The 72,089-nt window shown below is 34.2% G+C and overlaps 2 protein-coding genes across 2 annotated transcripts in view; both read right to left on the bottom strand.

The window, feature by feature from the left end:
* The window catches only part of LOC137388436 (membrane-spanning 4-domains subfamily A member 4A-like), a 21,023-nt gene extending 8 nt beyond the window's left edge, over positions 1-21,015 (bottom strand). The window contains exons 1-6 of the mRNA XM_068074922.1: positions 20,891-21,015; positions 17,550-17,685; positions 7,188-7,244; positions 5,494-5,625; positions 4,185-4,431; positions 1-364 (exon numbers count right to left, since the gene is read on the bottom strand). The exon at positions 1-364 is cut by the window's left edge and continues 8 nt beyond it. Of these exons, the coding sequence (XP_067931023.1) occupies positions 327-364; positions 4,185-4,431; positions 5,494-5,625; positions 7,188-7,244; positions 17,550-17,685; positions 20,891-21,015 (735 nt within the window). The 3' untranslated portion in view covers positions 1-326. The remainder of the gene's footprint in view (positions 365-4,184; positions 4,432-5,493; positions 5,626-7,187; positions 7,245-17,549; positions 17,686-20,890) is intronic.
* A 10,928-nt stretch (positions 21,016-31,943) lies between these two features.
* LOC137387864 (uncharacterized) lies at positions 31,944-63,018 on the bottom strand. The gene is made up of 7 exons (XM_068074379.1): positions 62,978-63,018; positions 51,058-51,234; positions 47,491-47,620; positions 39,879-39,935; positions 38,998-39,129; positions 37,666-37,903; positions 31,944-32,219 (listed from the first exon to the last, which is right to left on the bottom strand). Exons 2-7 carry the CDS (start codon positions 51,180-51,182, stop codon positions 32,182-32,184), a joined length of 720 nt encoding a protein of 239 aa, XP_067930480.1. The 5' UTR covers positions 51,183-51,234; positions 62,978-63,018; the 3' UTR covers positions 31,944-32,181.
* Between the last annotated feature and the right edge of the window lie 9,071 nt (positions 63,019-72,089).

Genomic DNA, 72,089 nt, shown 5'->3' with positions numbered 1-72,089 from the left:
TTGGAAGTTGCCTGATCATGTTGATTGAACAAGCAACTCCTACGCCATTTTCAAAGCTTTTCGCTTAATGAAAACATTAAGAAGTTGTATGTTCATGAAAATTTAACAACCATTGATATCAGGATAACGTCTCATGTATTTCTGATCATTTGCCACTATTAGTGATATTATTTGGATATGTAAGATTTATGATAGCCTTTAAAAATAGCTATATCTTGCTAGATCAACTATTTATGTTTGCTGGGGTGGATGACAGGTTGGAAAACTTGGAAAGGGTTTGTCTGTCCATGATCATAGGATGCAGGGGGTTCCTGAAGCCGGGCACTTTAACCGCTCGGTGGTCGTATATGTACCACGGCTGGAGCTAAAAAATAAAGATAGTTCATCATAATGAGAGAAAAAACAATAATGAAATTACTAATACCGTAGCTCTTATAAAATATCTCTTTTCACAAATTAAATGCTTATCTGCAAGCCAGACCAATGCACATTAAAAAGAAATGAATTCGCATCTTCATGAACCAGGAGTTATCTGCTCAGCTATTTCAAAGACAAGAATTATATATATATAACTTTTTATATATGATTCTAAATAATGATGTATATAGATTATATATACAATTTTTCCTATAAAATTTTATATAATAATATATATGTAATATATAATATATATCTCAAAGTATGTCTGTCATCTGTTATTTGTTTGTCCAGTTATAATGATAAAGTATGTATTAGCAATGAAAAATCACGTTGGTACTGGATTTCAACTCGCGTTATTTAAATTGCAATTCTACTTACAAGCGTGTGTAACTATAATGCTAAGCCATTCTTATAAAAACTCATCACTCTTACCGTATATTGTATACCCTTTTTGCAATTACACATGCTGTATTATTAATTAATACAGTGAGCCCTCGAGCACAAGATGACTTTTTCCACCATATGATATCGACAGAAATTTCTCTCAAAATTAAAATTTGGCAGCTGGTGTACTGATTATAACGAAATAATAAAAATACCGACATACTAGTTGTTGAACTCCCCTGACAACTCTTGAAAGAGATACGATGCTTGCTTGATCTCTATCTCAATTCAGTGTTATTCGTTATAAGTTGTAATAAAAATGAAATTGAAAACTGATAAGTGATAAAATTTTGGCCTATCACAAAGTTTAGTTTGGTTAAATACATACTAAAACTTAGCTTCAAGTATGTGTTTAGCAAGTTAAATTCATATAAATTAAATTCAACGCTTATGTTATACAACTGTCTCTAAAGTAAAAACTCTTGATGGTATGTACTGTATGTGGTACATTGTAATGTTACTTTTCTCGCAGATCTTAACCACCATAAACATTAAAGTTATACTGTGGATAACTATAATTATTAAAGTTAACATAATGCTTTATAACTAATTTTTATTATGTACCGAACGTATATAAAATTTTAATGATTTTTATTAGAGAGTGTTTGCATTAGATAATTCCTATGGGTTTCTATACACCTCTAAAAATATTTTTGATTTATGATATATAGTTGTATTATGGGATTTGTTAGGCTCAAGCTATATTGGTGTCGAAGCTCAAGGCAGTACAGGCGGTCTTGGTAATTATGGTGAGTACATAAAGCTGGATAAAGCTAGTGGGTAAAGCTAGTAGATTAGGTAGTATAAGGCAGTATATAAGGAAGTGTAATGAAAGACGGAGGCTCTTCTTCATCTTCACATCAGTACATGTAAGTACATTGATTTATACAATGATGCCATCACTGAAGTGAATTAAAACCATATGCATGTAATTCTAGACCAAATAATTTTTGATTGTACTTGAAGCAAGACAAACTGTTTTTAACCATTACTTGATAATTATTTTTTATTTAAATTTAAACACCTCTGAAATTGTTTTATTTTTTCTCTGAATTCATTTCATCAGAACCCTTTTTTCATGATCTTGTGAAAGATGTTGCCAGCCTTTAATACTCAGGCACGATCTAGATTGTGATAAGTGTTGTCTATGTCTATGTTGATAAGTCTATGTTGCATAAATAAAGCAATGTTGCATAAATGTAACAGAATGAGTGTGGTTTTTTTTCATTTTTATTACTGAAAGAAATGCTATTAGCCGTGGAGCTTGCGACTGCTGCTCTGCTTTCTGATTAAGAAGTTACAGCTGTTGCAACAGTTCGAAAACCTTCACAGCCATTTTATTTGTCTCTTAGTTTATTTTAATTGCAAAAACACTTTTCTTAAGATATGAAGATTGAAGTTTAGAATTTCAACTGTTGTTATACATGTACATTAAATAAACATTAATTCTTTTTGCAAAGACTTCTTTTATTACCCAGGCAATGCCGAGCATCCAGTAGTATACATATATATCATGCTACAGATTATACAGTTTCGGCTATTGAAGCCTCATCAGTGCAGCCCCGAGCAGGGAAGGGAGACAAATCCTATTGCCAATGAGATTTGACTTCTTGACATAAAACAACTAGGTTGTCTCACAGACTTTAAAAAAGTCTATGTGCTGAAACCAGAGTGCTCGAATCACAAATACGGTATATATATTCTAGCTGTACTACTCGGCATTGCCGGGGTAATAAAAAAGTCTTTGGACAGAAAACTTATTTGTATTTGACATATAACAACATTTGCCCTTTTAAATTTCAAATTACATATGGCATTGCCAAACTAGTTAGTTTGTGCATGCGCTACTCGGCATATGATAACGGCTGAGATCTTTACGTCTTGTATGGCTCAGCAGTAGAGTGCCTGGATTATAAACTTGCGGTAGCAATCTCCATGAGTTCAAATCCATCAGTTTGCAAAATTTTAATTCTAAGATTTTATTAGCTATAGCTGGAACAACACGCATACTAACATTGAAAAAAAAAACTAGCTGTGCTAACCGGCGTTGCTCGGGTAATAAAAAGGTCTTTGCACAAAAAATTGATTTGTATTTAACATATAACAACATTTGCCTTTCTAACTGTCAAACTACATATCACGAAAAAAGTGTTAGTTGAAATAATGTAATAGAAAATAAAAACAACTGTAAAGGTTTTCAAACTTTGTCAAACAACTTTTAAACTCATATTTCCTCATATCACAAAGAAAATGTTTCGTGAAGGTCAAATAAATTAAAAAAATATAATGACTATAAAGAGGTTTAGATGGAAATGTAAAATAATTAGCAAGTAATAGCTAAATTAAATCGGTTTTGCTACCGTAATGATACGATTAGTTCAAACTGAGAAAACATAATAAAAATCCTGAGTATGTAGAATTAATAATAACAACTCTTGCAGAGAAGCGCGTGTGTATAACAAAGGTTACTATGCCACCAGAAGCTACCAATCCAAACTTTGAATACAGAGACACTCTTACTCTACAGAGACTCTTCCCACAGAGAAAATGTAATTTTTTGCGTAGGAAGAATTGGCCTTGACCCTAGATGTGGTAATTGAACCTTACAACAAATATTTCTTAAAAGGGGCGTCGTAACGCGTGGCCGCATCGTTAGAATAATCAGCGTGCGCTATATCCATAGTTGAATGCACACCAACACTTAGAAATATATATATACTAGCTGTGCTACCCGGCGTTGCCCGGGTAATTAAAAATTCTGGACAGAAAATTGATTTGTATTTAACATATAACAACATTTGCCATTCTAACTTTCAAACTACATATCATGAGAGAAGTGTTTTGTGTAGTTGAAATAAATTAAGAGAAAAATGAAAACAACTGTAAAGGTTTTAAAACTTTGTCAAACAACTATAACTTTCAAGCTATTAGCCTGGCACATTGCCAATGGAAAACTGCAGTGAGCTGCTAGGCTTCTAATGACGGTTCTCCATGACATTGCGTCAACATTATTGTCCAGCTGCAGTTATTCTAATAATAGCTATAGCCAGAATGCAAACAGACATACGACACACGGACATACTTTGAGAACTATATATATATAAGATATATACATTATGTACGTTATATATACGTATATACATTGTATATACATTATATTTATATTATATATGTATGTTTTCTTCGAAAACATTTTATTTTTGACGATTTTAAATCTATAGCTGTGTTTACTGTTTCTCATTTATTGCTTCATGTTTAATTGTTTGATTGTAATATTTGTCTGATCTAAGAGTGAAAATAGCTACTTGTTAGAACCTGACCAGCTGCAGTAGCCTGGTATCCACGCGTGTTGATTTGATAATCCGGGACCAGCGCAGGGAAATCCACGTTCTGCCCTTGAGTTAGGAGGGCAGAATAACCATCTTGCACATTTCGGTTTGGGCTGACTGGGAGGCAGCAATTACAGATGACTTGGCAGCAGAGTACAGCACTCCATATTGTTATTGCAAACTCAGCAATAGAGACCAGAACTAGTAAGATGTTCAGGCCCACAACAAAGTTTATTGCCTGCAAACAAGTTGAGCATGTTTTACTTTTCAAAAAAGATTATCAACTATATTCCTAACAAATTGGTGCCGTTACCAGCCAACTTGTAATGGTCTATTTAGTGGCATTAACCTGTTCTGATTACCTGTACAGATAGACTAGAGACGGTTTTATTTTGGCAAAGTTCCAACAAAAATAATTTCAAAAATGCTATTCCTGAATCTAAATTATTTTTTCTATTTTTAAAAACTCAAAAGTTTAAGTAACCTTTGGTTTTAATAAAAGTGCAGTTAGGCAAGCCAATTGTCCTGTGTTGGAGGAGATAATATTATTTTTCTCTGGGTGCTGACTGCAGCTCATTGTCCTTTTATAGATGGTAGATGAACATGATTAAGATTGTACTGTTATTCATCTAATCAAGGAGTCAACTGTAAACATTTGTTCAATTAACTCACTGCTGGAAAAGTCTGTGTTTCAATTTATGTGTTTATTTTTTTATTTTAACCTACATGAGCATGCAAATACACTTTAATGCCTGTTGCACTGTGTAGTTTTTTAAAAGTTTTGCGCTTTAATTGTAAAACTTTAAAAGTCACAAATGTGCCACTCACACCACAGTTCATTGTTATTTATTCATGACTGTTGTTATGGTAACTGAGGAAAATGCAAAGAGATGACAATCACAAATACACCAGTCACAATCAATACAACTTTGTACTACCTTGATAAATAGCTTGGAGTTTTGGTTGACACTTTAGCACCTTGTGCAAAAATGTTTTTAGTCTATCACCTCAGATCAAATTAACTTGACAGTGCTATCCTTGATCACTTTTATTGCAGTTAGCAGTGCACACATAATTCTGTTATTGTTTGTAACAACCTGTCATATAGTGTCAGTTTTAAATAGTGCTTGGCTGAGAGTGAAGAATAAATACACGTAAGGGGTTATTGAATACTGATTATGTTGAGGGCATATAAGAACCTTTGAACTTATTGGTTATTGATGCTATGCTTATTGATTGATATTACTCTTTATCCGTACTGAGAAAACATCTAAATTTCACTCAAAAAATTAACACTTACTGAGCAAAAACTGGAGATGTCAGTTTCACAACCAACAGAAATATTATCAGCCAGATCAATTGATGCCAGCGAAGCTAGTAGTGGAGAAAATAGAATTGAGCTGACGATGTTAAGGACCAGAGTGGCAGCGATCTACAATAGAACAAAGTTATTTACCTGTACAAAAGGTGCGTATTATTATTATTATGCTTAATTATCACTATTTGAGAATGGAAAAAATTCTAAAATAATGAATGCTTTGATCCAAGTAGACCAAAATTACAATTACTATTTGGTTTATTTGGTTTATCTGTTTAAGCTACTGGATATATTCAGACCCAAGAAAAGTCATAGTTTAACTTGCACTGAAATTGAAACACGAGCTAAGTTTAATATATGATAGAGTTATACTGCTTTGGTCAAACAGGTGTGATATTTCAGTACTCAGGTGTTTAATATATGATAGAGTTATACTGCTTTTGTCAAACAGGTGTGATATTTCAGTACTCAGGTGTTTAATATATGATAGAGTTATACTGCTTTGGTCAAACAGGTGTGAGATTTCAGTACTCAGGTGTTTAATATATGATAGAGTTATACTGCTTTGGTCAAACAGGTGTGAGATTTCAGTACTCAGGTGTTTAATATATGATATATTTATACTGCTTTGGTCAAACAGGTGTGATATTTCAGTACTCAGGTGTTTAATATATGATAGAGTTATACTGCTTTGGTCAAACAGGTGTGATATTTCAGTACTCAGGTGTTTAATATATGATATAGTTATACTGCTTTGATCAAACAGGTGTGAGATTTCAGTACTCAGGTGTTTAATATATGATATATTTATACTGCTTTGGTCAAACAGGTGTGAGATTTCAGTACTCAGGTGTTTAATATATGATATAGTTATACTGCTTTGGTCAAACAGGTGTGATATTTCAGTACTCAGGTGTTTAATATATGATAGAGTTATACTGCTTTGGTCAAACAGGTGTGAGATTTCAGTACTCAGGTGTTTAATATATGATATATTTATACTGCTTTGGTCAAACAGATGTGAGATTTCTGTACTCAGGTGTTTAATATTGTTTATCACCCATAAAAATATTGAATTTTATTATTTTTACTTGTTTTTCTTAACACAACGAAGACTACATCAATAATTTTGTCAATAATTAATGTACCCCTTCAGTTACATTATCTGTCTTTTGAAAAACACATCTACATTGTGGTATGTATATGTAGTGAAAATTAGTCATAAACACCAAAGTTTATAAAACCATATAAAGAAAGAATTTGTATATGGTAGAATATACAAATGATAGATATATGATGGAATATTTTTATATGTATAATTCATTCCTTCTATATACGCCAAGTGATCAAAGCATAATAAAACGATGATGCATGTATATCTATTGTATATTGACAAACAGAGTCTGTTTTTTTTCTATGTGAATGATAATGTATGAAAACAATAAATAAAACACAAATACAAATAAATAAGCAAATAAAATACAATTGTCTAGGCTCTAGTTTATGTTATATAAATGCTAGCTAACTTATTTTGCTGTTAAAAGTGTTAAGATTACATGCAAGCAGTTTAGAAATGCTAAAATAAATTAAAAACTCTGTACAGTGGTTATTTGTTATACATATTGCCTTGCATCATGATATCCAGCACCACTACCGCTGGCTGGAACATAACTTACCCAACCAATAGTATTATGCGCAAAAGCACCAAGTCCAACTCCTCCAACAATAACAAACTGTAAATACAATCAAAGTTCGTAAAAGTTTTGCTTCCTATTGAGTTTCAATCTACAATTTTAAAGCTATGCAAACAGGAAAATCATGATCAGATGTTTGCTTATTTTAATACTTATTTGTAATAAGAACTGTTAAAAAACTCTGATCTTACATATGAACTGACCCCATGTGTGGTTAAAGTGACATATTAATTTTCAATAGTTCAAAGCTGTTCAACAGTTCAACATTTCAAAACCGAATTAGTTTTCAATAGTTCAGTGTCTTCACTATTGAAAACTAATCAAGACTTGTGAAATTGTTCATTGTTATTAAATCTGTTGGGAGAATGTAAATTTTAAAAAATGAAGCCCTTTACTAAGGACCATCTTCTGACGCCAGATACTGACACAAAATATCGCTTCTGTAAAGTAATGTGAGAACCATAAAGGCTCATTGTATCACTGATAAGACACTATGCTATGATATAACAGTACACACTGTTAACAAAGCACTCTTAGCCCTTTGCCCTTGTTTTGCAAAGTGAGTAAGTGCCCCAATTTTCTCTTAAAACCGCTGCATTCTGTTATAACCTTTGATCTGTTATTACTTGTTCTAGCTAGAATCAAACTAGTAATCTAACCTTAAAACCCTTCCACCAGCAAGAACTAAAACTAAAAGTGCTTGAATTAGGTGACCTGATAGCAAACCAGATGATGGTTAATAAAAAAAGTGTGTTTTTCAAAATAAAATACAAGTCTAGGCTATAGTTCATCTACTATATAAACAGCAATCGTTGTCTGTCTGTCTGTCTGTCTGTGTATCCACCTTATAGAGTACCGTACTATTCTGGGGTTTTTTCATTCAGCGCTAGGGCGCATTAACGGGAATCTCCGGTTAGTGCGCCTCTATACATAACCTATTCATCGTTTGCCGTTTTCACACAAAAATGACGTAATAATTACAACTTTATGACTTTCTTTTAGCTTCAAGACACGCGATGCTTTTTTGCCCTCGACGTATTAGGGCTAATTTGTTTTCGGCAAAACAATATCGACAATAGACTCTCGATATTAGAATTTGGTGATTAAATTCCATTAACCCTATGAAACACAATGCAGATTTGTGAACCTCTATTTCCGGCTATTTCAATTGCTAAATCGATGTTAAAATCACTACTTTTCACGCGGTCTATTGTATTATCTCGAGTAGGGATAGCATCTTGATTATCTCACCTTCGATCAGACAAAGACACTACAGTATTTTATTTTTACATTACATATCGTCGTACCAGTATCGTTGTATTCAGAGTTTTGATGGATAGCTATTGGTGGAACAGTAACATTTTTATACACACACTTCTATGCTAGAATTGTTATTATTAATTCAACATATTCACGAATTTTATTTTGTTTTCTCAGTACGTAATAATTGTATCATTACCGAATCATCTCACATTGTAATCGTAGCAAAACAGACTCAATGTAGCTATTACTTGCTAATTATTTCACTGTTACACCTAAACCCTTTATAGTCGTTTTATTTTTATAATTTATTTGACCTGCACGAAACATTTTTTTCATGATATGAAGGTTAAAAGTTGTTTGACAAAGTAAGTTTGAAAAACCTTTACAGTTGTTTAAGGTAGAATGGAAAATATTGTTATATGTTAAATACAAATCAGTTTTCTGTTCACAGACTTTTTTACTACCCGGGCAACGCGGGGTTGTACAGCTAGATGTATTAGCTTACACATCTTTCCTCTTAAGCCTAACCAATTAGTTTTTCGTAATTAATTTCACATTTTACAACAAACATTTGTAAGATTACTGTAAGATTTATCGTGTAAGATTGCAAGTATCAGTTATTTCCCAATCTCTTATATTTACATACATTTACATACTTTGAGAAATATATATATAGATATATAAATTTAAATTCTCTTATTACATTTATAAATTTCTTATAACTTTTGAAGTTTATAATATAAGTTTTTTAAAGTTCGTTTCAATTTGCATTCTTTTAAACACAAATTGAGTATCGTGTTTCAAATTATAACATTACTCATTTTCCTATCACTGTTATTATTACTTAATTAGTTTCCAATCTTTATTATTTATATTATTCTTTTATTCAATCATTTTTAGCAGATATTGTTCTAATAAAATTTCAACTACAAAATACTACGATATTTTGTCATATTTTCTAGTATCGTCGTATTCAAAGAATTGATGGATAGCTTCTGGTGGAACAGTAGCCTTTTTACACCCTCACACTTTTATGCAAGAATTGCTGCTATTAATTCAACATATTCATGAATTTTATTTTGTTTTCTCAGTTTGTATTAATTGTATCATTACCGTATCATCTTTTATTGTAATTGCTGCAAAACCGACTCAATTTAGCTATTACTTGCTAATTATTTTAAATTTACATCTAATCCCTTTTACAATTGTTTTATTTTTTTTAATTTATTAGACTAGCAGCAAACATTTTCCTCATGATATCAAGTTTGAAAGCTACAGTTGTTTGACAAAGTTTAATAAACAACTACAACTATAAACAACTACACAAAACACTTTTCTCATGATATGTAGTTTGAAAGTTAGAATGGCAAATGTTGTTATATATGTTAAATACAAATAGATTTTCTGTGCAAAGACTTTTTTATTACTCGGACAACGCCCGGGTACAACTTCAGCTTATGGTGTAAAATAGCAACTACAAGTACAAGCTTAGCAAGTACAGCTTATGGTGTAAAATGTTGAAAAAATATTTTACCGCAGTTGTTTTCTTGCCTTGGAGCGGATTAAAATTTACATTATTTTATTTTAATGGGAAAACTTGTTTCGGATCTCGAACAACTCGGTTTTCGAACTACCTCCTGGAATGGATTATGTTTGAGAACTGAGGTTCCACTATACGTTATCAAAAAATATAGGTCGCTGAAAGTTATGAAATTTTAAATTTACATTGGTTTGAAAACCGTTACAGTTGTTTTATTTATTTTTAAATCAGTTGTCCTGCACAGAACCTTTTCTTCATGATATGAAGTTTGAAAGTTGTAGTTGTTTGAAAAAGTTTGAAAACCTTTACAGTTGTATTATTTTCTCTCTTAATTTATTTCAACTACACAAAACACTTCTTTCATGATATGTAGTTTGAGAGTTAGAAAGGCCAATGTTGTTATATGTTAAATAAAAATCAATTTTCTGTCCAAAGACCTTTTTTACTACCCGGACAACGCTGGGTAGCACAGCTAGGCATGGGGCCGTGGCATCATTCGGGGAGGCGCCGGAGACCTTTTTCGCCCCGAGTGCAGCGAGAGTCTCCAGGCGCAGCTTTCCGGATGAATGAGTTGGCGAGTGCGAGGCGATTGGTTGCAAGGCGATTGATTGCGAAGCGATTGAGTGCTAGGCGATTGATTGCGAGGTGATTGATTGTGAGTGCGAGGCGATTGATTGCAAGGCAATTGCGAGGCAATTGATTGCGAGGCGAATGCAAGGCGATTGAGTGCGAGGCGATTGATTGTGAGGCGATTAATTGGGAGGCGAGTGCAAGGCGATTGATTGCGAGGCGGGCCGATTGATTGCGAGTGGAAAGCGATTGATTGCGAGGCGAGTGCAAGAGCACGATGGTCAACTGCGAGGTGGGTAAAGACTGGTAAACCAAGGCGGGGGCTTGGCGGCAGAAGTGCGCGATCGTCAATTGCAAATATAGACGGGTATGAACGGATGCATGAATCTAGACACATAAATCTAAAATATTTACTAGATTTTACACGCATCTAGCTGTAAAACACATTGCAGATTTCCATTGTTCTCCCCAACACTATTGACATGTTTATGTGTATATTCAGGGCAACAATTTCAGTAGACAATTTACATAATAATAAATCAGGCAACAATTTCAGTAGACTGCATATTTGGAGTTGTTTTACAGTATGAAAGACAAGTCTCAATAAACCTTATGCTGCACGTGAATCGGTTTCTGTAGGCGGGTGATGCAGCTAGTTTTCTATAAACGCTAGCTATCTTATTTTGCTGTTAAAAGTTTTAACATTACATGCAAACAATTCAAAAATGCCAAAATAAATTGATGCACAGTCATATAATGCAATAGCAACATATGTAATAGGTAGCAAGATGTATAGACATTTATAGACATATATAGATATGCAGATATGTACTAGACAGGTAGAAAAAGATGAGAGAGGTGCACCATGACACTCATCAACTTTTAAAGTGGGCTGGAACTCAAGTAAAGGGAGTTATCATGAAGAATTGATAAATATTTAAAAGTAATTTGGAACATTGCAACTAAATGCATAGTAATTTGCTGTTCTCTATTTCTTTTAAAACTAATAATAAAATAGTTTTCCTAACTGTTTAAAACTGGCTCATATGCAATCTAGATGTGTTTCTGCTGTGAATATATCAGAATTGTAGATATTTTGTAAACATATTATGAACCATCGCCAAAAGTTGTTTCATAGATTATGAGCCATTGCAGATTTGCAATGCTGCAAAAATGGCACTTGGTTCACCTAAGTGTTTTTGCAAAAGTGCGAAATTGGCACCCATAGGCTTAATACACCCTACCAAGTAAGTAGCTGCTTTGGAACTAAACCTGTTGGGACTATGGTAGACCATGTGATATGGTAGACTATGTGATATGGTAGACTATGTGATATGGTAGACTGTGTGATGTGGTAGACTATGTAATATGGTAGACTGTGTGATATGGTAGACTGTGTGATATGGTAGACTATGTGATATGGTAGACTGTTATATATGGTAGACTATGTAATATGGTAGAGTATGTGATACAATAGACTATGTGATACAATAGACCATGTGATATGGTAGACTATGTGACATGGTAGACTATGTGATATAGTAGACTATGTGATATGGTAGACTACGTGATATGATAGACTATGTGATATTGTAGACTATGTGATATGGTAGACTATGTGATATGGTAGACTATGTGATAAGGTAGGCTATGTGATTAGGTAGGCTATGTGATGTGGTAGACTATGTGATATGGTAGACTGTTATATATGGTAGACTATGTGATAAGGTAGGCTATGTGATATGGTATACTGTGTAGTATGGTAGACTATGTGATATGGTAGACTATGTAATATGGTAGACTATGTGATATAGTAGACTATGTGCTATGGTAGACTATGTGCTATGGTAGACTATGTGCTATGGTAGACTATGTGCTATGGTAGACCATGTGATTTGGTAGAATATGTGATAAGGTCGGCTATTTGATATGGTATACTGCGTGATATGGTAGACTATGTGATATGGTAGACTATGTGATATGGTAGACTATGTGATATGGTAGACTATGTGATATGGTAGACTATGTGATATGGTAGACTATGTGATATGGTAGACTATGTGATATGGTAGACTATGTGATATGGTAGACTATGTGATATGGTAGACTATGTGCTATGGTAGACCATGTGACATGGTAGACTGTGATATATGGTAGACTATGTGATAAGGTAGGCTATGTGATATGGTATACTGTGTGATATGGTAGACTATGTGATATGGTAGACTATGTGATATGGTAGACTATGTGATATGGTAGACTATGTGATATGGTAGACTATGTGATATGGTAGGCTATGTGATAAGGTAGGCTATGTGATTAGGTAGGCTATGTGATGTGGTAGACTATGTGATATGGTAGAATATGTGATAAGGTAGGCTATGTGATGTGGTAGACTATGTAATATAGTAGACTATGTGATATGGTAGACCATGTGATATGGTAAACCATGTGATATGTTTGACTGTGTGATATGGTAGACTATGTAATATGGTAGAGTATGTGATACAATAGACCAGGGGTCTCCAAACTTTACAGCCAGAGGGCCACATGAACCTTCAGCCAGCATGTTGAGGGCCGACAAACCGTATACCGCTGGTCAAAGAGCGAATATTTTAATAAAATGAAGTACATAACACAAGATTCATTAGTTAAGAAGATATTTATTCAAAATTTAAAGGTTAAATTCCAAGCAAGAGTAATATCATAACAAAATCACAATTAGTCTGTTCAGTTTTCTCAATGTGAGTGGTGAAATTGGCTTTTTGATGACAAAATTGTGAAAAAGTCTGGCTTTAGGTTTGAGGTCCCAAGCATTAGAAGAGCCCTCAGATTTTCATCTGACATGTTTGTTCTATAACAGTTTTTCACATACTTCATTCTAGAAAAAGTTTTTTCACACAAGTAAGTGGTGCCAAACATAGATGCAGTCCTGCAGCAAAATGCCTCAAATTTTGATAGTTCTCTTTAGGTAAGAATTGGTAAAATTGAACAAGCCCTTCTTTAAATTTATCCCTCAGCGAGTCATTTGCTTGCAGATCAATCACCTCTAATTGTAAACTGTCTGGACATGCAGCTGCATCCACTTCAAATGGATTTTGAAAGAGTCTCAACTCATCTGCTTTTGCATGCAAATCAGCAAATCTCTCCTGGAATTGATGTTGAAGCTCTTCAATAACCCCACAAGCAAATGAAAGTGGAAAATCTGTGTTAGCTTCTACCATAGCCTCTGTACAGTTTTTAAAATGTGTTAAATTCATAACCTGAACTTGTTTCAGGAACAGATCTAGTTTGTGTCTGAAGGCCTTTAGATGTGTGAACAAATCACTAATGAGGTTTTCTTCTCCCTGTAGCTTAAGATTTAAACTGTTGATATGGCCAGTGATATCTGCAGCAAAAGCCAACTTACATATCCACGCTTTATCAGACAGTAATGCTTGATGCTTCCCTTTTCCTGCAAGAAATTCAGCAATTTCCTTTCTTAGCTCAAAAACCCTTGACAGCACTTTTCCACAACTTAGCCATCTTACTGCAGTGTAATATGGCATGTCTACAGATTCTGTCTCAGTCTCTCTTAACATTTCCCTGAACTGTCTGTGATTCAGTCCATGTGATCTTATCAAATTCACCATTGTTGTTACAGGATCCAACACACAGCTAATGTCCACATACTTAGCACAAAGAGCTTGTTGGTGTATTATGCAATGTAGAAACATTGGTTCGGATATATCTTTTTCAGCGCAAAATTGTTTGATTTGTCCCACCAATCCTTTTTTCACACCACACATATTTCTTCCCCCATCTATAGTTAAGCATTTCAATCGATTCCAATCCAAACTATATTGCTCAAATGTTTTCTGTATTTCTTTCATCAAGTCTTTTCCCGTCGTTGTGTTGTACATACTGTTCAGTGAAGCCAACTCTTGAGTGATATTTAAATTGGCATCCACACCTCGAATGAAAATTAGCAACTGGGAGGTGCCACACCTGTCCGTTGACTCATCTATTGCCAAAAAAAAATGCACAAAATTCTTAGCATGGCTGGCAATTTGCTCCATTAGGTTTGTGCTCATGTCTCCAATTCGCCGGGCAACAGTATTAGCACCCAATGTTATAGTTTTAATAACATTTGATTTTTCCGGACAAAGTTCATCCACCACCTCTAGCAAACAGTTTTTTACTATCTCACCATCTGTAAAAGGCTTGCCATTTTTAGCGAGAATATAAGCCACTTTAAAACTAGCCCTTGCTATCGACTCATTTTGTTTTGAAGCTTTTGTGAAAACTGATCTTTGAGAATTAATGCACTGCTTTAACTTTGCAAGTTTCTCTTCACGTATATTTCCTTCAAACCGTGAATATGTTCCCTGGTGTTTGCTTTGGTAGTGGCGGCGTAAATTGTACTCCTTCAATACTGCAACAGTCTCATGATAGATGACACACAATGCTTTATCTGCAGATTCGATGAAGAAGTATTTTACACTCCACTCTTCTTGAAATCGCCGACATTCATCATCTACTTTTCTTTTTCTTTTATCAACCATTATGAAGCATTGAAATATAAAAAATTTCCACGCTATAGCTCAGCTCTTTAAATTTCGCAATGTGCTTGGAAGTACGAATAGGAAGTTGGATCAAAAGTCGCGCGAGGTATTTTTACGCACCAAATACGTATGGCTAACAGACTTTTTAACAGACTTTGATATGATCTCTATTTATATTAGTATATTTTGCTCTTTTTAAATATTTAATGATTAGATAAGTGAATTGTGAATAGCTGAGATAGGTATTTATTAAAAAATAATGACGTTTTTGGTTGTTTTCCGATCACTATCTCACTCAGTCAAAATCCCCGTAACGCCATGGAAAACCCTGGGAAATCCTTTTCGTGAATGCTATATGATCTCTGAATGAGATGCGCAGTTTCGCATGAGTGAGATAGTGATCAGAAAACAACCAAAAACGTCATTATTTTTCAATAAATACTTATCTCAGCTATTTACAATTTACTTATTTAATCATTAAATATTTAAAAATAGCAAATTATACTAATATAAATAGAGATCATACAAAAGTCTGTTAAAAAGTCTGTAAGCTAATTTCGGTGCGGAAACATATCTGGAAAGTCGACGCACGCCACTCTTGCTAGTTGGCTTGAGTCATAACGTGCATTTTCTGCACAAAGTTTATTTTGTTTAATGATATTTTTATTTTTTATTTTGTTTAATAATATAATTTTTTTATTTTGTTTATTATTTTTTTTTCTTAAGTGTCTCTGCGGGCCGGATTGAGGGGCCCAACGGGCCGCATCTGGCCCGCGGGCCGTAGTTTGGAGACCCCTGCAATAGACTATGTGATACAATAGACCATGTGATATGGTAGACTATGTGACATGGTAGACTATGTGATATAGTAGACTATGTGATATGGTAGACTACGTGATATGATAGACTACATGATATTGTAGACTATGTGATATGGTAGACTATGTGATATGGTAGACTATGTAGTATAGTAGACCATGTGATATGGTAGACTATGTGATATGGTAGACTATGTGATATGGTAGACTATGTGATATGGTAGACTATGTGATATGGTAGACTATGTGATATGGTAGACTATGTGATATGGTAGACTATGTGATATGGTAGACTGTGTGATATGGTAGACTGTGTGATATGGTAGACTGTGTGATATGGTAGACTGTGTGATATGGTAGACTATGTGATATGGTAGACTATGTGATATAGTAGACTATATTGGTTAGAGCTACACTGATTGCTTTCTCATAATATACTGTTTGTAGGAAGCGAAATACACTAAATTAGCCTAAGATTTTATAACTACGTATAAGGTACCATGAAATAATGGGTATCAATGCCTTTAACAAACATTGTGGACAATGTGGACATTGCTACATGTGGACAATGATAGTCTGGTTGGCCTTCATGTCTGCCTGAAGCCATGGTTGGAGATTAGGAAAATATATTGCATATATGAGTCAAACTTTTACATTCGATTTGGCAGCCAAATTAACATGAAAAGTTTCGAAATGCTGCAATCATTTCTCAGAATTGTTTCTTTTGCTCATTTTCCAAGTTGCTAACTCAAAAAATTCAAGCTTTTAAAGTTCGTTATAGTTCCTTTTATAGTTCTTTTAAAATCTTTTTGCGGCAAACTGAAATACGCAAAAAAATACAGTCAGCAATCGTTTTAACTTGCTTGATCTTGATTGCAAACCGTGTACGTGACAGATTACAAACACAATTTATATGCTAAGACAAGATGAAGCAGATGTATTTGGAGAGTTTAATAGGATTTGGTAAAGGTAAAATCTAGTTTATGCCCACTTCACCATCAAATACAAGCAAATTAAAGGGTTACCTCCTAATTTGGTTCTTAATTATAAAATATAAATAAAGCACTGTTTCAATATTATGGTTGAAGTGCCAGCATGAATTGAAGCTTTTCAATAATTGAACATCAAAGTTGATTAGATTTTAATTTTGTTCACTTAAACAATTTTAATTAGCTATTGTCATCTCCATCTATCCAAAAAATGGCTAAATGGTATATATTAAGGCGTAGAAAAATAATTAAATTTTATTAGAAATACTGTTTTTTGCAAAGTCATCATATAAATTCAGGGTGATACCACAAATTATTTTACCGTTATTAATATTCTCAATAATTTTATTACTAACTGTCTGATTAAAATAGAACTGCAAAATTAGAATAAAATTCTCCTTGTCAAATTATATCTCTATCCTGATTTTGTTTTTCACTCATGCAAATTGACTCATCTTCTATTTATATACCATAAAAGATTGTGTTGTTTTAATGGTTAGTGTGATGGGCAAACAACTTTAAGTAAATTATATAACAGTTAAACGTGGCAAGTAACTCAGTTATGTACATCTCTAACGCATAAAAAGCTTGTGAAAATATCATCATCCATAATGACTCACAAAGGCTCCACACCAGATACCATGGCCAATGGTGGAGAATTCTCCATAATACATGTACATGCTTGTTTCCACAGGTATGAGAATGATTCCTAACAGAATACAAAGTCCTCCAATTACTACTTGAGAAAAGGACAACCTGTAACAGAACCCCTCTCCTTAGATTACCAAAATATAAACATTTGCAATTCATGAGGATTTAAAAATGTTTATCAGGTAAAATCTCTTTCCCATGTGAACAATATATTGTTAAATTTTTTTTAATTCAGAATATTTTTTAAAAATCATTTAAGAATATATGATAGCAAATTACCCATTAAAACAATTTAGATAAACACTTTTGGATTTTATACGCTTTGCATAAATTAAACCTTCAATTCATGCGTAAGAAAAATAAGTTCATCACCTTTATGTCATTTTTACATTTTTCTATTTCTTTTGATATTTCTATAAGTTTAAATGCTTGTTTATATTACACTGTTGATGCATAGAGTTAGTAAAGTGATAATTCGTAATGTATGCATTTTGATGCCTTTCTTCTGCAATCCATATATACAAGCGGTAGATATCTTGTTGAGTTATTACCAATAAGTTATAGTATTCATTGCTGTGGTTACAATGACTCAAGACACTAGAGCAACTGAACAGTGTGGAATTTTAGCAAAAGGATAAATACTGTAAAACCTATAATTGAACGCCGCCTTTATTTGGCTCCCACTTTGACAATTTTACCCAGTAAGTTATAACAAAAAGTTACAAATAGCCAGTAAGTTATAGTATTCATTGCTGCAGTCACAATGACTAAATCACTAGAGCAACGGAACTGTGTGGAATCTTAGCAGAGGACTAGATACCGTAAAACCTTTAATTGAACACTGCCTCTATTTGGCCGCCACTTTGACAATCTTACCCAGTAAGTTATAACAAAAAGTTACAAATAGCCAGTAAGTTATAGTATTCATTGCTACAGTCACAATGACTAAAACACTAGAGCAAAGGAACAGTGTGAGGTCCTAGCAGAGGGATAGGTACCATAAAACCTCTAATTGAACTCCGCTTCTATTTGACTGCCACTTTGACAATCTTTGATCTTTACAAACCCATAATATCAAGAGATCAGTGGAAAAGCATCCACAAATTTGTAGTAATAATGTTTACATCAATAACAATTAACTCTCTCATTGTCCAACTACAAAGCTTTTATTTTTTGTTAAAACTTTGAAAGCAACGCCATAAAAATAATTAATAACTGTCTGAGGTTAATAGTAGTTCCTTGCTTAACGCGGTCTCGATACTTTAAAGTACATTTATACAAACATTGGTTTACATCTACAATGGTAGATACATTACTAGTTTTAGGCTAAAGGCTACGCCTCAAGAGCAAAACCTTTATGCAATGCATTTGTGTTAAACTCAACGCATAAAAGTTTTGTTCTGCTAAAAAAATTGTTTGAATGATTATATTGACTAGCTAAGCAATGCAGAAAAAAAAGTTAAGGTCAGAAAACATTGTGGAAAGTATTGGATAACCAGAAGATGTGTGTTCCATCAAAAGGAACAATCGGAATGCAGCTATCCAAGCAAACGATACAAACCAACATTCGAGCTGATTGAAGATATACGGGAACAGAAAAAATGCAACAGGATTGAAAAGATGCCAACATTACACCTATATTTAATAAAGGAAATGGTAAGGACTGTTGGAAACGATCGAAGCACCTCAATTCTGTCAATTACTAGAAAAAAATAAGACCCGTTTACTACTCCACTGGCTCAATAAAGGGATCCCTAAATGCACTGCTTGAAATCCAGTGTGAAATTCATTAGGAAACAGTACAATAGATATGATGTTCATTCTCTGCTAAGTACAAGACAAATGCCTAGAACGGAACTACGCCTCTGTATGCTGTCTTTATTAAATTTAACAAAGTCTATGATATAGTCTCAAGACAATGTCTCTGACTAGTTTTGAAAAAGTTGAGCTGCTCTAACAAAACTACAACCCTGATGAAATTTTTTCATGGCGAAATGCAGGCTGAAATAGTCTACGAGAATTTTGCTTCAGAGATATTTTTTTGTAGAAAACAGTGTCAAGCAGGGCTCTGTCTTGCCATCAACCTTTTTATCACTGTATCTTCACGCTACGTTTAAAGTTAATTTTAGACCCGTCAGTGAAAAATTATACATTCAAACACGACACATTGACAATTTTTTCAGTTTCTCAATTAAACCCCAAATCAAACACAACCAAGTTCCCTGTCAGGGAAACGTTTTTTGCTGATGTTGCCGTTTTGGTTACTCTTTCAGCTGAAAAAATGCAATTGCTTATAGACAAAGTAGTCAAAGCAGCAAAAAATTTCAGCCCGAAAATGATCATAAAGAAAAAAACATAACTGAATCAATGAGTAAAGTTTCTGTATCCACCACCAGATCCTACAGATATCTTGAGGAACAACAAACCGCTTACTCAGTGAGCAGATTTTAGATACCTAGAAAGTACTGTAGCCAGCATTGCCAGGATTGATAAAGAACGTAGTCACAAAATTAGAACTGTCAGCATTTCTTTTGGAAAACTTCCAAACAATTGGGAAGAACGAGCATGTAACCATATGAGCTAAGTGTAATGTATACAGAACTATAGTCTATACAGCCTTGCTACATAAAACTGACACATGGACAGTATACCAAATGCAAGTAAAGAGACTGAACACAGTCATGTTGAGACACTTACACACCCTAATGAATCTCACTTAGAAAGATAAAGTCAAGAACACCACAATTCTAAGATGGGCTTGCCCTCTATTCGTTGTGAACATCTTGATAGAAAAAGGGCTGAGATGGCGGAAACGTGCACAAGATGGGTCATGAATAAGTAACAAAAGAACTATTATATTCACAACTCTACATAGAAAAAGCAGGTCATACCCAGACTAAGATAAAATATATAGCAAAGCGTAACATGAAGTTGAGAAAACTAAAAACAGATAGAAAGCTAGAAAAAACCAAAAACAGAACTACATGAAAACCAGTTATATACGTAACCTGAACCATAAGACACTCATTGTCGAAATGTCTAATTGTGAGAGAAAGCAAAAGAGACGTGTAATTTACATATTGAATAGTTCTAGCCCTTGATTTGAATTTTAAAGCACTAAATAAAAAAATTGCTATTTTTTAAAGCAAATCCAAACAATTTATATTTGATAATAACAATATTTAAAAAAATACATATTTAGCTACCTTAAAAACAACCCTTTTTGTTATATTTCAAGTTTTAGGTATTCACCAATCAGCTACCAATGTTTAGCCTCATAATAAATTAGTCTACCAAACAATTTACTCACCACTTCATTTGAGTGAGGGCAGTTGCCTCCAGTTGATAGCCCTCCCCTCCAGGATTCCATATAGCACCTGTAACATCAGGCTGTGCAGCAAACTGTCGCTGTGGTGGTTGCTGTAGCTGCTGCATTCTCTGTTATTGTTATATTGTGATCATTATAGGAGCTGAAGTGAAACTGTATCTACATGTAAAAAAAGATAAACACAACATTGTTACTGTCTCTCGTATCTAAATATTATTTTCTTTATTTTAATACTACTGTATAACAGTAATTCATAAAATTTGAATGTCCATTTCAGTATTGTAGTGGGATAAAGTCTCCGTTAATTGAGTGCCATGTTAAAGACTCAGACCGGTCCTTAAAAGCTGGTTCACACTATGTCTCCGTATGTCAGCATTTCTATTTTGGCGTTCATCGTCAATTATGTAAACCGTAAACTGATAGCATCGATGAAGCAATGCAGACACATCGGGCAAGTTTGCGGCTGTCAAACTTTCCCAATATTTTGCCGAGCTTCGCCGACTGCATTTTAATGTTAACCCTTTTCGGCGATAGTAATTCGTGATCGCAGATAGCGTGATTTATTTATTTCGATTTATGATAGTTGCTGTGAGGCTAGTATTTGATTTAAGCTCACGGAAACAAAGAGTTTTCTTCGCAAACATTTAAAAAGAAAAATGAGAACACAACGTCATGGACTATGTGCATTTTTATCATCGATGATCACCAAAGTATTGTGTCATTAACGCCGAGATATGGCGATACAGCGTGAACCAGCCTTTGCTCTCCACAAGACAAGCAAAGCAAATAAACACAACCAGTGTCTAATAACCAGAATATATATATATATAATATATATATAATATATATATATAATATATATATATTATATATCTATATATATTTCACCACAAATATATATGAATACATGAAGTCGAGAGCTATGAACAGTTAACAATTATGCAGTGTGCGCATACTCTGTCTAAAAAATGCTAGTCTATTCCTTATATATCGATCTCCTTGAGATAAGCTCTACCCATTTACTACCTTATTTCATGATCTCTGCCTTTGTTCTCTCGGACTACTAAGAAAACAAAGGTAGAAAACCAACTCTACCTTTGTAAGTTGGCTTGGTAGGCAACCAGCTCGGTAGGTTGGCTCACTCAGCCGGCGGTCGAATAGAGGTGGCTTTCAAATAAAGGCGGCGTTCAATTAGAGGTTTTACGGTATATATACATGTAGCTGTATATAATGTTACTATGGATACCAAGTGATGATGGTTCACTTATGGTCACCTCAACTGAGACTTGGCAATTATAATTAGTCAGCCGTTAGTCATATTTAATAACACAAGGCTTATTCAGTGTTAGTGATTCTCTTATTACCTTATCTTTTACCAGCTGAATAATTGGTGTTGCACGAGTATTAAAGAAACCGCTTATAAACAGTGGCAGGTAATGTAGTTGCCATTAGCTAGTTTGAGTGAGCTAGTATACGTATTGCTAAACTTGCTAATAAGAGCTGTGAGAGCAAGCTTTAGTGACATTGCACTAACACAAAATTATTATGCGCGTTTTAACCCAGGTAATGATGATATGCCCAGTGAATCAATTGTATCCCACAAAGCTCAACTTCGAGATAAAGATTAATAAGCTTAGCAGATTTATATATATAAATATATATAAATATATATATCCAAATATATACAACTATATTTATATATATAAACTAGCTGTACTACCCAGCGTTACCCGGGTAATAAAAAAATCTTTGGACAGAAAATTCGTTTTTATTTAACATATACAAAACCTACAATTATAACTTTTAAACTTTTTATAATGAGAAATGTATTCTTGTGCAGTTCAAATAAATTAAGATAAAAAATAAAACATCTGGGAAAGTTTTCAAACTTCTTCAAACAACTGTAAGTTTTAAATTTCATAATTTGAAAGAAGTGTTTTGTTGAAAAAGATTAGAAGGAAAAATAAAAATGTAAAGACATTTAAATGTAAAATAATTAGCAAATAATATATAGTAATATTAGCAAGGCTAAATATAATCTGTTTTGCTAAGATTACAATAAAACATTATTTAGTATAAAGTTATTTGAATTTAGTTTGTTTTAGTGTTGGCATGCGGAAATTAGCGTGATGTGAAATTGGCATGCCAATTTTCGCATCATGCCAATTTTCAACACTAGCATGCGAAAATTGACAAGCCAATTTTTGCATGCCAATCTTGGCATGTGACAATATCGAAGGCTATAGACGTACATAGAGTGGCATAGAAACATATAGTAATTATCTAAGGCAATCACCTCCTGGTAAAAATCTTCATCATTAAAAAATAGTTTCAAAATAATATGTTAATCTTAGTAACTATAGGTACCTACAATGACTTTAGAGCATTTTGTGGTTATGAGATGCAAGATAACATAATATTACAATGTACTACGTAGAGAGTTCTTACCTTTGAGACAGATGTGTAACATAAAAGCTGAATCTAACTTAAATGAATTTAATTTACTAAACACATACTTGAAGGAAGTTTGAGTATGTATTTTAGTAAATTTCAAACTAAAATTTCAACATTTATCTGTTTGCGAATCCGTTTTTACTAGGTCCATATTTCCTGGGGCGACTGGGCGGCTAAGCCACCCCAACGTTTTAGTGATTTTCGGCGGCTAAGTACCAAGAATTGTAGCTAAGCTCATTTACTCGGAGTTTCCAGCAACTAGTTTACTAGCAACTAGCGTTCTATATTGTCTCCATGGTGGTCTCGCCAAATGAGTGAACTTGTGAGACTTTGTTAAGACTTGGAAACTGAACTTTATTGCTTATAGGGGGGGGGGGGGTGTGAAAAAGACCCCCTAACTTCATTTTTCCTTATCATAACATAACCGAATCAAAGCATCGATGGGGAGTGCTATGGGGCAGGCTCGTCTAAATAATCTTTTAATATTACACATATATAAAGATGTTGAAATAGATACAGAATCAGTTGAGAAAGATTTCTGCTATACACAAATTGACAGAACAAGAGCTATTGCAGTAAAGAAGTAATAGCTCTTGTTCTGCCAATGTCCCTTACATAAATCTGTAGTGCCATGAGTATTATATTGTTCGTTGAATAAAGAAAAAGTTTTGCCTACCATACACAACATATTTATGTAGATTTTGATGCTTACAAATGATTGCATTTATGCATACTTTGAGCGTAAAATGACCAATTTGTGATAAAACCGATTTAAATCTAACTATTTTAGTCAGATTATTACAGAATTACTAATATTATCATATAAAGCTGTGCTAGCTTTACTTGAATGAAGCTAATCTAAAAATTGTAATACTTGCTATGTTTAATAGTTAGAGGTGAGACGCATGTTATCAAGTTAGAAAAGTTGCATAAAGGTGACGGAATTTGAAACAAGCCCGGTCTAAAATATAAAGGTATCAGGTCACTTACACCCTGGCCACTTACCCCCTGGCCATATACTCCCGGTCACTTACCCCCTGGTCACATACCCCCCTAAGCTATATACCCCCCAGGTCATTTGCCCCCTCCCCATGATATCTTTGAAGAGTGAATGACAGGTGGATGCAGTGCACCTGGAATTATCTCCCACATCCATAATGATAGACTTTGAAAATGCTATTAAAAATGCACTTCACACTGTATTCCCGATACAACAATACAAGGATGCTTTTATCATCTATCACAGGCAATCTACAGGAAAGTTCAAAATGAAGGCCTCCAGGTCCAATACCAGAATGAAGTAGATATAAATATGTGTATTCGCTCTATGGCAGCTCTCACATTCGTGCCTGTGAATGACATTGCGGAATCATTTGAGACATTTTCAGATGACATACCTGAAGTCGCCCAACAAGTTGTGGACCATTTTGAAGACACGTACATTGGGCGACAACAACGTAGAGGTCGACGTGAACCGAGATTTCCTCACACAATGTGGAGTATTCACGAAAGAGTTGTTAACAATTTGCCTCTCACAAACAATAATGTTGAAGGATGGCACAGACACATGCAAGCAAACATCAGTGCCTACCATCCCAACTTCTGGCATTTCTTGATCATACTTCGTAGAGAGCAAGCACTAAATGAAGTCACCATCACCCAAGTGATAGCTGGTGAACCAGCATCAGCACAAAGGCCAAAATATCGAGCTATACAGTATTCCAGAGACTACAGACAATAGTTGCGTATTATGATAACAGACCAATTTTTGAGTTCTTACGTGGTATAGCACACAAAATTCAAATGTAATTTCATGATTGTCTAAAATATATGTCCATACATGTACTTGTTTTGCAAATGCATGTAAATTACTGTCTGTTTGTATTAAAATAAAATTTCGTGATTAGATTGTAAATAAATGAATTTATTTTTAAGTGTCTTTTTAATTTTTCATTATTAACTACTAACTAAACCATGACAAATTAGCAAGTGGTTCATGTGATTTAAACCAAAGATTAACTGATTTAAGTTAAACTGTACTATGTGTTATGTGGATGTAATTGACCTGGGGGTAAGTGACCTGGGGGGTATATAGCCTAGGGGGGTATGTGACCAGGGAGTAAATTACCGGGGGTATATGGCCAGGGGGTGAGTGGCCAGGGGATAAGTGACCTAAAATCAATATAAAGGGTTTTCAAACCATATATTGTAAGTTAATGCATTAAGCAGCTGTGCCAACCATATATTGCATTTAATACACTAAACAGCTGCACTGATAACTTATAATAAGAACTATCTCAAACTAGTTAGAGTTACCTGTGAAGAGAGAAACTTGACAATAAGACAGAAAGTCAGCCGTTGTGACTGTAGGTAAATTTGTGAATGTCGGTACCCATACAGGAGGTAAATCAGTTTGAATTTTAGACTATTGAAAAGTGAACTTGAAGTAAGAAACATCTCACTATCTTCACATGCTTGTTTTTTAACTTACCGTTTAAAGGCGCTATTACTTACTTATTTCAAAAACACTTACATGTTTTACAGAATGGCAACAAAACTCTACACCCTCTGGTTTTTTACTTATCTAACCTTTATACAGATAAATCTACAAAGAGTTAGTAAATACATCTCTATTAGTTTGCTGATATCGAAGTGACAGGTCCCTCACCTCTCTTCCTTCTACGTGTATCCTGCTCTAAAGGAGTAACAAATGAATGTAACTACTAGCTATGAAATGATTAGTAATCAACACGTGATCTAGTTATTATGAGTTCATTGCATTCTGCGCTTTGCTTTACTGCACAAGTTGTAAAGCATTATAAAAACGTCCTCTTTTGTTGGAGCGTCTCTATTGATGCTGATATAAATAACAGGCTAACCTTTATTGACTAGTCTACCCTGCTAGTCGCATGAGAATATTTCAAAGCACCCTAACATTGTTCCTACATCTAAAGATATAGCGGAATGAATTGACAAATTTAAATTGGCTGCCAGAGTGTAAACAATAGTAAATTTTAAACCATTTACCAATCTTCTTTAGCATGCTAATGTTTGCAATACGCAAACGACTCTTAGAAAAAGGAGGCTGAAGCTGAGCAGGAGACTTTTACTAATGACAGTTATTCATCATATGATCAGCTTCTACAGAGAGTGTTACCAAAAAGGAAATGAATTGATTGTCCAACATATGAAAACTATTGACATTGATGGGTCAAGAATCATACGAGCCAATTAGCAACCACGCTTTCATTACTGAATTATGGTCTACTATCCCAGTGCAATTAAAGCCTATAGTCTCAGTAGAATGGGTTGATCTGAAAAAATTGATATCAGAGCTGTTATAGTATTTCCCCGTCAAATACGGCCTGTGTGTATATCAGGCTCGCAAAGTTACAGGATTTAGCATTCCTGCAGTTAGCATTAGTATTATGCAAATTACTGTTCAATTCAGAAGCATAAATATGTTGGTTATAAAAAAAAACCCCATACTGTAGGTGTTATTTCTGTGGCAAGTCATCTAGTTTGACAGCGTCAGATCAAACAGGAATATGAGCAGAGGGGATCATCAGCACTGAGTGTCACCTCTGAACAGCAATATCTCTGGTGCTTTCAATCATAACAGTAAATATAGGTAGCAAAAGTTTTAAAGATTTTGCAGCTAGTGAATGCGAGCAGACAATGTTACGTTGATGTATGTAAAAACAACTTCCCTTCTACGGAAATAGAAAAAGTAGGTAATAAATCCAAAAAAAGTCTTTGAGATGCTTAATGGGAAATTTACAAACTGATGTAAATTTTTTTTGCAAGTATTGAGATTATTGACAAAAATCTTGTAATGAAATCCTTAGTGCATCAACCATTTGTTGGTAATTATGGCAACTAAAATATTATGTGTAACATAAGTTTTAGAAAATGAAAAAACAATAGAGATAGTAAAGAAGGTTTTCAAACTTTAATTTGATGTTAAAACTAGATTGTGAAATAGGAGTGGTAAAATGCTGAGCCAGAATCAATTAACAGGTTTGCAGAATATTCTGCACTTGCAGATTGCTAGACAGACTTTGGAAATGAACTCAACCAATGGATTATTGGTGGATTATAAATTCCTCAAACCGTATTGGGAATTATTCCTGGCGTGACTGTGAAACAACTCAAAAAACTATCAAAGGTATGCCAATAATAGATTAAGAGACAAAAGACAAATGTATGCCGCTAATAGATTATTAAGAGACAAAAGACAAATGTATGCCGCTAATAGATTATTAAGAACCAAATGAATATGTTAAAAGTAACTCAAGAGTCGATACCTGAGTATGTCAAAACAAGATACTACAATAACACAAGTTAGGACAGAATGTATATAAGCTAGACTCGAGTAAGTCATATTTGCAATTAGGTTCATGTTAGTGAAGATTTGCAAAGATTTCAGGCAGTAAAGCGTAATAGGAAATAATATGCCATTACCAGTATGAGAATCTAATTAAATGTTGTATTTAGGATAATGACTAGTATTAGCTAAAATTTTGCCACTTAATAGTCTAATAGCCAGTGATATGAAAGAGATTCAATAGATGATATTGTAGTAAATGAAGCTATTGTGAATGCCAAAGTATTGTGTGCCAACCTTTTAAAGTATAGCTTAGTTATTAAAGATCTAGTGAAATTAGCAGATGCTCGTGCATTAGGATTAGCAGTAGCTGACGGTGTAAAGCAGGAGTGGGCAACCTTTTCAAGAAAAGGGCCATTTTGCAAAATGTAACTATTGTCGCAGGCCGCATCATACAACCCTGATTTGGTATTTTCTGTCTCTATTAAAATTTCAAAAAGTAGCATATAATATACAACTTGAATACAATACAAGAATGAATGTGTATGTATTGGATTTATAAATAACAATAGACAGTAGATAAAGTATGGAGATAGGAAATAGTCATTGAGAAGCTTGGTGTTGGATACTTTTAGCCAATTCGTTAATGTTAGGTTCTATTCTTGATTCAGTCAGATTGCTTTTCAATTTGCTTTTGATGTGCATCTGAACATTGCTGCTGTGCTTTCAGGCATTTTGTCAACTTTTCTGCAAGTCGTCTTTTCTCGTCTGTGTTGTATCTGCCATACTTTTCACCGTGACTTGTTTTAAAATGTTTTCTAATGTTGTATTCCTTGATTTGAGCTACTGAATTTTGGCAGATTAAACATAGTCTTGTTATGTACTGATGTAAACAAGTATTTATCCTGCCATTTGGTATTGAATTTCCTGTTTTTTTCAGCCACAGTTCTTTTTCTTTTAGTAGCCATGATGACTAGACAGCACTTAATTATTAATCAACAGTTAGGTAACTGTTAAAGTAAATTGACCAATAACAGGCAAGAACAAACACCAATCATCAAAAGGGAATGGCTATTTGTAAACAACTATGTTATTGCAGTGTATGCTGTGTGTAAGACAAACCTGTAACTGTGATCTAAATACATGTATAGAACTATCCCAGATCATGGATTGAATGATAACTAAATGGTGTCTTTTCTGTAAACACATGTATGTACGTTATATAACACTATCTATGACTACTCTGCTAAAGTTTAAAGCTAACTGAAGATTCCAGTTGATGTGAGGGACACTGAACTATGCTTTCAACAAAATCTCACCGCTATGTAACATTTTTTATATTAAGTGCATTGTACTCATTCAAACGCATCTATATATGCAAAATTACTGGAAGGAGAGGAAGGGCCGCACAATAAATAGCAAAGGGCCACATGCGGCCTGCGGGCCAGACGTTGCCCGCCCCTGGTGTAAAGGGAGTATATAGACATTACAATGCGGCTCAGCATTACCAATGCTACTAGGAAAAGGGACAAAAAGACGGCTGGTATTTTGTGTAGTAAGCTGCTTAACCATTATATAGTAGCAGGATTGTTACACACTGCTTACAGTTATAGGAGACGAAATGCTAGTGACACAAAATGTGGTGACGTGGTTTAAATGCTTAATAAAACAATGCAAATAATTGAAAGTCATGATTTTGTGACTGGGAAATGGGGGGTAAGTTTACATGGCAAATGTGAAGCATAACAATAGAAGTCAGCACCGAAGTAAATAGCATTGCAAAGAATGCTGCAAAAAAGGAAAAAATAACAGGTGCTGCGTATATTATTGCATAGAGATTGGACACAGTTTGCAGAAGTTTAAACCTGGTGATAAAGTGAAAACATAAAAGCGTAGATATGAATACGGGTTCAGCTAAAAATTTATTACCTCAAAAGCGAAATGTGTATCTTTAGAAATTTTAATTTTGTGCAATAAATGTCGTGCAGTGTTACAATTAAAAAAATCGTGCAATGTTGGTGCACTTCAAGGAACTAGAACTTAGCTAGTGTGCTTCTATTATTATTTTAATAATATAATATAACATTATGTATTTTAACATAACATAGTAAACTATGAAATAGTATAGTATGAAATTATAATGCAATATATGATGTGAGTTAACAAAATAAAACATAATATCATATAAATTACTGTAAGTAATATAAATTGTGGAGAATAAAACATGTATAATTTATTTGCATATATTATATTAAATTATGATACCACAAGTTGGAATAAAATATAATTTAATGTAGTATAATTTATTTTAGCTGTTATAAAGTTGGTCTTTTGTTTTCTGTCATCGATGTGTCCAGCAATAACAATTAAAATATTGCAATGAAAAATCTACACCGTACTGGAATAGAACTCGCAATGATCACAATCACAAAAATGCAAACACGCGCACCTAACCACAAAGCTAAGCTATTCTTATCTGGTTCAGCTCATCTACGGTATCCTTATCATGATTAAAGCTAAATATGTATGATTTATTATCAATTAATACTACCTTTTGCACTTGTTATTCTTTTGAAAAGTTTTTTAAAGCCATTTCAAAATCCAAATTCATTATTCTTTATTTGTTATTTGTAATTGTGCTGTTTAATTTCAAATGTTCCATTACAGCGCGACTGGAATGACGCAATTTCAATCATCAATTTCCGGTTATTGCAAAGGGCTAAAAATTGTAAAACTAAAAAATGTTCACATAGACATTCTTGAGTAGGAATTGTTTTTACATTCTCTCTCGGTTTGGTCAGACAAATTACCATTTTACGATTCATCGCTGTATTTAATATTGATATCTCATTTTTACGTTTGTGCCAAAATTGACTATCGGGAGGTACCAGTATAGCCCAATTCAAACTTTTGGTGGATAGCTCCTGCAGCAACAGTAACCTTTTTTATAGACACACCTCTATTTACTCTTTGTTATTATTAATTTAGTATATTGGTGATTCGTTTTATCAATTCATTTTAATTTTATCAGTATCCATTGTAACAATTGTAACTAATCATACCTTATCTAACTATTGCTTGCAAATTCTTTCACATTTAACCACCTTTATAGTTGTTTTAGTTTTATTTTATTTGAACTGCAAAAAAACATTTTTCTCATGGTATAAGGTTTAAAAGTTATGCTGGCAAATTTTGTATATGTTAAATAAGAATAAGTTTTTTATGCAAAGACTTTTTATTACCCAAGCAACGCGGGGTAGTCATTAGTATTATATATAATAATCATTGTCAGCATCCTTGACAATCTTGAAACATCCAAATTGAAGCACATTTAGTACCAGATGATTCTTCATTTGTTTGTTATTATTGTGTTGAAGTTGGCAACTAAGTTACATACAATGGTTTATGTATGGAGATATAACTCCTCTAGTAGAACATGCTGATAGCTTTGCTCCTTGCATGTAAATGCTTCACCCTACAGATTGCATTGGAATCCAGTACCAAAATTCTTGCTCCTCCATAATATGACAGCAATCTACATTCCCCAGTCCTAAGGCTAAATGGAGGTCAACGTTCAAAACAGAGCAGCATTTAGTAAAGTGAAACAACTGGAGTTATCTTACCAGTCATTAAAAGAGGAAATAACTAACCAGAAAAAATAACAAGATTGCTTACTATTTCTCTTTAGATTATTTATTGTTGAGCTGTAAGGCTGTCAGTTCTGACCAAATATAATCAACTTTTACGCTTATTCTGATCCATTTAATTTATTATTTGGTAAAGGCTAACATAGAATACAATAAACTTATGTTCATCTTTTGCTATAGCGCTTTGTCAGTAGCTCCGACATATTTACTAGGGTATACTCAGTAACTTTGTCAAATCAGTACATGAAAATAAATTTTTGAAGATGGTAGTAGACAAAGTTAGTCCTTTATTCTTTATTAATAATGACTATAATGTAAAGCTCGTATCTTGTTAAACATACAGAATAACATATATGCATAAGCTAACACCAAACCAAGACCAATATTGAGGGTGTAAGCAAAAGAGTTTGTACTTGCTCAACCACCTGCAGGTCTTCTTTATAAATTGTAGGCATACATATTCATTTACAGTACATTGATCACATTGCATAGGAAATATTTGTATTCTTTCAAAGGCGCTCTTTCAAAAGCAACTCTTTCAAATTTCAAAAGCACCTCCTATGCCATTTTCAAAGCTTTTTGCTTAAGGAAAACATTAAGAAGTTGTCTGTTCATGAAAATTTAACAAACATTGATATCAGGATAACATGTCATATAGTTCTGATCATTTACCACTATTAGTGATATTATTTGAATATGTAAGATTTATGATAGACTTTAAAAACAGCTATATCTTGCTAGACCAACTATTTAGGTTTGCTGGAGTAGATGGCAGATTGGAAAACTTGGTAAGGCAATGTCTGTCTATGGCCATAGAATGCGGAAGGTTGCTGAAGCTGGGCACTTTAGCCGCTCGGTGGTTGTTTATGTACCAGGGCTGAAACTAAAAAATTAAAGATAGTTTATCATATTGAAAACAAAACATTAATGAAATTACTAATACTATCACTCTTATAAAAAATGTCCCTTTTCACAAATTAAATGCGTACCTGCAAACCAGACCAATGTACATTAAAAGAAAAAATTTGTATCATCATAAATCAGGAATCATCTGCCAGCCATTTCAAAGAGAAGAATTATATATATATATGTACAATTCTTTATATATAATTCTATATAATAATATCTATAGAATATAAATAAACCTTTATATATAAACTTATATAATATTATATATAATATAAATAATATACTGTATATATATATTATATATATCTCAAAATGTGTCTGTCGTCTGTAATTCTTTTGTCCATTTATAACGTATAAGTATTAGCAATAAAAAATCTCGTTGGTCCTGAAGATCAACTTGCGTTATTTAAATCGCAATTCTACTTACAAGCGTGTGTAACTATAATAATGCTAAGCCATTCTTATCACACCCATCGCTGTTACCGTATACTGTGTATCCTTTTCACAATTGCACACGCCGTATTATTAATCAATACATTGGGCCCGAGGGCACAAGACGACTTTTTTTCCACCGTATGATATCGACAAAATATTCTCTCGAAATTAAAATTTGGCAGCCGGCGTACTGTTTATGACGAAATAATGAAAATGCCGATATGCTATTTATTGAACTCCCCTAACAACTCTTGAAAGATATACGATATACGACGCTTGCTTAATCTCGATCTAAGTTTAGTGTTTTTCGTTATAAGTTAGAGTAAAAATGAATTTGAAAACAGATAAGTGATAACATCTGGGCTTATAAAAAAGTTGAAGTTTAGTAAAATACATACTAAAACTTAGCTTCAAGTATGTGTTTAGCAAGTTAAATTCGAGCAAGTTAAACTCAATGTTTATGCTATACATCTGTCTCAAAAGTAAAAACTCCTCATGGTACGTACTGCACGTAGTACATTGTAATGTTACATTTTCTCGCAGATCATAACCACTAAATACATTAAAGTTACTGTAGGCACTTATAATTACTAAGGTTAACATAATGCTTTGTAACTAATTTTTGTACAATGTACAATATGTGATACAATACTAATATAATACAATATTACCAATATAAAATTTTAATGATTTTTATTAGAGAGTGTTGGTATTATATACTCACTATGGGTTTTTATACACCTCTATAAAATATTTTGCTTTACGATGCAAACACTGAAGTGAACTAAAATCATATAATTGTATACCAAATAATTTTTAATTGTAATCACATTGAAATAAACTGTATTTAAACATTACTTGGTAATTATTTCCCATTTAAATTTGAACATCTTTAAAGTTGTTTTATTTTTTCTTTGAATTCGTTTTAACAAAACACTTTTCCCATGATATAAAGTTTGACATTTATAATTGTAACTGTTGTTATATGTTAAATAAAAATTAATTCTTTTTGCAAATACTCTTTTTATTACTTAGGCAATGCTAGGCATTCAGTAGTATACATATATGTCAGCACATTGACTTTCTTAAAGTCTGTGAGGCAACTTAGTAGTTTCATAAGAGGAAGTCAACTCTCATTGGCAATAGGATTTGTCTCTCTTGCCTGATCTCTGAGCTGCACTGTGAGGCTTCAATAGCCGAAACAGTACTATCTGTAGCATGAGTACAGATAGTACTGTTTACGGTACATATATATATATAAAGATACACACACACACACACACGCACGCACGCACGCATTACTGTAAACTTACAGGACATCTAGAAATCGTCTGCCGTAAAAAGCAGAAAGGTGCTAAGCCTCTGAACTTAGTGAAGGCCGTCAAAACCGTCAACACTAATTCACAGCTACATGTCAACCTTGAATTACAAGGTCACGCAATGACTATGGAAGTGGACAATGGAGCAGGAGACAACTTCATATCATTGGACAACTAGAGGAAAATTGGGAGCCCTACACTCAAAACTTCAAAAGTTCATTATGAGTCCGCAACAAAAGACAAGATCAACATACTAGGAGTCTGTCTCATCAAAACAAAGCTAGATTCACATCAACATGAGAAGCAATTACATTTTGTCGTAAGCAAAATACCAAGTCTCAACCTTCTAGGAAAAAATGGTATTCGACAGCTTGGAATCTCAGTGGATGGATTATTCAACCAATGTCAATTGCAGGAGATTAAGCAAATCAAATCCGATGGAAATCTACAAGCTGCATGTGAAAGACTTACTTCAGAGTTTCCTGATCTTTTCAAAAAAGAATTGGGATGCCTGAAGGATTTTGAATTGGATATCCGCTTCAAAGAAGATGCACAACCCATATTCTGAAAAGCCAGACCAGTACCTTTTGCCATTCAACAGGATCTAGCTCAAGCCTATGATGCTGGAATTACAAGAGGAATATGGTAACCAGTTCAATTCAACTCTTATGGGACACCAGTGGTACCAATTAGAAAAGCACGGCTGCCTGGACAAACCAAAAAAAAACTTTGAGTATGTGGAGACTACTCTGTAACAGTGAATCATCAGCTGGAGACACACAGACAACGTATTCCACCACCAGAAGATCTGATGAGAAAACTGGGAGGAGGACATGGTTTCACTAAACTTGACTTAGCTGATGCGTATAATCAGATTACTTTGACACCTGAAAGTCAAAAGAGATTAGCTCTCAGCACGCACAGAGGAGTTCTGCTACAGAAAAGATTACCATTTGAGATTAGCTCCGCTCCAGGATACTTTCAACAAATCATGGAACAATTAACTCAGGATCTTCCAGGAGTTGCTGTTTATCTTAATGACATTCTAATAAGCGGAGACACAGCTGAAGATCACCTGAGGAACCTTCGTAGAATTCTACAAAAACTTCAAGACAGAGGACTACGATGTAGACTGGAGAAATGCACATTTGCACAAGAAACTGTGGAATACCTGGGACATCAACTTTCTAACCAAGGAATAACAAAGGGAGCTGAAGTAGAAGCTTTAAAGAAGATGCCAGCACCTACCGATGTGGCTACTCTCAAATCTTTCCTGTGATCGATTCAGTTTTACCACAAGTTTCTACCAGATCTATCTACAATTACAGTACCTCTCCAGAAGATACTCAAGAAAGGAGAATAATGGAACTGGAATGCGGAACAGCAGACTGCATATTTGAAGCCGAAGGAGATGCTATGCAACAACATGGTGTTGGCACATTTTGACCCTTCTCTAGATATCGGGATCTCTTGCGACGCATCAGACGTTGAGCTAGGAGCGGTACTCTTTCACCGATACAAAGATGGCAGTCAAAGACCAATTTCTCACGCTAGCAAGACGCTGACTGACACTCAGAAAAGATACAGTCAAATTCAAAAGGAAGCTCTATCTATCATCTATGCACTAAACAAGTTTCACCAGTTTATCTATGGAGGAAGTTCATCTTGGTGACGGATCACAAACCTCTACTAGCGCTGTTTGGACCAACCAAAGCAACACCCGCTATGGCAGCAAACAGACTAGCAAGATGGGCTCTTACTCTCAACCATTATGACTATACCATTGAATATAGGAAATCCTCTGAACATGGAACCGCAGATGCACTCAGTCGCTTACCCATTGGACATGATGACAAGTTTGATGGGGAGGAAGAAGGTGAGGATATTGACACAGTCTGCACAATCAAACACATTGGAAGTCAGCTGAGTCCAACAGATCCAGGTATTCTGAAGAAAGAGACTGCTAAGGATCCTGTACTCAGCACAGTGATGAGATATCTGAAGGATGGAACCAAGCTGGAACCATGACTGAAGGCTATTCTGTAAAAAGACTTCAGAAAACTTGAGATGTCATTGTCAGCTGATAGCGGATGCTTGATGTATGGAACAAGAGTTGTTATACTACTATCTCTACAAAGACAAGTTCTCCAACTCTTACATCTTAGACACTTTGGCATGCAGAAAATGAAGCAACTTGCTAGAACTGCTGTTTACTGGCCCAGGATGGATCAAGACATCACAGATACTGCACACCAATGTACTTCATGCAATGAGCATCAAAACAAGCCGGATCGTCTACCAAATCACCCTTGGATGATGCCAGAAAAACCATGGAGCAGAGTACACATTGACCATGCAATTAACTTCATGGGAACCAACTGGTTGGTGTTAGTGGACGCATACACAAAGTATCCATGTATACATGCTACCACTTCAGTATCAACCAAAGCTACTACCGACTTACTCGAGAATGACTTTGCTCACTTTGGATAACCACATACCATAGTGTCTGATAATGGAACTACATTTACTTCCAAGGAATTTCAAGAATGGTGCAGAAATCGGAGAATCATTTTCTTGACAGGAGCACCATACCATCCAGCCATCAATGGAGCTGCAGAAAGGCTAGTGCAATCTTTCAAACAAGCACTCAAGAAGTCGGATCTCTCAGCTCAGTCTACTTTGCAAGAATTCTTAATGATGTATAAGAGAACGCCACTGTCTTATGGTTACTCACCCAGTGAACTGCTGAATGGGAGACAAATCAGAACAAAGATCAATACATTACTGCCATCACCAGCACACTTAGCTCAAAGCAAACAGATGCAGGATAACCGATCAACTAAAACAGTTCATCATTACACAGTTGGAACACCATGCTATGCTTTATACCGCGGACCCAAAAGAGATAAACAGCCTAAATGGGTGGAAGCTGTTGTTATCAAGGTATTTGGCAGCAAAACAGTCAATGTTAGAGTACTACCCAGAGGACCCACCTGGAAGAGACATCTGGAACAGCTTTGTTCTAGACATGCTTCACCAGAAGATGCCGAACCACCTGTCGAAATACCAACTACTCCAAGCAGTCTTTCACAATCGCAACAATTGCCTACAGCTGCAGCACCAAAGCCGAAAAACCGAAATCCAAAATTACCTGATGGCAATGAATACAACAGGGACAATCCCAGATGCTCAAAGAGACGAGCTAACTGCTGAAGTCACTCATAAAACTTCAAGCTAGCAGGGAGGTGTTGGGACATTAGAATGGATAGTCAGGGCATTACTTGACTAATGACATTGGCTATGTCATTATACATAGCTGGTTATTTACATGTATGTATAATTCCAGGATAATACTTTTGCTAACAGCTATCTATACATATATATACTTGGGATGTCTCTTAACAATTCATTGTAAACTCAGTACTGGAATAAAAAACATTACAATAAGAACACAACAATATATATATATATATATATTCATGTATACGTTGTATATATGTTATATTTAGGTTATATATGTATGTTTTACTCGCAAACATTTTGTCTTTGACGACGTTAAATCTATAGCTATGTTTACTGTTTCTCATTTATTGCTTCCTGTTTAACTGTCTTGTAATATTTATCTAATCATGGAGTGAAAATAGCTACTTGTTAGATCCTCACCAGCTTGGTAGCCACCCGCGTTGATTTGATAATTCGGGACCACCGCGGAGAAATCCAAGTTCTGCCTTTGAGTTAGGAGGGCAGGATAAGCATCTTGCACATATTGGTCTGGGCTGACTGAAAAGCAGCAAGGACAGATACCTCGGCAGCAGAGTACAGCACTCCATATTGCTATTGAAAACTCAGCAATAGAGATCAGAACTAGTAAGCCGTTCAGGGACAAAGCAAAGGTTTTGACCTGCAAACAAGTTGAGCATGTTTTACTTTTCAAAAGAGATTATCAACTAACAACCTAACAAATTGGTGCAATTATTAGCCAAACTTTAATGGTCTATTTAGTGATATTGGCCTGTTCTTATTACCTGTGAAAAGTAGACTGGAGAGTTTTATTTTTGCGAAGTTTCAACATAAACAATTTCAAAAATTTTTGTTTCTAAATCTAAAGTATTTTTTCTGTTTTAAAAAACTCAAAAGTTAAGGTAACGATTAGTTTTAATAAAAGTGCAGTTAGGCAAGCCAATTATCCTGTGTTAGACTACATAGTATTGTTCTTGTCTGGGTGTTGACTGTAGCACAGTGTCTTTTGTCAATTGGTAGATGAACATGGTTGAGATTGTACTGTTATTTATCTAATCAAGGAGTCAACTGTAAATATTTGATCAATGAACTCATCGCTGGAAGAGTCTGTATTTCAATTTTTGTGTATATTTTTTATTTTAACCTACATGAGCATGCAAATATACTTTAATGCCTGCTGCACTGTGTAGTTCTTTTAAAATTTTGCCCATTAGTTGTAAAACTTTGAAAGTCACAAGTTATGCCACTTTAATTGCAGTTCATTGTTATTTATTCATGGCTATTGTTATGACCATGAATAAATAACAATGAACTGAGGAAGATACAAAGAGATGACAATCACAAATACACCAAGTCACAATCAATACAACTTTGTACTACCTTGATAAGTAGCCTTGGAGTTTTGGCTGACACATGTTAGCACCTTGTGCAAAAATGTTTTTAGTATATCCCTTCAGATCAAATTAACTTGACAGTGCTATATTTGATTCCTTTTATCGCAGTTAGCAATGCACACAGAAATTTGTTATTGTTTGCAACAACGTGCCATATAGTGTCAGTTTTAAATAATACTTGAGTGAGAGTGAAGAATAAATACACGTAAGTGTTTATTGAATGCTGATTATGTTAACGACATATAAGAACCTTTGAACTCATTGGTTATTGATGCTATTGATGCTATGCTTATTGATTGATATTACTCTTTATCGGTAGTGAGAAAAACATCTAAATTTCACTCAAAACTTTAACACTTACTGAGCAAGAACTGTAGATGTAACTTCCACAACTGGCAGAACTATTAATAGCCAGATTAGTAACAGGCATTATAAACAGTTGTATGGAGAATAGAGCCAAGCTGATGATATTAAGAACCATTGTAGCAATGATCTACAATAGAACAATGTTATTTATATGGAGCACAAATAGTACATATTATTGATATGTTTAATTATCACTATTTCAGAATAGAAAGAAATTCTGAAATAATAAATACTTTGAACCAAGTAGATCAAAATTACAATTACTATTTGGTTTATTTGGTTTATCTGTTTAAACTACTGGATATATTCAGACCCAATAAAAGTCATAGTTTACCTTGCACTGAAATTTATACATGAGGTCAGTTTAGTATATGAAATATTTATACTACTTTGGTCAAACAGGTGTGAGATTTCAGTATTCAGGTGTTTAATATCGTTTATTACTCATACAAATATTGATTGTCATAATTTTTGCTTGTTTTTTTTAATAGAAGAAAAACTACAACAACAATTTTGCCACAATTAATGTACCACTTCAGTTACACCATCTACCTTTTGGAAAGCACATCTACACTGTGATATTGATGAGAAGTGAAAATTAGTCAGAAACAACAAAATTCAAACAAACAGAAAAAAATATACAGAAAATATGTTGGTATTCATTCCTGCTATGTACTCCAAGTCATCAAAGCATAATAAAATGATGATATATCTATTGTATATCGACCAATAGAGTCTGTTTTTGTTCTATGTGAATGATAATGTGTGAAAACCATATCAGTTCATTTAATTTATTACTGGTATAGAAGTTGTTTGATGTACATATGGTATTGCATCCTATCCAGCTAGACGACTGCTGGCTGGAACATAACTTACCCAACGAATAGTATTATGCGCGAAAGCACCGAGTCCAACTCCTCCAACAATAGCAAACTGTAAACACAATCAAAGTTCGTAGAAGTTTTGCTTCCTATTGAGTTTTAATCTACAGTTTTAAAGCTATGCAAACAGGAAAATCATCATCAGATGTTTGCTTATTTCAATACTTTTTTGTAATAGAAACTGTTCAAAAACCCTGATCTTGCATATAAACTAACCCCATGTGTAGTTGAAGTGACATATTAATTTTCAATAGTTCAACATTTCAAAACTGAATTAGTTTCAGTGAATAGTTCGATGTCTTCAGTATTGAAAACTAATCAAGACTTGTGAAATTGGTCATTAAGTTGTTAAATCTGTTGGAAGGTTGTAATTTTTAAATAACGAAACCCTTTATTAAGGACCATCTTCTGTCACCTGAAACCGACATAAAATATAACTTTGGTAAAATAATGTGAGAAGCATAGAGGCTCATTGTATGTCTGATAAGACACTGTGCCATGATATAACAGTACACACTGTGAACAAAGCACTCTTAGCCCTTTGCTACAATGTGTTTTGCAAAGTGAGTGAGTGCCGCAGTTTTCCCTTAAAACAGCTGCATTTTGTTTTGGTGTTTTCTCTGTTATTACTTTTTATAGCTGACCCAACCTAGCAATCTAATATTAAAACCCTTCTACCAGAAGGATAAAACCAAAAGTGCCTAACTTGGGTGACCTTCTAGCAAACTAGATGATGCTTATAACAAAATGTGTGTGTTCTTTTAAATTAAATACAACGGTCTAGGCTCTGGTTCATGTTCTATAAATGCTAGCTATCTTATTTTACTGTTAAAAGTGTTAAGATTACATGCAAGAAGTTTATAAATGCTAAGTCATATAACACAATAACAATATAAAACAAAACCCTAAACAAAAATTAAATCAACTAGCAAACAAATTTGTAATGTGCAGAATATAATTATCGATATTAGAAACCTACTAAACTGAATGAAAATGAATGCTCCAAAAAAGAAAGATCTTGAATTTAAACCAAAAGGCATCGTAACAGAATTAGACAGCAAACGTTATAAAAAAATTCATGCCTTGTTTATAGAAATGAGAAGATTTGCATAGTTGAAATTTCCAAGATGTCATTTTTTCTCTATTGGTGAGATCAGCAGCTATCAGCACATATATCATTTTCTTTTAATATTCTATAGATGTACAGACATTGATAGTGTGCTAGAATTTAAATAAAAAGATTTATCATGAAGGTTTGTCAAGTATTTAAAAGTCATATGAAACATTGCTGTAAAATGCATATGATTTCGCCGTTCTCTATTTCTTTTAAAACTAGTAATAAAATAGTTTTTCTAACTGTTTAAAACTGGTTTATATGCAATCTAGATGTGTTTCTACTGTGAGTATATCAGGTTTGTAAATATTTTGCAAACATTATATTTCTTCACCAAAATTTATGTTTCATAGATTATGAGCCATTGCAGATTTGCTACGCTGCAATACTGGCACTTGGTTTACCTAATTGTTTATACAAAAGTGCAAAATTGTCACCCAGAGGGATAATACACCCTACCAAGGTAACAGCTGTTTTGGAGCTAAACCTGTTGGGACTAAAGTTGCCCCGATTCTAATATCGAAATCGGTATCGGTGACGATATGGATGCTAAGTAGTGCTTCTAAGGAGTACTTCTTGGTCAACGGGTTTAGACCCGCCCCCTTCTGTTCGGGTTTTTCGAGTATCGGGTAGCTAGTAGTGCTAGGCTCGGGTATTTCTTTGTCTACGGGTTTTTTCGGGTATCGGGTTTGTTGATATGGATTTTATGTTTAAATTTTCTAAACAGATATATTTTCAAATTTACAAAGCAATTATATTTATTTTCAATTTATTTATCATTTTTCACAGTTTTTATCGACTGACATTCGTACACGCAGCATTAACAGGCGGATTGTTAAACAGTCAAGATAGTCTGGGGCCACAGAGAATTTTCATGTCAACAGGTGGCAGAAGATAGGGTCTATGGTATCTTAATACTTAAGCATGTTCTATGGACCTCTCTGATTTTTTGTAGATGGTGCTCCAAATCTCATAAAAAACTTTATATTATCGGCTTTTTCCGTTTGTAAGGCTTGTTGGCTTAGTAAAACTTGGTTATAATGAATTATGTAATTCATAATAGCTAGCTGTGGTAATCAATTTAAACAGAGTTATTAAATTTTCACTGCTACTACCGAAGCTAATGGCAGTTTCTAACAAGGCGATAGCGGAAACAGACTGAGGACCTATGTGTTATTGGTGAAAGCAAACACGCACCATATTAAAAAGGCATAGATTTGTTTACGAAGCCGATTTGGCTAATTGCGCAAATAAAATTTGATTTAAGTGTTTCTACTCACCTTTTAATGACAAGTAATCACTGCTTGACTACAATATCTCTGGTAGGTATGGTAAATAAGGTATGAGATGCTTTATTCTATCTATTAAATTAAAGACTCGTTATACCCCATTGTCGTGCCTCCTTAGCAAAAATGACACAGAAATTCCCTGTGGGCCCAGACTAAGAGCGCAGGGTGCAATAGACCAAGCTTTTGTTCACACTACCCGACAGATCCGTGTACCAAAACCCAAACTCGAAAGTCAAAACCCGAACCCGAAGGATCGGAATACCCGAAATCTCTATTACCCGATACTCGAGAGAAAATAAACCCGCGAGTTCAACGAGTATTGCTACCCGTGCTCAGCACTAATACTAAGTATCTGAATCGGTATCAGCCGATATTTTCTTAAAAAAAATCGGAAACTTCAGATACTTTTTACAGGTCAACTATTTAGCAAAAAACCGTATTTTAGCCTGCTACACTAATAACAAATCATCAGCTGCAAGTTCTTTCTTTTTACCTAATGAATTCCGAGTATGTCACACAATCTATTTCATGTCTATAGCCTAATAAACATCCACACAGCTGAGGAATATTTTGGCTTTAGTTAGGACGTAATCACAAAGTGCGGTATTTCCCAATTACAGCGATATGATTTATTGCAGCCAATCACGAACAAAAGAACAATCATGAGAAACATGAATGCGGTGTAATGTTTCTATTTACTAGCATTACGAAAATAATTTGAGCAGCCAATGCATAAACCCATAAAGTTATCTATCTGTCTCTTGATCCTGACTATATGAAGTATCGTTTGTATCGCATTGTATCGTAGTGGCTTATTGGTATTTAGCCTGTCCTCGTCATCTGTGGCAAGTGAGCCTTCAGTACTACTGGCCACATCGATAGTGATAGAAAATAAAGACGCCTCACTGAGAAAATTGAATCACTAACGATAATTAAACGAAACATTTATTTGCTCTAAACAGTACAGGTGCAGCAGTTTGTTCAGCAGTAGAAGAAAGACTTAATTATCACAGATAAAGCTGCACCACTAACAGTAATTACCATGATTAATAACAGATTTCAAGAACCATGGACTGTTTTGTTACTAGATGCAAGGTATGGCAGTATATGTATGTATATACATGCATGTCTTTTTTCCATAACTACAAACAAATAATACATAAATATTTATATTTTCTTTGCATTATATTTATATTTGCATTATAAAATTAACAACTATCTATGCAACCCAAAAGATCTGAATCGGTATCTGAATCGGATTATTTTCCAATAAGAATCGGTATATCGAATCGGTATCTGAATCGGCTGGTGAAATTAGAATCGGGGCATCTCTAGTTGAGACTATGGTAGACCATGTGATATGGTAGACCATTTGATATGGTAGACTATGTGATATGGTAGACCATTTGATATGGGAGACTATGTGATATGGTAGACTATGTGATATGGTAGACTATGTGATATGGTAGACTATGTGATATGGTAGACTATGTGATATGGTAGACTATGTGATATGGTAGACAATGTGATATGGTAGACTATGTGATATGGTAGACTATGTGATATGGTAGACTGTGTGATATGGTAGACTATGTGATATGGTAGACTATGTGATATGGTAGACAATGTGATATGATAGACTATGTAATATGGTAGAATATGTGATATGGTAGACTATGTGATATGGTAGACTATGTGATATGGTAGACTATGTGATATAGTAGACTATGTGATATGGTAGACTATGTGATATGGTAGACAATGTGATATGGTAGACTATGTGATATGGTAGACTATGTGATATGGTAGACTATGTGATATGGTAGACTATGTGATATGGTAGACAATGTGATATGATAGACTATGTAATATGGTAGAATATGTGATATGGTAGACTATGTGATATGGTAGACTATGTGATATGGTAGACTATGTGATATGGTAGAGCATGTGACATGGTAGACTTTGATGTAATATGGTAGACTATGATGGAATATGGTAAACTAAGTGATATGGTACACTATGTGATAAGGCAGACTATGTGATATGGTGGACTATGTGACATGATAGACTATGTAATATGGTAGACTATGTGATATGGTAGACTATGGGATATGGTAGACTATGTGCTATGGTAGACTATGTGATATGGTAGACTATGTGATATGGTAGACTATGTGATATGGTAGACTATGTGATATGGTAGACTATGTGATATGGTAGACTATGTGATATGGTAGACAATGTGATATGATAGACTATGTAATATGGTAGAATATGTGATATGGTAGACTATGTGATATGGTAGACTATGTGATATGGTAGACTATGTGATATGGTAGACTATGTGATATGGTAGACTATGTGATATGGTAGACTATGTGATATGGTAGACTATGTTATATGGTAGACAATGTGATATGGTAGACTATGTGATATGGTAGACTATGTGATATGGTAGACTATGTGATATGGTAGACTATGTGATATGGTAGACTATGTGATATGGTAGACAATGTGATATGGTAGACTATGTGATATGGTAGACTATGTGATATGGTAGACTATGTGATATGGTAGACTATGTGATATGGTAGACAATGTGATATGATAGACTATGTAATATGGTAGAATATGTGATATGGTAGACTATGTGATATGGTAGACTATGTGATATGGTAGACTATGTGATATGGTAGACTATGTGATATGGTAGACTATGTGATATGGTAGACAATGTGATATGGTAGACTATGTGATATGGTAGACTATGTGATATGGTAGATTATGTGATATGGTAGACTATGTGATATGGTAGACAATGTGATATGATAGACTATGTAATATGGTAGACTATGTGATATGGTAGACTATGTGATATGGTAGACTATGTGATATGGTAGACTATGTGATATGGTAGACAATGTGATATGGTAGACTATGTGATATTGTAGACTATGTGATATGGTAGACTATGTGATATGGTAGACTATGTGATATGGTAGACAATGTGATATGATAGACTATGTAATATGGTAGAATATGTGATATGGTAGACTATGTGATATGGTAGACTATGTGATATGGTAGACTATGTGATATGGTAGAGCATGTGACATGGTAGACTTTGATGTAATATGGTAGACTATGATGGAATATGGTAAACTAAGTGATATGGTACACTATGTGATAAGGCAGACTATGTGATATGGTGGACTATGTGACATGATAGACTATGTAATATGGTAGACTATGTGATATGGTAGACTATGGGATATGGTAGACTATGTGCTATGGTAGACTATGTGATATGGTAAGCTAAGTGGTATTGTAGACTGTGATATGGTACACTATGTGACATGGTACACTATATTATATGGTAGACTATGTGATATGGTAGACTATGTAATATGGTAGACTATGTGACATGATAGACTATGTGATATGGTAGACTATGTAATATGGTAGACTATGTGATATGGTAGGCTATGTACTAGGTAGGTTTTACTAGAAATACTGATTTTTGCAAAGTCATATAGAAATTCTGTAACTATTTCACCGCTTATAATCATGACTCACTAATAAACTATCAGTGTGATGCTACAAATTATTTTAGCATTACTATTATTCTCTGATGTTTTATTACTAACTGTCTCATTAAAATGGAACTTCAAAATTAGAATAGGATTCTCTTTGTCACAATATATGTCTATGCTAATTTTGTTTTTTACTTTTCGCAAATTGACTCACCTTCTATTTATACACCATATATAATACTAGCTGTGCTACCCAGCGTTGCTCGAGTAATAAAAAAGTCTTTGGACAAAAAATTTATTGGTATTTAGCATAAAACAACATTTGCCATTCTAACATTCAATCTACATATCATGAGAAAAGTTTTGATGAATAGCTTCTGCTGGAACAGGAACCTTTTTTTTTACCCACACTTCTATGCAAAAATTGTTAATTATTAATTCAACATATTCAAGATTGTTATTTTGTTTGTTCAGTTTGTATTAATTGTATCATTACCGAATTAGCGAATGATCTTTTATTGTAATCGTAGCAAAACAGACTTAATTTAGCTATTACTTGCTAATTATTTCACAATTATATCTAAACCCTTTTATAGTTGTTTTATTTTTTAAAATTTATTTGACCTGCTCAAAACATCTTTTTCATGATATAAAGTTTAAAAGTTACAGTTGTTTGATAAAGTTTAAAAACCTTTCCAGTTGTTTTTATTTTCTTTTAAATTATTTCAATTAAACAAAACACTTTTCCCATGATTTGTAGTTTAAAAGTTAGAATGGCAAATGTTGTTATACGTTAAATACAAATAAATTTTCTGTGTAAAGACCTTTTTACAACCAGTATCATCGTATTCGAAGTTTTGATGGATAGCTTTTGATGGAACAGTAACCCTTTTTATACACAGACACTTCGATGCAAGTATTGTTATTAGTAATTTAACATATTCACGACTTTTATTTTGTTTTTTCAGTTTGTATTAATCGCATCCTTGCGGAATCATATTTTATTGTAATCTTAGCAAAACAGACTTAATTTAGCTATTATTATTATTTGCTAATTATTTCACATTTACATCTAAACCTTTTTATAATTGTTTTACTTTTTTAATTTATTTGACCTGCACAAAACACTTTCTTTATGATATGAAGTTTAAAAGTTACAGTTGTTTGACAGAGTTTAAAAACCTTTCCAGTTGTTTTTCTTTTTTTAAATTTATTTCAACTACACAAAACACTACAAAAACAACTGCACAATCGGTACTAGTGTGAATGTAAAAATGAGATATCGTGCTGTGTTTATCTGATCAAAAAGGGAGAGAATGTCGAAGCTCTTCCAATTAAGGTCTGCGTGAGAAGAAATGGCCTTGACCCAATATATAGTAGTTGAACCTTATGAAAATCTTTTAGCAAGGGCATCGTAACGTGTGGGCGCATTGCTAAAATAATTAGCGTGTGGTTTTTTGGTATATCGAATTTGATACAGGACGATATGAACAGACAACCAATTTTGAGAACTATATATATATAGATTGTGTTGTTTTAATGGTTAATATGATGGGCAAACAACTTTAAGTAAATTATATAACAGTTAAACGTGGCAAGTAACTCAGTTATGTACATCTTTAACACATAAAAAGCTTATGAACACTATCATCATCCATAATGACTCACGTAGGCTCCACAACAGATACTATAGGCAATGAGGGTGAGTCTCCAATAAAACATGCTTGCTTTCACAGGTATGAGAATGATTCCAAGCAGAATACAAAGTCCTCCTATTACCACTTGAAAAAACGACAACCTGTAACAGGACCCCCTCTCCTTAGATTATCAAAATATAAAAATTTGCAGCTCATGAGGATTTCATAATGTTCATCTGGTAAAATTTCTTTCAAGCAAGAACAATAAATTGTTAAACCTTTTTGAAATTTAAAATATTTTTGAGGAGTTTTTTAAAAATGTACGATAGCAAAGTACCCATTAAAAAGAAAATTTAGATAAACGTTTTTGAATTTTATGCACTTTGCATTAAATCAAACCATTTGTTTATGTGTAAAAAATGAGTTCATTCATTTCATCTTTTTCCCGTCCATTTCTGTGGATATTTCTATAAGCTTAAATGCTCTTTTATGTTACACTGTTGATGCATAGATCTAGTAAAGTGATAATTCATAATGTCTGCATTTTGATGCCTTTCTTCCGCAAGACCGTAAAACCTATAATTAAATGCCACCTCTATTTGAACGCCATTCTGACTATCTTTGATCTTTATGAGCCCATAATATTAAGTGATCAGTAAAAAAGTATTCACAAAAATGTATTAATAATGAATTGTTTACATCAATAACAATTAATATTTTATCGTCCAACTCCAAAGCCTTTTTTATTTTCATGAAAACTTTGAAAGCGGCACTATAGAAATAATCAATAACTGTCTCAGGCTAATACTAGTTCCTTGATTACCGCAGTCTCAATACTTCAAAGTACATGTAAATTTGTATAAGAATGGTTTACATTTCTGATAGTAGATAAACGACTAGTTTTAGGTTAACGGCTACATCTAGCGATCAAAACTTTTATGCATTGCATTTGTGTTAAATTCAATCGCGTAAAAGTTTTGCTCTACCAAAAAAATTGTTGGCATGGTAATATCAACTAGTTAGGCAGTTCAGAAAAAGAATTAATATCAGAAGACATTGTGCAGAGTATTGGACCTCCAGGAGATGTTTGTTCTATCAAAAGAAGCAATCGGAACGCAGCTATCCGAGCAAACGATACAAACATTTTTGTTTTCAAAAGTGAAACTTGGTTTCTGCAGGTACTATATGTATGGCTAGTTTATGCCACTTGTTCATAAATATATATATTTGTAGCATTTGATAGACTATCATTATATAACTTATAAATTTGCAGATTTATAGCATACTATTTGATCGCATCATTGCGGTAGTCTGATCTTACAATGGATCAACACTCGCAACTTCTCTTCTATTGCATATAAAAAGCTGGTTTTGGCTGGAAACTGTAGCAAACATAACAATGAGTGCAATGAGTTTTTATGCAACATTGTTAAATATAGATATAAAATACAAATATGTCTTTAAACTTATGATGAAACAAAAAATGAAAGCTCCAACAAAATGCAAAGCACGACACAGACTATAATATTATTGCAAGTTAATTGCAAGCAATAGATATCAACTGGTAGAGATATTTTTCGGTTTTTCAATCCATATGTATTAAGACATATTTGACAATTTAGAGGTAAGTTAGCAAATTTATTACATTCAACAGGTTCAATACCGTTTCACAAGAAAAAAGAGAACAAAATATTGGCGGCATTCGCTTCATCCATAAAGGGCTAAATTGATCTTCCCAAAATCCTGATGAATCATTTTAAAAATGCAACGCCAGCCTCTATTTAAACACCACTTTCAATTGACCACCACTGTAGCAAAAGAACAGAAAAAACTAGAGCGCCGTGGCGTTCAAATGGAGGTTTTTATGGTATATGATGTTCAGTAACTACAAAAAACAACAGCCTAGCTGATTGAAGATACATGGGCAAAGAAAGAAATGCAACAGGATTGAAAAGATGCCAACATTACACTTATATTTAATAAAGGAAATGGTAAAGATTGTTTGAAACTATCGAAGCATCCCAATTCTGTCAACTACTAGAAAAGATTATGACCCATGTACTACTCAACTGGCTCAATAAAGTAAACTCTAAATATACTGCTTGAAATCCAGTGTGAAATTCACGAGGAAACAGTACAATAGATATGATGTTCATCCTCTGCTAAGTACAACATAAATGTCTAGAATCGAATTTACCAAGGCCTATGATATGACCTCAAGACAAGGTATTTGGATAGCTCTAAAGAAGTTAAGATGCACGAACAAAATAACAACCCTGATAAAATTCTTCCATGGCGAAATGCAGGCTGAAAAAGTCTAGGAGAATATTACTTCAGAGATATCTTTTGCAGAAAACAGTGTCAAGCAAGGCTCTGTCTTGCCAACAACCTTTTTATCATTGTATATTGACACTACGCTTAAAGTTGATTTCAGACCATCAATGAAGATGTATACATTGAAACATGACACAGTGTCAATTTTTTCAGAGTCCCTCAATTAAAACCAAAATCAAACATGACCAAGTTTCCTGTTAAGAAAGTGTTGTGTGCCGATGTTGCTGCTTTGGTTACTCACTCAGCTGAAAACATGCAATTACTTGTAGACAAAATAGTCAGAGCAGCAAAAAAATTCAGCTTGAAAAAAAACATCAAGAAAGCAAAATGACTGCATCAACAAGTAAAGTTTCTGTATCCACCACCAGATCCTACAAAAATCTTGAGAGACAACAAGCTGCTTACTCAGCAGATTCTACATACCTAGAAATTACTGTAGCCGGCGTTGCCAGGATTGATAAAGAGCGTAGTCACAGACATGGAGCTGTCAGTATTTCCTTTGAAAAACCTCCAATCGATTGGGAAGAATGAGTATGTAAAAATCTGAGCTAAATATAAGGTATACTGAATCGCAGTCCTAACAGTTCTGTTATACAAAACTGAGACTTGAACAGAATAGCAAATGTAAGTGAAGAGACTGCACGCAGTGATGTTGAGACACTTACACACTCTAATGAATCTCACTTAGAAAGACAAAGTCAAGAACAGCACAATTCTAAGATGGGCTGGCCCTCCAACCATTGTGAACATCCTGATAGAAAAAGAGTTGAGATAGCTGGGAAATGTGCAAAGAATGAGTCATGAGTGATTAACAAAAAAACTACTATATTCCGACGCTACAGAAGAACAAAAACAGGTCAGACCCAGATTGAGATACAAAGATGTAGCAAAGCGTAACATGAAGTTAAGAAAACTAGAAACAAACAGAAGGCAAGAGAAGACAGAAAAAAGAGCTGCAGAAAAATCACTCAATCATAAAACACTCATTGTCGAAATGACCAACTGTTGGAGAGAATAAGAAAGGTATAATTTACGTATTGAATAGCTTTAGTCATTGGCTTGAGTTTTAAAGCACTAACTATAAATTTGCCATTTTTTATACAAATCCAAACAATTTATGTTTGATGATAAACATATGTTTTAAAAATACATATTTAGCTGCTTTAAAATTTTGTTTGATTATATTTTAAGTTTTAGGTACTCACTGATCAAGTTACTAATGCTTAACTAAACAATAAACTAGTCTACCAAAAAGTTTACTTACCACTTCATCTGAGTGAGGGCTGCTGCCTCCAGTTGATAGCCCGCTCTTCGAGGATTCCCCATTGCAGTTGTACCATCAAGCTGGACAGCAAACTGTTGCTGTGGTGGTTGCTGTGGCTGCAGCATTTTCTGTTGTTGCTATATTGTGATTATTATAAGTGCTGAAGTGAAACTGTATCTACCTGTAAAAAATAATAAACACAACAGTGTCACTGTGTCTGTTATCTAAATATTATTCTCCTAGTTTTAACAGTAATTCATGAAATCTGAATGTTCAATTTAGTATTGTAGTGGGATAAAATCTCAGTTAATTGTTAAAGACCACAAATAGAAAGGACTCAGATCGTTCTTTTACTCTCCACAAGACAAGCAAAACAAATAAATGCACCCAGTGTCTGATCACCATAACACCGTAACACCTCTAATATTAGGCCACCTCTATTTGAACACCACCTCTATTTAGCCGTCACTATAGGAGAAGAGTTGAAAAACAGAGCGCCGGCTTCTATTTGAACGCCACCTCCATTTGACCGCTAATATAAAGGAAGGGTTAAAAATAGAATGCCATGGCGCTCACTTAGAGCTTTTACGGTATACATGTAAATATTTCACCAAAAATATATAAGAATACATGAAATGAAGAGCAAAAAACCGTTGAACAGCCATGCAGAGAGTGTGCACATACTTTTCCCAAACAATGTTAGTCTACTCTTTATATATCGATCTCTTTGCAACAGGCTCTACCATTTTACTAACTTATCTCGCGATCTCTACCTTTGTTCACTTGGCCTACCAAAAGAACAAAGGTAAGGAGCTAACTCTGCCTTTGTAGGTTGGTTTGGTAGGTTGCCAACTCGGTAGGTTGGTTCACTCGGCTGCTGGTGAGCCAACCTATCGAGTTGGCTCACTGGCAGCCGAGTGGTGGTCAAATAGAGGTGGCATTCAAAGAGAGGCTGGCATTGTAGTTATCAAATAGCTCATCAAAATTTTGGTAAGATTAATTTAACCTCTTCACGGCCGAAGCGAATGTTGCTTATATTTTGCACTCTTCTTCGGGCAAAGTGGCATTAATCCTCTTAGATGCAATTAATCCACTAACTCAATAGCCTAACATGCAAACTTGCTAATACTCTAATTTGCTAATTTGATAAACTTTGATAATTAACTTTCCTAACTTGTTGTAAACGTATAAACAAATACATGTATGTGTTAGGATAGTTGATATCTACTGCTTACAATTAACCTGCGATGATATTATAGCTTGCGCCTAATTAAAAGCTGTATCTATAGCTTTCAATTTTTTATTTTATTCTGAACTTGGATGCAAATTTTTATTTTGTAACAGTATTTACCAACATTGTGTAAAAATTAATGGCATTCATTGATATGCTTTCTACAGCTTGCAGCCAAAAGAATATATATATGTATATATATTCTTTATTGCAGTTTTATCTGCAATAAAAAAGAAGTTATGAACCGATCAATTGTAAGCTGATCTAGGATAACTGTAAGGATGCTATCGAATAATATGTTGCAAATCTGCAAATTTATAAGTTGTATAATAATAATCTATCAAAGGCTACAAATATATATTCAAAAACAAGTGACATAAACAAACCATACTTATAATACATGCTCAAACAAAAATTAACACTTTCGAAAAAAATTTATTTGCATCGCTTACTCCGCCTGTTGCGTTCTGATTGCAACCTTTGATAGAACAAACATTTTTTTCTGGCTGTTTAATACCTTCCACAATGCCATCCAACTTTAAATCATTTTCTGCAATGTTGAACTAGTCAATAGTCAATAGTCAATATTAGTGTCCAAACAATCTTTTTTAGCAGAGCAAAACTTTTGCGCGTTGTATTTCGTACAAAAGCAATGCGTAAAAGTTTTTCTCACTAAACACAGCTTTTAGCCTAAAACTAGTTGTTCATATACTATTGTACATGTAAATGTAAAATATTTTTCACTCATCGCATGTCAAATTATCAAGACAGCATAAAACAAAATTTACTATTAGCCTGATACAGTTATTAATTAATTCTATGGTATTGCTTTCAAAGTTTTAATTTAACAACTGAAAAGCTTTGAAGCTAGAAAACGGACTTCGATACCAGCAGAAACACCAAAAGAATTAATTGTTATTGATGTAATCGAGTCATTATTAGTACAATTTTGTGAACACCTTTTCACTGATTATTTTCTATTATGGGTTTGTGAAGGTTAAAGAATGTCAAAGTAGCGGTCAACTAGAGGTGGGGTTCAACTAATGGTTGATGCTCTATTTTTTAACCTTTCTTCTATAATGGCGGTCAAATAGAGGTGAAGTTCAAATAAAGGTGGCGTTCAGTGAGAGGTTTTACAGTATATATACCTGTAGTTGTATATAATTATATATACCGAGTGATGAAGGTCACTCTGACTTATGGTCACTCTGACTGAGACTTGGCAATTATACTTAATAAAAAATAGTTTGACTAGTCATCTTCACTAACACACATTTAATTCAGTGTTACTGAGTGATGCTATTGTTACCTTATCTTTTACTAGCTAAATGCCTGGCGGTGCAAGGATATTAAAAAACAGCTTATAAACAGTGGCAGGTAATGCAGTTGCCATTAGCTAATTTGAGTGAGCTAGTAAATGTATTACTAAACTTGCTAATAAGCGATGTGAGAGCAAGCTTTAGTGACGCTGCGCGTAATACAAAGTGCTATGAAAATTTTACCCCGGGTAATGATGATCTGCCCAGCGAATCCATGGCATATTTCTTTAGCTTAATTTTGGGATAAAATCCAAGATGAGATTCCAAAATGAAATCCTTTGCGATACAGATTTTTATTGCTAAATTTTGTTCGTTATGATATATGCATATCATTGCAAATAAAATACAAATATATATATTTAAATATATATATATGTATATACAGTGAAACTCGGATAACTCAAACTTCACGGAACCAAGCGAAAGTGTTCGAGTTATCAGAGCATTCAAGTTATCAGAGCACGGTCACAAGTCCACGTATTTATCATTAGATATATGTACATACACAAACTGCATATAAATAAAAAGCATAGATTGCTTGTTGCAAGTTAAAGGGCCTATCATGTAAATATTTTAAAATTTTATCAGAAAGTATAGAGATTTTTTTATCAATTAAAATTTCTTAGTGGTTTTAGGTGATGTGACTGCCAGGACGTTCTCAGGTTAAAATTGGCAAAACTTGATCGTGATTGAAACGCTCAGAAAAAAAGACATCTTTTTCTCCTGAGCGTTTTAAACAAGATGAATTTTACTAATTTTAGTTTAAGTTTATTCGAAGGTTACCTTGCTTTTTCTTGCTTTTGAAGGGCTATTGCAAAACGGATGTTTGGTAAAAGTTGATATTTTTCAAACCTTTAGACAAGTCATTAACGAAAATATTTAGCTGATGATGGTAAAAGCGACGCCTTAGAAGTTGATGTTTATCTCTATGGCTTGGAATGAAGCGATTTTCTAAAGTTATACCAAACATCCTGATAGCTGTTGGGCAAAAAACTGTTCGAGTTAATGATGTTAAGGTTGAATTATCTAATGCAATTTATCATTGCGTATGAACGGACCAAACTAATCCGTTCGAGTTAACCAAGTGTTCGAGCTATCCGAGGGCAAGTTATCTATGTTTCACTGTATATATATATATCTATATATACAGTGAAACTCGGATAACTCGACCTCAGGTAGCTCGAACACATGTTAAATATTCCTATGTTCCCAATATGTATATATATATATATATGTATATATATACATATATATATATATATATATATATATATATATATATATTGGGAAACACTACCTTGTCTTGTCTACTTGCCTGATAAAGGGAAACCCTATCTTGTCTTGTTTACTTGTATTGTACTGGAAAGCACTATCTTTAAAACATTCACAGCTTATCTGAAGGCGTAAGAACCTGGGGGTAGCACTTCAATAAACACCTTTAGATTCCTTTAGTTTCTTTTCATTTTGTGTAAAGCAAACGAACAACTATTCATCATAAAATAGTCAATGAATAAAGACAGCTCAAATACCTTAACTTGGGGTTTTCAGCTTTCTAAGCGGGCTAATTAACATTTAACTAATACAGAGGAAAAAAGATTTTAGCTCAAAGATCTTCTCAATATTTCCTAGATTTATTCTCTTTCAGTCAACCTATAACAAATTTAACATGACACCGAGGGCCGTGCAATGAAAAAGAGGCTTTTTTTGCATGAGCTAAAAATGAATGAAGGCTATCAATCATAGATTTTCATACTAAGGTTATAGCTCATACACCTTTTGATCTCATAGCATGAGGTTAATAATATAGCTTTTAAGGATTTACTAAACTAGGGACAACTATGAATGAGGTTTAATATCCTGTAAATCACTCTCCAACCTCAAAACTTAATGACCGCAAATATTTTTAAGGAACTCAACAAATCAGTGATACAAAAGCCAAATGTTTGCATTGAATCACTAACAACACCTACCGTGCACGCTTCTCTCTATAGCTTATTGTTTATCTGTCCTTTTTTATGTAACACCCATGCTATTGTACTCTTTTGAATAGACCTATTGTATTTTAGAGTAAGCTGGGCTGTGAGTAAACTAGCAGCCAGCAAGTGGGCTCATTTTTGTAGTAGTAAAATTAATCTCTATTCCCTATTGTTGTTTATACTAATAACAAATACAATGTACCACTGAATTGGTAATAAGAGTTATAATATCAACTTGTAAGCCTGCATTTTAATTTTACATAGTGAATGCTGTACTAAATTTGTTAATCAAATTGTTCTCTACAATGTAGTAGGTAATATGGCAACATGGTTTAGTAAAATATAACTTTAAAATACCAGAATAAATGAAAAATGTTTGAGAATTAATGACTATATCTTAAATTAATGGCTATGGCTATAAGTTAATACCTCCTCAGCCTTCCCAGGACACTTCGAAGCAACAATAACTCTTCTTTAAATAACCATTACCCATTAATATCTACTATGTACATCTACTGATATGTACATCTACTGCTGTGTACATCGACTGCTATGTATGTCTATTGCTATGTACATCTACTGCTATGTACATCTACTGCTATGTACATCTACTGCTATGTACATCTACTGCTATGTACATCTACTGCTATGTAAAACTACTGCTATGCACATCTACTGCTATGTACATCTACCGCTATGTACATCTACTTCTATGTACATCTACCGCTATGTACATCTACTGCTATGTACATCTACTGCTGTGTACATCGACTGCTATGTATGTCTATTGCTATGGATATCTACTGCTATGTACAACTACTGCTATGGATATCTTAGATAAACTATATTTTTGTCCCACTTATTCAAAGTTATAATATATGTGTGTGTAGTCTTTGTTTTAACATTTGTAAGCTCTCTCTATTTTATGATCATTACACTGCAAGAACTACAGTGTATTATTATCACTACAAAAACTACAGTGTATTATTATCAGTACAAGAACTACAGTGTATTATTATCACTACAAGAACTACAGTGTATTATTATCACTACAAGAACTACAGTGTATTATTACCACTGCAAGAACTACAGTGTATTTTTATCAGTACAAGAACTACAGTGTATTATTATCAATACAAAATCTGCAGTGTATTATTATCACTACAAGAACTACAGTGTATTATTATCACTACAAGAACTACAGTGTATTATTATTACTACAAGAACTACAGTGTATTATTATTACTACAAGAACTACAGTGTATTATTACCACTACAAGAACTACAGTGTATTATTATCACTACAAGAACTACAGTGTATTATTACCCCTACAAGAACTGCAGTGTATTATTATCACTACAAGAACTACAGTGTATTATTACCACTGCAAGAACTACAGTGTATTATTATTACTACAAGAACTACAGTGTATTATTATTAATTATTATTAAGTCTTCAATGATTGTGTCAGTTTATAATTTATCAGGACCACATTAGAGCAAACATTAAGTTCTCAATGTGAGCTCAGTGTTTATATGACCAGAGACAACCAAGATCATAAAGAATTTAAGCAGATTCAACAAAGACTTTGGCTGCTGTGACACCAAACTTTAGCAGAGAGAATTCATGATTTTTGAACGTTACTTTTAAATAACAAAACAAAATAAGATTACATCTCTAAAACTCGAGTAAAAATGAATGTCTTCTGACAAACTGACATAAAAATATGTTGCACTCAGTCTTTGCTCTATATTGATTACAGCTGTCATATTGAGACCAGTTTTATCACCACAGTTCATATATTTTATTAAGTGCCATAAACTGTTAGTAGTTACACGAATGTTAGTATCCCTGCTTAACTGCTTCCATTATAAATACATGTAATGTGTTAATATTTGGTTTCCCTCAATTGGTGTTAAATTTCCATCACTTACTGACAGGTTTTAGAACAATTTATAAACGTCACACCCAGGTTATTCGGCTTTACAAAAACATCTAAATGGGCTTTACAAAAACATCTAAATGGGCTTTACAAAAACATCTAAATAGGCTTTACAAAAACATCTACATAGATAAATTAGCAATAGGTCTTTTGGGCTACTAAGAACGGTAGGCGATGATATCATTTTCATTTAGTTTCCTTGCTTTTAACAATTGCTTTTTATTGTATAGAGAAGCATGACACTGTTCTCTAGTGAGGCTATATATAGCTAGTTTAAAGCAATCTTAAAATCTCTAGTCTTTGATCTAGCACATGTTGTTTCTATGCTCGAGCTGATCACATATGAGTGAGTGTTACCTACCAAAGATAGTTTCAAAATTATGGATTAATGTAAGCCTTAATTGCTCATTATGCACCTACTGCTACTGTTAGATACTGCTTATGTCTACCACAAAAAAACTTACAGAGAATTCACATGCCCCACGTAAAAAAATTACCACAACTTATTTAATTAATTGGTCTGTTGCGCATGTCCTAGATTTATGCGCATGTCCTAGATTTATGCGCATTTATAACAGATAAACCTTTTCAAAGTTGCTGTCACTAACTCAGTCATAATTAACTCACATAATTGCAAACATGTCTTGGTCAGTAAGGCAAGATACATGTAATTACACAAGTTGGCTATCAAACATCCCTTGTCTATAAAAGTACATGGGCATTATAAGTTTCTGGAATTTATTTTAGTAAAAGGACTAATTTGTGATAAAATAGGTTTAAATCTAACTATTTTAGTCAGATTATTACAGAATTATTAATATTATCATATAAAGCTGTGCTAGCTTTACTTGAATGAAGCTAATCTAAAAATTGTAAATACTTGCTATGTTTAATAGAGTTAGGACTCGTGTTATCAAGTTAAAGAAAGTCATATGCAGGGGATGGCATTTGTATAAAGCCCAGTCTAAAGTATTGGAGAACATTCCAACCATGTATTGTGTTTAACACATTAAACAGCTGCCCTAATAACTTATAATAGGAACTAGATCAAACTAGTTAGCATTAGCTGTGGTGGAAGAAACTTAACATTAGGATAGAGAGCCAGTATTTGTGACTGATACAGCAGGTAAAACAGTTCATATTTTAGACTTAGAACAAAGCAAACTTCAGAAAGCAAGCCGCTACTTTAGCCTGAGCTTAGACAGTTGGAACTCGTATTATCAAGCTAAGGAAAGTTGCAAGCAGGTGATGTCATTTGAATAAAGCCAAGTCTAAAGCATTAGAGGATTTTAAAACCATATATTGTATTTAATGCACTAAACAGCTGCTTTGATAACTTATAATAAGAACTAGTTCAAACTAGTTAGAGTTAACTGGGATGAGAAAAACTTGAAATTTTGGCAGGAAGTTAGCCTTTGTGACTGTAGGTAAATTTGTGACTGCAGGTACCTTTACAGCAGGTAAATCAGTTTATATTTTAGGGTAATAACAAGTAAACCTGAAGTAAGAAACATCTCACTATCTTCATACGCTTTTTTTAAGTCACCGTTTAAAGGCGCTTTTTCAAAAACTCTTTTATGTTTTACAGAATGGCAGAAAAGTCCTACTCCCTCTGGCTCTTTACCTATCTAAAATTTACATACATAAATCTACAACGAGTTAATAAATACATCTCTATTAGTTGGCTGATATCGAAATGACAGATCAGCTCTATTTCCTTTTTGTGTATCCTGCTCCAAAGGAGTAACAAATGAACGTAAGGGACAAATGAACGAATGTAACTATTGGCTATGAAATGATGAGAATGATGAGTAATCAACACGTGATCTAGTTATTATGAGCTCATTGCACTCTGCGTTTTGCTCTACTGCATAAACTGTAAACATTATAAAAACATCCCTTTTTGTTGGAGCGTCTCTATTGATGCTGATATGAATAACAGGCAAACTTTTATTGACTAGACTATCCTGCTAGTAGAATGAGGACCCTAAAATTGAAGCTATTTCTAAAGATATAACAGTAGCAAAGTAAACATATAACATAATAGTAGCGTATTTTTACCCGCATAGTGGCATATATCACCCAATAAATTCATCAACCTTGGTAAGGCATTTGCCTGGCGAACGAAAGGTTCTGAGACCAAATTTTTCGTGATGCGGATTCTTCATTCCAAAATTTAAATAGCTATAACTGGACATACCGAACAACAGAAGTACACGCAGACAAACTTTGAGATTTATATATATACTAGCTGCATTAACCGCCTACAGTAACAGATTCACGTGCAGCATAAGGTTTATTGAGAGTTGGCTTTCATACTGTAAAACAACTCCAAATATGCAGTTACATCTCCATCTCTCCCTCTTTCCCCTCTCTCCCTCTCTCCGGCTCTCCCTCTCTCTCTCTCTCCCTCCCTCTCCCTCTCTCTCTCCCCCCTCTCCCTCTCTCTCCCCTTCTCTCCCTCCCTCCCTCTCTCTCTCTCCCTCTCCCCTCTCTCCCCTCTCCCTCCCTCTTCCCCCTCTCCCTCCCTCTTCCCCCTCTTTCTCTCCCTCTCTCTCTCTCTCTCTCTCTCTCTCTCCCTCTTTCCGTCTCTAACCTCTCTTTCCCTCTCTCCCCTCTCTCCCCCTCTCCCTCCCTCTTCCCCCTCTCTCTCTCCCTCTCTCTCTCCCCCCCTCTCCTCCTCGCTCTCCCTCTCTCTCCCCTTCTCTCTCTCCCTCTCCCCCTCTCTCTCTCCCCCCCTCTCCTCCTCGCTCTCCCTTTCTCTCTCTCTCCCTTAGTTCAACGCAACACTTGCGGATAGACAACATTTTTGGTTTTCCTGTCGGGCGTATGAAGAAACAGTTTTCGGCGTGTGCCTACTTTTGAGCAGGCGACGTATAGCTGGTCATAGCTGATGCAGGGTGACAGTAAGTCGATAGCAGCTGCTCTCTTTCTTTTCACAATAGCGTATCGCAACCCTCAGAGTACTCGTGAAAGTTCTGTAATAGTAAGTTACAGTAGGCCTACTCGTAGCTGGAAAAAATTAGTAACTCGGCTGCTGAAGGAAATGAACATGACCCACTATCACGAACAGCAGCAAATCCAACGTTATTAAGTAGTGGAGATGTGACAATTCATAGACTATACAACATCGTATAAGAAACACTTACCTTTTTGATGTGGAAATTTAGTAGGTGAGAACTGCGTTTTTCCAGTGGCTCCAAGAAACAAACGTTTACGTGACCTTCTCGGTACACGTTGGCAGTAAATATTAATTGCATGTAAATAACTACTCGTTAATTTATTTTATTTAACGAATAGTACATTTGTATAGCTGTATAGACACTTTTGTATAGGCCGCAGAGCTCAGGAAAGGTGCTTTTTAACACGGCAGAAAATTTGCCGTTTAAAAAGCGTGCTAACCGGGGATTTCGGTTAATGCGCCCGAGCGGTGAAAGAAAAACAACAGAATCGCCACACCTTTATATAAGCCGTTTGGCTCAAATCGTCAGAGAAAAGTAGCGGCTAATAGTCCATATTACGAAATTACGATATTACGAAATTACGATAATTAGTACTCATATTAATTCGGTTGGCTTCGTTCGACCGAAAGGAAAAAGAAACACCGCTCTATAATTTATTTACTGTTACTACACATATTAATTCAGTTTGCTTCGTACGACCGAAATTCGTACGACGATTATTATTGCTCATATTTGGGAGTTATCGGTAACTCAATATATCGAGAAGACAACTCATACTATTAGCATATCAGTATTTATCGTCCATCCCTACGATGAATAGCAGGTTACGTATTATAATAGAGGCGTGTACTAACCGGAGATTCCCGTTAATGCGCCCTAGCGGTGAAAAAACCACAGAATAGACACGCCCTTATATAAAAGTAGCAGCTAATAGCCCGAAAAGTACGGTACTCTATAAAGCGGACAGACAGATAGACAGGCAGATAGACAGATAGACAGACAGACAACGATTGCCGTTTATATAGTAGATATAGATATAAGATATATGAGTCGCAGCTGTGTGTTTTTCAGTAACTTAATTGTGTTTGATTGTTGCTTGTACTTTGTGTAGGAGTTATTGTACTCAATGTTCAATTGACTACCTGAATTACAATTGTTGTTATATGCCAGCACAATTTGAATGCTTCTACGATAGAGAGATAATGGTTGTTAGATTGATATCCAAGTTTGAAGTCTATTACCATAGACTTCCCTTGGGTTAACAGGTGTGAGAAAACAATTTTTTATTCATATGCATACACAAAAAATCAATCGTAACTTTTGGTCACCCTGACTGAGACTTAGCAATTATAATATAATTCCTAAATATTATTTAGGAAGAAGAGGTTGATTAGTCATCTTCACTTACATTCAGTTTATTCAGAGTCAGTCACTGATTCTGATGTTATCTAATTTTGTATATGGGTACACTATAATGTTATGTTTACTTATATTGTATATGGGTACACTATAATGTTATGTTTACTTATATTGTATATGGGTACACTATAATGTTATGTTTACTTATATTGTATATGGGTACACTATAATGTTATGTTTACTTATATTGTATATGGGTACACTATAATGTTATGTTTACTTATATTGTATATGGGTACACTATAATGTTATGTTTACTTATATTGTATATGGGTACACTATAATGTTATGTTTACTTATATTGTATATGGGTACACTATAATGTTATGTTTACTTATCTTGTATTGGGATACACTATCTTCAAAGTATTAACAACTTTTTAATGTATGAAACTGGGTTGTATCTCAATACATCGTCTCAATATGACCCTATTTTCTTTTCATTTGGTGCAATGCGAGTGAACGACCATTTTATCATGAAACAACCAATAAATCAAAACAGCTCAAATATTTAAATTTGTGGTGTGCAGCTCTGCAAGTTCAGCTGTTTAAGCATTGGAGAGCTGGTAAATATAAAATGATTGTAAAGTAAAGACCTTTTTCACCTCGCCTAGATTCATTGTTAGACAGCCATATTGTATATTTGGTGTAATACCAAAGCCTGGAAAATAAATGAGAAGCTTTCTAGCAAGCATCATTTACTTATCTGACAAATTTATAGATTGTCTTTAAAACCAACAGTCGCTAGTTGAATAATCACAAAAAGGAAATAGCCTGTATATCTATCGTTGTAGTAGCAAAATATTAATAATTTAGTATAGCAAAGACTTACTAAACCAAAGATAAAAATGACTAAGGTTTAAATAGCTGAGAGCCACTTTTCACTCTCAGAGTTTTATTACAGCAAATTGTATTGGCAATGAAACAAACCAGTGATGCAAAAGCACTGTTTTTAGATAATCAATAACCAAAATTTTTCCGTGAATATTGCTAACTAGCTTATTATTTATTTCTCCTAAATTGTAGTATAATAACCTTCCTATTGTGCTATATTTGATAGGCTTACTTACATTCTTCAGAGAATACTAGGCTAAGAGTAGGTCTGTAGTCAGCAAGCCTGTTAGTTTTTAGTGAACTGACTTCCTATCACTGCTTATACTTGTAACAGATATTTTGTAACCTTCGCACTTGTTTATCTTATCAATTTGTCATCCCAATGTTTAGCTTTACATACCACATGCTGTACTCTGGTAGCTAAACTGATTGTTCTTTATCTTTTGCTAAGTGATGTAGTAGCGTGTAAAATTTAATTCATAAACTCGGAAAAAACAGAAAATTGTAAAGAGTTAACCATTAAACCTTTTCAACCCTCACCTATCTCTTTCAACCAACACTATCTCATCTTTAACCAACCATCACCCGCTAATATCATACCCGCATTTCTACCGTGATGATTAGTTTAAAAGTTTGTATTTTTGTCTCTACTTGTTAGAAATTAGGTCAAAATATGTTTGACTGTTATACTATAACTAAAGCCCTCATTATTCAAAATAGTGTCTATTAACTTCTGTGTTAATCTTTATTAGTTGTGTCTATTTTTCCCTCGGGCAAAAAAAACACTAACTTGTCAATCTAGGCTCAGTGTTTGTTGGTAGATAGACAAAAAATCATTTGAAAATTAAGCAATTAACCACTTGTATACTAGTCACTAACACCATCTGGCAATTTAAAGTTTTGAAAAACTATTGACCCCAATCTCTAGTTCTATAGGATATCCCAATAAGGCTTCTGCACAGGAGCGGATGTGATTATTGAGAAGAAAAAGCAGTTGCAACAGGCACTCTACTTTGGCTGCCGTGCCAAAACTTTATCAAATAGAGCTCACTGTGAGTTATGAAGTCAACCTTAGATGAATCCAGAAAATCAACTTTCATCTTTAGGAGCTAGGACGAACTCATGTTTTTTAAAAAGAATTTTGAAATTGTATAAAAAGGATAAACTCTAAACTCTAAGAGTTTAATGAAAATCAATGTTTTCTAACTAATAGAAATTTGTCATACTTAGCCTTTGGTTTATGCTAATTAATGTTATGAGATTGGAGCCAGTTTTATCAGTAGCGTTCATGTATTTTATCAAACTACCCAAATTTAGTGTGAGTTTCCTTGAGAGCAGAACACAAGTGAGGCTGGTACCAACAATCACCAACACTGAAGGTTTCTCTTACTTGCTATACTAGTGTGAGAATCATCGATTAACTATGACTTTTATAAATACCCGTAGTATTTCAATAAAGTGAATCATGCTTGACCGAATGTTATTTGCAGAAGATAAGGTCAAGCTTAGCTTAATGTAGGCTTCAATTGCTCTTTGCTGCTAATAATAAATATTGTTTATGCCTACCATAAAGAAAGACATAGAGGTAACGCAAAGGCCTGAGGGTACACATAGAAAAGCGCTCACAATTCATTTATCAGCTAATCTATTGTGAATCTGCCAGCATTAGATGCCTGTTATTTAGCATGATAAACTTCTTCAAAGTTGCTGTCACTGGGTCAGTCAGTAGGAAACTATATGAATACAAACAGGCTTTCCGCAGTAAGTCACAAGACAAACACTCATGTTGGCTATCAAATATCGCTTGATAAGAGAAATACATACTAATTGAGAGTTTGCAGTGATCACTCTCGTACAGTTTTTACTTCGTAATACAAAAGTCTGAAATCCAGCTATTTAGTTACATTTGTAGAGAACTACTAAAGTTTTTAATTAAATCAACATATTCTAAACATTGAAACAATATTTTTTCATGCCTCCCAATGTTTACACCATTTCAAAATAGTTAAAGTTTTCTCTGATTTTTAAAAATAGTTTGTGACATTGACTATCATATCTGACAACAAACATTTTTTTAAAACACTAAAATTATGCATGATGCTTTGGCTCAGTAAGAAGAATTTTGAATGATAAACTTGCTTAAACTCGATTAAATCAGTTTTGAGTGTTACTATTTGTTCAAGAGTAAATCTTAAAACTTTTTGGCAGTTTGAAAAACATTTAAGTTATTTTATAGAGAATATACATGTATACAAACTGTTACACATGTATAAACTGCTAATGCATTTATCTAATGTAATAAGCCTTGTCTAATAGCTTGTTGGCTGTCTCTCTTTTATTGTAACATAATCACATTGCTATTGTAGCTATTGTTGTGGTTAGTTTATTTCTGATCTATTCCATCTGCAAGCGAAACATTTCCGCTACCTTCTGTCAGCTACTTGACCAATTACAACAATTTTGGAAAGGTACATTATTTAGTCTGAGCATAGACAGTTAAGTCTCGTGTTATCAAGTTAAGAGAAGTCATACCCATGTGATGTCATTTGAATAGAACTCAGTCTAAAGTATTGGAAAACTTTCATAGCATATATCGTGTTTTAAAACACTTAACAGTTGCCCTAATAACTTAAAATAAGAACACATTCAAACTAGTTAGCATTAGTTGTGATGAAAGAAACAACATTAAGACAGAGAACCAGTCTTTGTGTCTGATACAGCAGGTAAATCAGCTCATATTTTAGACATAAAAATGTAAACTTTCTGTAGCAAGTACACCTCTACTCTTGCAAGCTAATTTTCAACTCATTGCTTCACCTCACTATTTTCAAAACAATTTTTAGTTTGCAAAATTGGTAAGAATCTATTACACTTTCTCGAGCTTTTTATTCATTTGAATTTGTATACCATTAGATCTGTAACTAGCTAGTACATGCAGTTACATAAGTTGGCTGGCAGCAAATTGATGAATCCCTCACCTCTCTTAGCTGTACTTGTACACTTTGACTGAGTAGCAAATAAATGTAATGATAGGCTTCAAAATAATCAATAATCAACATGTGATCTATTGATTGATTCATGTCTATATATAATGTTTATTGGAATGATTGTTTTGTGCTGTACTGTGTAAGCTACATGCATAATGCATTATCAAAAAACAACATTCTTATTAGTGCTGGCATAAGGCACAAGCAAACTTATACTGTCAGAACTGTCAGTTGTATGAGAATGTTTGAGTTTACCGTAAACAAATTTTTGTGTGAAAAGACAACAAATCCATACAATATAGATATTTGGCTAGTTTGTGCAGCAACCTACTGGAATGTTCCAAGTTGTAATCTGCCTGCAAAAAGATTTCTCAGTATGAAAACTAATCATTTGTAAATGAGGTTTATATTATTTAAACTATACTTCATCAAATCTGTTATATAGAAATACCCGAGACTTTTGTTATAGTACTATCACTTTGGCTCTTACAATTCAAACAGGTCTTTCATTCAATTGTGTGTAAATATTTCATAGTGTCTGCTTATATCTCATTAGAACTAAATTGCAGAAAGCACTGACTTGCCAATATCAACTTGGTGCTTAGTGATTACTTCTTAGTTCTTAATTCTTTAGTTCTTAGTTAATTACTGAAAACAATCTACCACACCCGTACTGACTTAACGCTACACAAACTTGATGCAAATGTGAGTAGAGCTATAACTAGCCAGCTAGTATATACAATACTAGTAGTTGACTGGAAGCAGGCTGGCAGATCACTCACCTTCCTTGGCTCTAACAGTATCTCGCTATGACTGAATAGCTCACACCGGTAATATTGGGTACAAAATAATCAGTACTCAACACGTAATCTAAACGATATACATATAGTTCACTGTGTGTTTTGCACTCTGCTGCCTAAACTGTAAAGCATTATGAAAAAATAACTGGTTTTGCTGGAGCTATGTTTATATTGGTGCTATGAAACGTGTTATTATTATCACATATTAAAATTATAAGTAACCTTGCATGGAGTAGAGAACTCTGTATGTTGAAGAATGTTTTAGGATGCTCAATTTCACTTTCAATTTCAACCAACTTTTTGGATAAATTTTCATACTTAGCGTTGAAAAATACTGAGTGATACTGCTCTTGTAAGCAGTGTTTGACACACTTAGCAACCTAGCAGCAACATCGGCACCAGTCTCAACCTTGTCTTGAATCTCAAGAGAAAATTGATTTTCAGAATTTTCCTAAGATCTCCAACTGTTCATAAGTCAACATTTTTGTATCTCAAGGTATTAAATCGTTAAAAACCGCTGTATATCAGAGTTGATAATGTGCTTGAGCGCACTGAACCAAATAATTTTTGTAAGTAAAAACTGTAAAATAGGTCAAGCGTATGCACACTAGAATTTCGTTGACCTAATTAGCTCAGTTTTTCCTTTAGTACTTTTTGACAAAAACTTTCATTTATGCTAAACTCTTTGATAGAATAACTAGATAGCTTTTCATTTAGACATTTGAAGACATGTTCAGAATTCTACTAAATTCGTAATCAGGTTATCAGTTTAAGTTTCTTTTTGATATTATTTAACGAGCCAAATTCTATTCCCTATGAAAATTATTCTCACTCTTCCGCTAAAGTGTCTCACATTAGAGAAGCAATAAATATTTCTTTTAATAAATTGTCTTAGTACAATTAAACATACAGTATATTATCTATAGTTGCTTTGTTATTGAAAGATGTTGCACCACACATTGTAGTTTTGATAGGAGTGATGAAAAGTCTCAAAATTTTTTTATAAAAAATTTTGAGTTACAAAAAATTAAAATACATCTGTTTTTTTATGTAATAGTTGATGTCATTAAGGATGTTTTTCAACTGAAAGCTAATAGTATAAACAAATGACAAAATTCTATGTTCTCACAATGAAATTGAACATGTGACAGCTTCCTAAAAAGTGAGCTAATATATATACTTCACAGAATTGCTCTCAGATTTAGGAGAATAGTAATTTTATTTTAATACTCTGTTTCTACTATTATAGTAAAAAATTAAATAATTCTTTTTCCTTCCATATTTGATTCTAGGGTACACAAAGTTCTCACATATAAATATCTCTGTATGAGTGATGCTATAAATACCACATCATGAGTGGTACTAATAATACCTGCTAATAAGTGGTATAAGTGGTGCCATCTAAACCACTCATTTAGCGATACTAAGATACGGGATACACTGCTTTCTGGAGGTCCCCTGTCTCTAACAGGACTAATATTGCCTACCTCAGTATTTTCTTTGCAATGATCACTATCAATTTCAGCATCTGTGTTCACAGAACTGTTGTCAGTTTTACAAGTGTTGACATCATCAAAATCAAATCCTACTTTCACAGCATGGTCATTTGACGCCCTACCACTGCTGGCATCTTTGCTATCACAATCAGCTAAGCGTATGTCTGCAATGTGCTTGTTTGTGCCATCGACCTCCAAGACTACATTAGATATCAACTTAGTTACTGCTCCTTTTTATGCAATAGTACCTTTAGCATGCGTCTTAACGTACATTGTCTCACCAACTTTGTACAGGCTTCTTAGCACTCAACCTGCAAATTTTTGTGGCTCATCAACAATGTCAAGATCTCTTACTGTATAGGAGTATACCATTTGTAAAGGTACAACACCTTGCCTGTTTGGGGTATTGTTGTACGAAAACACCATTCTGTTAACCTCGTTGCATAAACTCGCAGCCATTCTTTTAATTGTCAGATGGTTACGTTTAAATATTCCATTACCAGATGGCCTGTAAGCACAACTTAGCAAATGTTTTACGTTTCATGTCTTTAGCATGCTAGACATCTGCACGCTTCTGAAGCCTGAATCATTGTCAGAAAGCAACTTTTGTTAGGGACCCCGCGCTTCAAGTATGCATACCAAATGTGCTAATGGAGAGTTAGCTGTCTCATCTCTCAGTTTTAACCATATTGCAAATCTTTTAGGGCCGCAACACAATGGTTAAATAAGGTATTTGATTTGGCCCATGCATGTGATGTCAACAGTAAGTCCATGCCACACATTTCATACTTCCAACTTTGTAACAGCGGTAGCATCTCACCTCACGGCGCTGCCAATGCTACCTCCTTTCCCCAGCAGCACATGCGGAAGTTTCACCATTTCCTGCAGTTGTCATCATGCTGGCCATGTTCACTAACTCCAAGAGAGTCATATCTTCTACAGAAGCAATAGATTTTAGTTGTTTAGCCACTTATAGAGGTAATACTGCAATGAAGACAAATTTGGGCAACTAGTCAGGTTCTAACTGTTCCATCAATGTGGCTAAACATTGTAGAGCTGCCAGATATACATCCACAGCTCCACAGTCTCTTAAAGTTCTGTTTTGCAGCAGCTTGTAAGCGTTGAACTTGTCTACGCTAGTACGTTTCAATAAAGCTGGCTTTAGCTTAAAGTAGTCTTCTTTGACATGATATGCTAATTGTTTATAAACAGCAAATGCTGCTCCTGACAAAAAATGGAGAAAAACTTGTAAGATCGTTCACTTTCTAGCCACGTTCTGGCTTCATGGATTCGTCCAGCCGGCCAGTGCACATGTTGCCGGGGCTAAGAGTGAGGAGGGCCTTGCTGCAGCCTTTCATTGTTTCTCTTTTTAAGCATTTTTTGCTCAAGCAATCTAGTTAGACTTGACTCTGTCCTCTGTAATTCCAGCACCAAATGGCTGTGGCACCTCATTGGCGCTGTGCTGTTTGTTTTGCAGCTGTTGGACCTGCTTTGTTAGCTAATGCATTAGAACTGCAAGATGGCTAATGAATCGGCTGTAGATTGTCAACATCTGTCTAGCTGGCTTTTTTCAAGTACCTGACGGGTGGTTGTTGCCACTCTTGAAATTTAATGTGAGGAAACTTTGCTACAGCTCGCATTGTGTCAGTCAACGTGGGAGTTAACACAGTCAGTTGGTGCCATTACAGACAGGGGTTGGTCACAGTGCTGCAGAAGATCTCATCCACGAGGTTGGCTTGGTGAGGGCCAGCTGATTGGTTTAGGCATTCTGAACCAATTGTTTTATTTTTGCTGATTTTCTTAGTGCTGGCAAGTTGCCAGCCATGCTATTGGCCAACCTGGTCGATCTTTCTCTCGGCCTGGTAGGATACAGCCATCTCTTTCTAGATCTGACTCGTTTAAAGGTTGACTTGCAACAAAATTCACATTACAGTTATTTGGTATCAAAAGATTCGCCATGTCTCACTCTATTGTGTTGTAGGTGCCAAATATGTGGGAATGTGATTAAAAGCTCGTAAAAGCTCAAAAACGAACAGAAAATCGCAGCCACACGAGACCGCCCTAGTTTGGATTCGTTTTCCAAAACGGCTAAAATGTGACGTATGTGTGCTAAAACGGCTAAAATGTGTGCGAGATAGTTTATGTTTACACTTTCATGCATCCTTATTTGTCGAAATATTTTCACAAATATACTTCACGCTTGCAATAAAAACCATGTCTATTGTTCTTACGCGTCTATTTCATCGGCATCGTAATGCTGCAACTTTGAGCACTGATATCTCTAAACGTAGCATAAAAATATGTTTAATTTTTTAAACTTAGCTTGAACGATTGCATATCATCCTCTGATAAAAATGATGAGCCTTTTGGTCCGCTATGATGGTCGAAAAATGCTGTAGAAGTTGTTCGCGCCATATGGCGGGAATTGTAAGTCACATGATCAGATAATGTTAGTTTCAGTTCAAGTTTTATCTATTGCAAATAACAGATACGCTTTCTCGTATTAAACTTGTTAATTTCAATTCGTCATAATCTCTAACGCGCCACATCGTGTTTGTGCAGCTGGCAAGCTGAGAAGCACCTTTTTTCTAAGCCAAGGGCAGAGAAAAGACCAGACCTTCACCGGGCGTGGAGCAACTGGGTGAAGCTGGATGTGACAAACTTTATTTATTCGCCTGCTCACTCTTACCTTTGTTTTCGCCATTTCAAAGACGACATGTTTTCTAACCTGTTTGCATACTCCACATTCCACCAAAGCACGTGAGTAATTTATTTTATGAACCACTTGTATTAGTAGTTGTAACTCGGGTTATTTTCTAGTATTCCCGTAATACTACTGTATTAATCTATATTTCATATTACATTATTAATGTCATTTAATTGTAATATATGATATTATTAGTATTTTATCTTTTTAATTACGTGTATTATTCTTATTATAATAACAAAACTTTTTCATACTGCATATCTATCTGTAAAACGTAATATATTAATCTATAATTGATAAAATGTTATAAGTTTCACGATTAATTTCGCCAAATTTCTTAACCCCACTCACTTATTGATATGTTAGATAAAATAGTTATTGTCATTTTCTGGTATCATCGTTAATAGCATATTAGTATTATTAGATGATTATTATTAGTATTAAATGATGAAGAGTTTGTGCCAACCACTGAAGACTGGGAAGAGTTTGAGTGCTATGTTGGCCAGCGTCAAACTCTCTCCAATTACATGTAAGATAGAGCTGAACTTCACTAAACTTGACAAAATATAAAGAATATCCATAGAGTTATTACTCACATTTTTATGTTTACAATATCATGGATTCTGATAAGGTTTTGTAAAATCTGTGTCATGATTGCATGGCTATATATTTATTCTTTTTCTGATCAAGCAAATATGATATAATAACAGGAAATGATGTTGTACAAATCTTATTGCAAGTCAACTATTGTGTTGTGATTTCAGACCCAAATCCTCCTTCAAAGTGGAGAAAATAATAGTAAGCGTGACAGCACTCCAGCGACTATTTCACTGCCACGCCTGAGCCCTCTCCTGCTCATTCACGATGGTGTGAGAAGGCGGATGGATAGAGTTCAAGGTTACATGTGCCTCCTGTCACCAATTGTACACTTGGGAAACAACTGCCAGGGTGAACAGAGCTCACGTCATCAACCCTTGCTGGCAGCTGCATCACTCTTTTCTGGCGGATGCCTTACGCAGAACCTCCGTTTTCTGTCGCTCCTGAACATCGCGATACCAAGCAACAGCATTTGCCTCTACCAACAAAGAGAATACTTACATGGTGTGAGTGTTAATATTTACCCATAAACTTGGAAAATGTGAGTAAAAGCTGGGCAAACTAATTGAATAACGACATTTAGAAACAATTTTTTTCTTGAAATGAAAACATGTCATTCTTCAAGCGAAATATATTATAATTTAAAATTCTGATTCTTCATCATAATATAGCACAAAAGGGGAAGAGGATTCTACATTCTTAGACTAATGATAATGATACAAATTAATCTTGTACAATGAAGTTTTACAATATTTTACAGT

Source organism: Watersipora subatra, chromosome 2, assembly GCF_963576615.1.
Source record: "Watersipora subatra chromosome 2, tzWatSuba1.1, whole genome shotgun sequence".
Classification (NCBI taxonomy): Eukaryota; Metazoa; Bryozoa; class Gymnolaemata; order Cheilostomatida; family Watersiporidae; genus Watersipora; species Watersipora subatra.
Note: the sequence above shows the minus strand (reverse complement) of the source record. Positions and strands in the feature narration are given on the sequence as shown.

What these genes read in the sequence shown, in the direction of transcription:
- LOC137387864 (XM_068074379.1), bottom strand. Translation starts at nt 51,182, where the DNA reads ATGCTGCAGCCACAGCAACCACCACAGCAACAGTTTGCTGTCCAGCTT. An exon ending in GTATCTGTTGTGGAGCCTAC is followed by an intron (nt 39,936 to 47,490) that starts GTGAGTCATTAT and finishes TTGTGTTTACAG; the next exon opens with TTTGCTATTGTTGGAGGAGT. An exon ending in CGCATAATACTATTCGTTGG is followed by an intron (nt 39,130 to 39,878) that starts GTAAGTTATGTT and finishes GTTCTATTGTAG; the next exon opens with ATCATTGCTACAATGGTTCT.